The sequence below is a fragment of the Falco biarmicus genome, chromosome 3 (genome assembly GCF_023638135.1).
Source record: "Falco biarmicus isolate bFalBia1 chromosome 3, bFalBia1.pri, whole genome shotgun sequence".
Classification (NCBI taxonomy): domain Eukaryota; kingdom Metazoa; phylum Chordata; class Aves; order Falconiformes; family Falconidae; genus Falco; species Falco biarmicus.
In genome coordinates, this window is record NC_079290.1 from 120,478,777 (window position 1) to 120,547,698 (window position 68,922).

General features: G+C 59.8%; 2 protein-coding genes across 2 annotated transcripts; both read left to right on the top strand.

Annotated features, from left to right (window-relative positions):
• Nucleotides 1-8,814: 8,814 nt before the first annotated feature.
• LOC130145992 (translation initiation factor IF-2-like) lies at nucleotides 8,815-10,495 on the top strand. Its single transcript, XM_056331554.1, has 3 exons — nucleotides 8,815-8,863; nucleotides 9,395-9,793; nucleotides 9,945-10,495. The coding sequence occupies exons 1-3, from the start codon at nucleotides 8,815-8,817 to the stop codon at nucleotides 10,274-10,276; spliced, it is 780 nt and encodes a 259-aa protein (XP_056187529.1). The 3' UTR covers nucleotides 10,277-10,495.
• A 73-nt stretch (nucleotides 10,496-10,568) lies between these two features.
• On the top strand, nucleotides 10,569-49,441 carry FOXO6 (forkhead box O6). The gene is made up of 2 exons (XM_056333471.1): nucleotides 10,569-11,003; nucleotides 44,508-49,441. The coding sequence occupies exons 1-2, from the start codon at nucleotides 10,569-10,571 to the stop codon at nucleotides 45,918-45,920; spliced, it is 1,848 nt and encodes a 615-aa protein (XP_056189446.1). The 3' UTR covers nucleotides 45,921-49,441.
• Nucleotides 49,442-68,922: the final 19,481 nt, after the last annotated feature.

The following is a 68,922-nucleotide window of genomic DNA, read 5'->3' on the forward strand; positions in this document are numbered from 1 at the left end:
AGCTGACAGCAAATGTCCTGCTTCACCAGGGCCTGTGCTAGGCACATCATGGCCACCTCACCAGGGCAGTTACTCCACCAGCACCAGGAAGGCTTTCTCCATAGCTGCACCCCCAGCAAGGAGCCCCAGGCTGGGCAGGCCATGGTGCCCATGCCACCCACTTTTCCTGGTCCTTGGCTGTAGCCCGTAACCCCAGAAGTAAACTGGCCACCAGCCCTCTGCGTGGGGGAGGGATGGGTGGAGGGCAGAACATGGCCTCAAATCCAGCAGGAGGGACTCCCATCCCGGGCTGGCTGGAGATGGTGCTTCCCAAGGGTGGGGTCAGGAGCCTGGGCCACCCTGACCCTTTCCTGGGCTATGAGATGCTTGACCCCCCCTTGCTGCACCTCCCCTGTGTGTAGTGCACCTCTCCACCTGGCTTGGTGCTGAGGGCACGCCAGGTTTGATGAGGGGTTGAGTGGGTCAGAGTTGGTATGTGTTGGTGCACGTGTGGAGTGAGGATGAGGTCTCAGAGGTCCGTCCCTTCCTGCCCTTGTCCAGGAGCTCACCTGTCACCCCTCTGTGCCGCAGCAATGCCTGCCTTATGCACAGCCCCTTGCACAGCACTTCTCGTGCAAGCTGCGCCAGGGCTGGGGCAAACTGAGGCAGGCAGGAAAGGCTGGGGAAGGCAGAGGATTTGCAGTGCTGCAGGCTGGAAGCAAAAAGCAAATGGCACGAATTGACCTGGCTGTCCTCAGGGCAGCCAGGGAGCAGGTGACCATGTCCATCAGGCTCCTCTTGCAGGGTGGGCCCTCCCACGCCAGGACCTGCGGGCCAAGGCTGTGCTGTTTATTTGCAAAGTGGCTGGAGAGGGGCTGGCGGGTGAGCACGGCCCCGGGTTTTGGCCCACGCATCAGCCAGGGCGGGGGAGGCCAGGGCTGCTGCTGGACGTGTTCGCCTCTCGGGATGTCTTGGGACGGGTGCCTGGTGCGTGGCTGGGCAAGTGCAGCAGCAGACGCACCCTGCTTGGGGCGTCGCAGGAGCTGAGCTCTCCGGCTCTCGGGAAGGCCAGCGTTCCTTCCTCCCCACGCGCAGAGCAGGGAACTGCACGTCCTCTCCCGCTGACCCCTCCTGCCGGGTCAGCAGGTCCCCGCTGGCCCGAGCTGGAGGAATGCTGGAGCACAGGCCGTTTGGATGCTGTGCTGGTTAACTTCAGCTCAAGTGCTGCGCTCATTTAAAAATATCCTCTGACAAATACCTGCACAAACACGGGAAAAAAACCAACCCACCGAACCTTTTTAAAAAAAAAAAAAAAAAAAAAAAAAAAAAAAGGCATCTGTAATTTTCCACAGGATGGAGGCATATTATTTGGCCTCCCTGCACCAGGACTGTGCTGAGTGCCTTGCCCAGCACCACGGGGTTTGCAGCCAGTGCAGCCCCTCCACAACGCCTCTGCAAGGGGGCTGAGCCGGGCAGCTGCAGCGGGAGGAGGGACGCTGCCTGCCCAGCCAGGCCTCGCAGGGTGAGGCTCGTAACGATGCGAGCACCCGCCTAAGTCTTCCCGGCAAGTCTCTGGCACGGCCGAGCAGGGAGTGGGTCCTGCGCTGACCCGCTCAGCCGCACCCTCCTCCCGCCTCGCACCGGCTGTGTTCTGCTGGGGCTGCTCCCAGTGCTGGCACTGCCTGTGCTGGTGCTCGGCATCTCGCCTCCCTCCCACGCAGGTGCGGGTACTGCCCAGCAGGCAGCCACGCTCCCATGGGAAAGGGCTTCCATGGGTGCCTGGCAGGAGGGGGCTGCCTGAGCCTGGCCGGGGCTTTGGTAGGGGAAGGATGCTCCCTGGCATGAGCCTCAAGCCCAGGTGCATGGTCTGGAGGTGAGAAATGCCTGTCAGCACCACTCTGTCAGCACCACTTCTGCTTGCTAAAGCTCTGGCTGGGTTTCATGGCACTGGGGGCTATGGGTGAGAAACTCCCCAAGCTGCCCGCCCAACTGGGAAGAGGAGGGGAAGCATCAGCTCAGCAGGGGGTGGGGGGGGTGGGGGGTGGGGGTGGGGGAGAGCACAGCCCCAGGGAAAAGCCCCATGGGGATCAGGCACTGGGTGCAGATGGACTGGGACAAGGCTGGGGGGACCAGGCTCTGGGTGCAGGATGGCCCCATTTGGTGAGCTGGAGGCAGCCCTGGGGACCACCCCACTTAGCAGACATCCACTAGGCAACCAGCCCCAGGCTGCAAGCACTGACTGGAGGGCAGAGCCACAGGGGTGCCTGGGGAGGGTGTGCATGTCCCTGCCATGGAGCACAGCCCTCCACCTCACCCAGGCATGGTCGAAGAGGGTCCTGCGGTACTGGGAGACACCCAGCCCTCCAGCATTTGGCCCTCCCCTGCCTCCCCAGCTCAGCCTCATCTCCTCTGCAGCCCTGCCTGGGGCTGTGGCATCACCAGCTGCATTGTTGCCTCTGGATGGGCTCTCCCACGCATGCCCTGTCCTGCTAGGTCCTCCTGCTCTCCCTGCACCCCAAAGCAGGGCTGCCCAGGGGAGGCAGGATCCTCAGCACCAGCTGGGGGGCAGTGGGAGTGGGCATGGGTATAAGCCCATTGCAGAGACCCAGGAGTGCAAGGTCCTGGCAAATCTCCCATCCAGCTTCCCAAAATCAGTGCAGTGCTGGTACAGCGACGCTTTCAGCTCCCTGTGACCTTGGGGATGCAGGACCCACCTGGGTCTGGTGCTGTGATGGGACGGGACTCCCACTGTCCCTGTAAGAGCCAGGTGTGTGCCTTTGGTGGAGGTAGCCTCCCCCTCACAGGGTGGTGCTGGCAGTGAAGCCCAGCAAAGTATCAGCTGGCCATACCCAGAAATGCTCCCGTCGGGCTGGATGCTGACCTGTGCTCACGCTTGTCCACACACCATGCCCCCTACACCTTGTGGCGCGTGCTGATAAAACCATATTCCCCACCACCGTGACCAGCAGCACTGCTGCCTCCACCCCCTGGGCGCTGGCTTCCTGCCCCACACACTCAAGGGATGCTTCGCTCCTGGCTGGTGACCAGGTGCCTGCCTGGAGTGTTCGCTCTCTGAGGGACAGGGAGATGGCTGGGCTGTGTGGCTGGTGTGGTGTGGGCACGTGGCCACCACGGAGGAGCAGTGGCAGCCCAGAGCATTCCTCCAGGGCTCTCCAGGAAAGGAACGGAGAACCTTGGTCCTGTCTGAGTGGCACAGAGCTGGCTGTCCTCATGCAGAGGTCAGCATGGCTGGGAGAAGGTCCTGAACGCTGCAGCTGGGTGCTGCGTGCTGGATCCCAGTCTATGTGGTGTAGGACAAGGCTGGATGGCTGTGGAAGAGCATGGGGTCTTCAAGGGTCTTGAGGATCTTGGGTCATTCCTGTTCTCCTCCTGGCAGACACAGGGGCCCTCCAGAGCCCGTGGACACAAGGGCTCTGCTTCACAAGGGGGCACACCTCTGCTGCCAGAGCAGCCTGAGCAGCCTGGCTTGGGGCTGGAGCCTGTCCCAGCTGGAAGAACCAGAACCTCTGAGCAGGTGCGTGTGTGTGTTTGCACAGTGCACATGCATGCATGCATGCATATGTGTGTGTGTGTGTGTGTGCGCGCGCGCACATGCATGGACATGTACATGGGTGTGGGCACATGTGTATGGATGTGTGCATGTGGCATGCATGTGTGTGCACATGAGATTGAACATGCAGATGTCTCAGCAAGTGTCTGTATGAGTGTGTATGCCCATGTTCCTACAGCCCTGTTTCTTTTCTCTGGGGCCCTGCCCACCTCCCCTTTTGACAGGCAGGGCATGCATAGCCCCCAGACCCTTCCTAAAGACACATGCTCCTGCTCTCTCCCTTGGAAATGCAGTTATTTATATGTGAAAATATGGAAGAGTGTTGAGTCCCTGCTCAGTGACCTTCAAAACCATCCAGCAAATTCAGCTTGGACTGTGAGCCCAGCCAGATGGCCCTTCTCTAACACGCTGGCCGTGCAAACTGGGGTTTTACTCTTGATTCTTGCTCCTGCTCCAAGGCAGGCTCTCGAAACAGCGGATTCAGTATGTGCTCTGGGAAGGCAGCCACGCAGCCCTGCTCCAAGGAGGAGGCAGCAGGGAGAGCGCCAAGCTGGGGACGGGGGGACCACGCAGCTGCGGGCTGGTGGCCGAGGGGCTTTGGGGTTTTAAGGGAAATGTGAAGCAGTTTCATTCAGGGGGATACAAAAGTGGAGGGGAGGGAACTGGGTGCAGGTGTCCAGGGCTGCCAGTGCCAGCTCCAGCTGAAGAGGCTGCTGGGGGTGTGAGCGAGGTGGAGGGTGGTGGGAGACATCTCTGCTGCTGGTGGAGAGGAGCCCCCAGGGGTGGCTGGACCACAGGAAGCTGGGCAAGGCCAGCGGTGGCTCCTGAAGCCCGGGAGAGAAAAGAGAAACCCAAAAGAACATCACCTAACAGAAGGGAAGGGTTAAAAGACCTGTCAGAGCTGAGCCTCTGTGGAAACATGGGAGACAGCTGGAAAAGATTTAAATAACTCTTTGCAGTGTGTCTGCAAGCCGTGGGTGCCAGCGAAAGGTAGTCTTATTTCTGATAATATCTGGTCTGACACACTCAATGTGTTTAACAGTTTTCAGTGCACTCAGGCAGATGAGACTAACTAGGCAGCAATCATGCAGGGATTCCTGGATGCTGCATTAGCATGCAACCTCCAAGAGGAATGTTTTTGCCTCTAAATGCAAATAGAGGTTGAAGCTATTGAAGAGGCTGTGACTGATCTCAGCCTGAGGAATCAGTCTTGCAAATTCAGGGGTAACCAAGCCGCTGGTGCAGATGCCATCATGCAGGGTGAAGCCCAACAGGGATGTTGGGACCTCCCCGGTGCGGTGCCTGGAGGGGTGCTGGGGCTGGGGTGCCCTCTTGCTCACCTCCATGTCGGCCACCAGCAGCACCCACAAGGAGACACACTGGGGAGGTGGCTGATGCTGGTGATTTCCTCCAGGTCAGCAGGGCCCGGATGGCACAGCTGGGTGCAGGGAGGTGGGGCATGCTCCCCAGTATGGATGGGGAGCCAGAGGGGGCTCCCTGAAGGAGCTCAGCTGCCAGTAAATGCTTCCCCATGGGGCTGGCACAGCCCTGCTGACGACCTCGTGGGTGCTAATGGCGTAGTGATGTATCCACACAAAAAAGGAGTCTCTGGCAAGGGTTTCATGCCCTCACCTGTAGGACACCGGTGCGAGGAGTTGACCACATCGCAGTAAGGTCTCTTGCCAAAACGGTCCTCACTTAGATGATGGGGGCTCTGCCTGGGGAGACTGGGGAGACTGAGATGGCAGGGTGGTGTGAGCCCAGGAGAGCTGATGCAGCCTTTCAGTGTGGAGACGGAACAGGGTGCTGGGCTGGAGAGATTTTACCGCCTTCGTGTCTGGCCACAGTACCTATGCCAGAAGGTGAGATTAGAGGGTTCGTGAACTTGTTGCATGGCATACACCATTTTCTATTGAGCAAAGGTATATTTAATCACATGGAATTGCTACCAACAATTAACATTGAAAAATATTATTAGGCATTACTATCATTAAAGAACAGATTTTCCCCTAAATGTTGTTCTGGAGCAAAATTTAATACCTATAGCATACCACGAAGATCGGTCAGAAATTTTCCACCTGAGTCGTATCACATAAGAAATGGAGCTGTCAGCTACATGGGCCTATTCCTAAAGTGTCTGCTGGGGTTTTCAGCAAAACTACATCCTTCTGGACACAATGATTTTGGTTTTCAACTAAAAACACTCATTCTTGAAATTTCTCCAAATAAAAGTATGAAAATTTAGTCCCGCTGTAATGCACTTGGTTTGACATGATGTGAGTGTGAACATGGACATGAAGGAGGGGACAAGCCCTGCTGCTGTTGGACTGCCTGTGCCCCTTTCACAGACTAAGGATTCAGCACGAGACACTGGAGAATCCAACCCTGCGGCGTGCAGGGGTGCGTCCGCCCCCCCTTCCCCAGGCAGGACGACGGCAGCTTTCCCTGCCCGCTGCAGCTCTGGGAAATGACTCGGGTGCCTGGCAAGCTGGTGACCCGAGGATCTCATGGAAACCTGCCCTCTGCACAGGGCTGAAGGAGAATGTTGCCTGGAATGGTTTTCCATCAGGGAACAGGGTTTTATTGGAATCAGATCTTTCCCTGGGAACTTGTCAATTTTGCTGCCATTTTCTCCAGGAAGAAGTCTAGCAGAATCACTTTGACTTTCTTGTTTCAGCAGTGTCAAAATGTTTATTCCGATCATGTCAAAACACCAAGTTCATTTCAGGAAAGTAAAAATATTTCATTTTGACTTTATCATTTCATTCGCTTACTTCCACTTTATGTTCCGTGAAAGTATTTTTTAATACGTGCCGCTTGAGATCCTTTTGCGCTGCGACATCCAGGCACTCTGCGAGGAGACAACGCTGGATCATCACACGCGGTGTTTCAAAGGCCTGAATTAGCATTCGGGCGAATTTTCATTTCACAGGACATGCTGCACGTGTGGCTTTGCCTCCCAACGCGGAGCAGACACTGTGCCCGCTGCTGGGGTTTGCTTGGTACTTGCCCCCCCCCAGCTCTGTGCAGACATCTGTGGGAGAACCTGTCTGCTGATTCCTGTTGGGATCAGGGGGCTGGTGGGGTGGCCTGAGGTGAGGGTGATGGGCCGTGGGGTGAGATGGGCACCCAGGATGTGCTCCCCTCCTCCTGGCTGCTGCCCGCTCCCCTCTCACCCTGCCAGGCTGCAGTGCCAGGGGAGCTCCCTTGCAGCAGGGTACTCCATGTTGTGATGCTGAAAACTGGATTTTTCCTTGGTGGCAAGACAAATCAGTCACAAATGCAGTCCTTGGAGCCTGCCACTGATTTTTTGCATGGGCAGGTAGCCCCGTCTGCCTCCAGCGTGGTCCCTCCTCAGCTCCTGCAGCCCCATCACCACCCACGGGGCTCTGCTCTGGACCCCGGTGCTGCTGGGCACCCCCAAGCAGGGATGGTGAAGGAGATGGGGGCTTCAAAACAGCCCATGCAGTGTGGCGAGTGCCTGGCACCTGGGTTGGGGCATCTGGGACAAGGGAGCGCTCCAGGGTGTGCGGGAGAGACGTGGCAGCCCGGTGCCCGCCAGCTCTGCTCCTGAGACTTACCATAAAGCGGTGGATGAGCAGCAGGGCCTGCTGCTTAACAGGGACGGTGGCAGCGTGCAGCTGGCTTAATAGAGATGCTCCTGCCTGGTGCCAGGCAGTTAAGTGATAATTAACCAGGTGCTTGGGAAGGTGATGCTGGAAGCCAGCCCCACGCTGCTGCTGCTGCGGGGTAGAGAGCTGAACCCCCACCTCTGTGCACCCCAGCCCTGCGGGTGCCTGTGCTGAGGCCACGTGCACCCAGAAACTTGCTGCTCTGCACCCTCGGGGCTGGGCAAGGAAGCCAGGGATGAGACCCTGGGCAAGGCAGGGATGGGAGTGCCAGGCAGCTCTGGTCACTGTCAGGTGTGAGGAGCCATGAAGCCATCCACTGCCTGCCTGTGACCTTTGCCACCAGCAGCCACCCCTGTCTGCAAAGGTAAATGCTGCTTTACAGGTGGGGAAACTGAGGTGGCAGGTGAGCAAGACCAGCACGTTTCTGCAGCGTTATTGATCAAGCACTGGGGAGACCTGGCAGTGTGGGCAGGGAGGTCTCAGTGCCATTGCCCAAGGGATGAGGTGGCTTAGGGTGACCGTAGGGCGACGCATCTGCTGCAGTGGAGGAGAAGAAATGCTGCGGGAGAAACTGAGCAGCACCGGGCGGGGAGAGGCACCGGCAGGAGCAGTATGGGCAGGGCTGTGCGGGCTGGGACCCTCCTGCTCGGCTTGGCACTGGGGAGCTGAGCCTGGGCTGGAAAATCAAGGCTTGGAGGAGCAGGTAAGAAATGTGGGAGGGTTTCGGCTAACAAAGGCAAGAGCAAGGTAAGAAACTCCGCCAGGCTCCAAGTGGGCAAAAGGCTGCTGAGAGAGGCGGGAATGATCCTGCTTCTGGGCCCTCGCGGCAGGGGAAGGAGACTGTGGGTGCAAACCATAGCAAGGGAAATTTGGGAGAGATCCCAGGAGAAACGTTCCGGGAAGGAGGGAGGCAGAACGAGGTGTGGAGGCTCATGCACCCTGGGGTCTGTGGAGTCGTAGGTGCGTGGCCAGGTGGGCATGGCTGGGGCTGGCCCGGCTCAGCCCGCCTGCACCAGCTGAACCAGTCGCCACGGGGCTGGGTCAGCAGGTCCCCTGGTGTGGCCAGGGGTCAGGGAGCGCAACACCCCAGCCCCCAGCCGGGGGGACAGCGGGGGCACCCAGAGACACCGCTGCCCCTTGGCCGGCAGTGCGGAACGGGGCACGTGTGCAGCCTCTCCTGGGTATTGTATCGTATTGACCCTGTCATTGTACCCTCGGGGTCCCTTCCACGCTGGACCACCGGACCAGAGCCTTGAGGCTAGCGGAGGTGCCTGCAGCCGCGCTGCCTGGGGAGCCTTGGCCCGGCCCCGGGCACCGCAGGGACAGCGCCATGTGTGACACTGGCACTGAAGACTCCATCAGAGGCATGGCTGGTGGCAGCAGGGTGACAAAGCCCCGGAGCGACCCAGGGCGCTGGGTGACAGCGTCCCCAGGGCCATTGGGGCAGGCGGGCAGTTGGAGTGGGCAGTGTGGGGCAGGCAGGCAGGCAGCAGCCCCTGGGGACACACAGGGGAGACAGGCTGCGTGGGGAGGGGGCAAGGGGGGACACAGCTGCTGACACCCCTGTCCCCGGTGGGTGCAGTGAGGCATGTGTCCCCAATGGGTGCTGGGGTGGGTGTGCGTCCCGGGGGGATGCACGCCGAGGGGCAGGCGGCCAGGTGGGTGCAGGCAGGGGTCACGAGTGTGTCCCCAGCGGGTGCAGCGGCAGAGGCGGGTGCGAGGGCAGGAGCAGGGGGTGCCAGGGCACAGGCAGGGCAGCGGCCCGTGGACGGGGTAAGGTGGGCTGCGGTGCCAGGGGCTGCCCCCTGCCCTGCTGGGCCTGGCGGGGAGCTGCGGGGGCTGCGGGCCTCCACCCCGGCCCCGGGTGTGCTTCGTGGCTCTGACCTCATGGTCATCACATGCCCCCGCAGTGACGTCACGGGGAGTCACCGGCCCCGCCGGGACCAATGAAGGGGAGGGGCTCGGGGGCGTGCCTCCGGGGGCGTGGTCTGTCAGCGGGGGGCGTGGGATCGGGGGCGTGGCCCGTAGTAAAGGGGCGTGTTCCTCCGCGCGGCCGCGGCGGCGGCGTTGCCCGGGGTGACGCGCGGATGCAGCCGGCACCCCTGACGTCACCCGCCCTCCCCAATCCCCCCCCTCCGCCGAGCGTCCCGCCGGCGCCGCGCCAATAGGCGGGCGGGGGGGGCGTGTCCGCCGGGCACCTCCCGCCAATGAGGCGACGGCGGCGGCTCGGGGCAACAATGGGGGGCGCCCGGGGCGCACGTGGGGCCGGCGGCGGTGGCGGGGCCGGGGCGGGGGCCGGGGCTGGGGCTCCCCCGCTCCGCTCCGTCCCGCCCGGCGCCGGGGCACTCCCCTCCCCCGCCCTCCCCCGCCCCTCCGGGCCCTCCCCCTGTGTCACGGCGGCGGCCGCATTCGGGGCCGGGCACGGCGGAGGGAGGGAGGGAGCAAGCGAACGGCGGCCGCCCCGGCAATGTGGCCCGCCCGCGCCGTGGCGGCAGCGCGGCGGCGGCGGCGGCGGCGGGCAGGTGCGCGGCCGCTGAAACGGAGCGGGGGGGCGTAGGGGCGGGGAGCCGCCCGCCGCCCGCCCGCCGCCGCCCTCGCCCGGCGCTGTCAGGTGCGTGCCGCCCCGCCAGCATGGCTCCGCCGCGCCGCCGGACTTAGCGCCGGGCCGCCCGCCGCGGCCCCCAGCCGCCCCGGGGGGGAGGCTGCGCGGCCGCCGTGCCGGAGGCTCCCTGCCCACCTCCATCCCGCTTCTTCCCGCCCAGGTGCCCCGGCGCCGGAGCACGCCGGTCCCCCGGCCGAGGATGCCGCCCGCCGCCGGTCTCTCCAGTTCATCTGTTGCTGCCTGACCGCGCCGTCAGCCCGGTGCAGCCTCCGCCGATGGATGCGGCAGCCCCCGCGCCCTGCCCGCCCGCAGCCGCCCCGCTGGCCACCGTGCCGGGAACAACTCCGGAGCTCCGCGGCCGGTAAAACAAAAACAAAAACAAAACAAAACAAAAACCAAAAACCAAACCAAAATCCAACCCCCCCGTCTCGCCCGGGGCTTGAGAGGCGACCGACGAATATGCAGCATCCTCCCCGGCTCGTCTCCCGTTAGCCTCACGCTTCCCGGCGCGGAGCCGGGCACAGCCGCCTCCTAGAGCTCCGCCGGACTTCGGGCTGCGCCCGCCAGGACCCGGCGCACGGAGCGGCTCCTCCTCCCCTTCTCCCGCTCCATCCGAGCTTGGAGCCCTTCTTCGCACTCCTCTCCCTCTCGTGTTTTTGGTGTTTTTTTTTGTGGGTTTTTTTTTTTTTCCTTTTCTTTTTTTGGGTGGAAACCGACCGTAACTCCGGGGAGGGGGTTGTCGGGGGGGGGGGGGGGGGGGGGCGGGAGCGGCGGGGAGGGGACCATGGAAGAAAAGCTCCAGGCGCATCAGGTGGAGATCGACCCGGATTTCGAGCCGCAGAGCCGGCCCCGGTCCTGCACTTGGCCTCTCCCCCACCCCGACTTCGCGGCGGAGGAGGAGGATGGGGGCGCGGCGGGGGGACCCCCGGCGCTGGCGGCCGGCGGCGGGGAGGGAGCCGAGAACGCGGCGGCCCCGGCGGAGCGCAGACCCGCCGCCGCCCCCCTGCCGCCCCCCGGCGCGGACGTCGGGCAGCTCCGCAAGGCCAAGACCTCCCGGCGGAACGCCTGGGGCAACCTCTCCTATGCCGACCTCATCACCAAAGCCATCGAGAGCTCGCCGGAGAAGCGCCTCACCCTCTCGCAGATCTACGACTGGATGGTGCGATACGTCCCCTACTTTAAGGATAAAGGAGACAGCAACAGCTCGGCCGGCTGGAAGGTACCCGACCCCCCCGACGCGACCCCCCGGCTCAACTTCCCCCCCCCCCCGCCCCACTCCCGCAGGCGCACCGGGGCTTGGATGCTTCCCGTGGGCTGGGAGGTTTGGGGGATCCCCGCTTTCCTCACGGTCTAGGGGGTGTGTGGGGGGGTAAGGGCTCGGTTAAGTTTTGGGGTATTTGCCCGTTGGAAGCGGGGTGAGTGTGGCCTGCTGGCCGGGAGCAGAGCCTGGAGCACCATGCCGCCAGCCCCCCCGGCACGGCAGGGGCAGGGGGGTGGCAGCAGGCAAGGGGGTCGTGCCCGCTCTCCTCTGCCGCGTGAGCACCGGGGTATGGTGGTGACAACCTCGCTGCCACGGCCCTGCCTGCGGGGACCCCAGGCGTGCCAGGTCCCAGAGCAGCAGTGGTGTGCCTGGGGGGCGGCCCGAGGGAGGGCTGTCCCCCAAAACAGGTGTCTCCAGGCTGGCTTTTATCCAGCTTGGCTGCCCTGCCTTCCACAGGGCTGTGTCCCCCTCCCCGGGGGGCCATGCAGGCAGCATGCGGCCCCCAAGGTTCCACACCGGCATCCCTGGGCTCTGCTCCCGGGTGGCACTGTGGGCTTGTGAGAAATCCCTGGTGCGGGCAGTAATCCCCCCCACGCTTGGGGCGAGCAGGCGATACATCGTACCCACCGCCCCGGAGCACTGGGTGAGGGCACGGAGGGTGTCAGGTGCTTGGGGGGGGGGGTGTCACACCAGCCCGTGCCCCTCCGGCTGACGCTCGGCTGGCTTTGCGCTGGGAAGGGGGAAGCAATTGCCTGTGTCCAGATGGTGTCAGTAAAAAGGAGACGGTTTCTCTTAAGCCCTCCCCTAAGCCCTGTCACCTCCAGTGTGATTAGTGTGTAACGAGGCTTCAGGGGCTCCGATACCAGCCTGCGGTCCTGGCAGGCATGCCCTGGCTCCGGCGGAGGCGGCCAGACTCTGGCCTGCCTTGGGGGGTCCTTTTGGGGTGCAGACGGGGCCCTTTTGGGGCAGGGAGGCCGGACTCTGTCTGTCTGTGGCACCTGTGGCCAGGCCGTGGGAGCTGGCTTTGTGTGGACGCTGGGCATCCTCTCCACCTTGCCTCACTTGGGAGGGGTGGGCAGGGGGCAGCCGGTGTCCCCCCATGGCAGACGTTCACTGGGGCATGGTGTCGGGGGCTGTGGAGGTGGCAGGAGGTGGCAGTTGCGTGGGGGTCTCTAAAACATCCACCTGGGGTGAGACCTGCATGGCTGTGGGTGTGCATGGGGGGAGAAGGGTCCCCCCAAGGCTTGCACCCAGCAGGGACAGCGGGCAGCACGCACTGATGGGGTCTGGGGACATGCTGGGGAGGTTTGATTTGGGCTCTGGACTGGTGGCCAGGAGAGCTGGGATGAGGAGTGAAGGGAGTCCCAGGCAGCTGTGCCTGTCACTGGGGTCTGGGATGTTTGGGGATCCCCCCAGGCGGGTGTCCCTGAAGGGCAGCCCGGGTGAGTGAGGGCGAGGGCATGGGGCCATGAACAGGGTCTGTGTGCCCAGCTGCGGCCGGGCAGGACGGGGAAGGGGGCTGCTCGTGTCTCCCAGTGCTGGCACACGAGCCAAAGCCATGGAGCAAAGCCCTCCCTGGGCGGGAAGGACCCTGGCTGGGGACAGCGGGGACAGCAGCCATCCTTGTCGCGGCCTGTGCTGGGGGTTGATCCAGCCACGGCTTGCACGGGACAGAGGAGCGAGCCGTGTCCTCCCTGGGCGTGCCAGGGCTTGCACAGGGGACAGTGGCAATGCATGGGTGTGTCTGTGCGGGTGTGCAAGGTGGCACAGGCTTCCCGTCCCGCCTACACCAGCACCGGCTTTTGGCCCCTGGGCAAGGACAGGCTGTGACAGCAGCAGCATTGCGTGCCCGCATCAGCCCTGGAGAGGCAACCCTCGAGGGCATCCTCCCTGGAGAGCTGGAGTGGCCTTCCCCCGCGGCAGCTGTCACCCGGGGGTCCCGATGCGTCCCAGACCCACGGGAGGGCCAACACCTTCTCCTTGGCAGAGCCTCCACCAGGGAGCGTGTGGGAGCAACCTGTCCCTTGCCCCCCACGCTGTCCTGGTGTCCCCAGTTGTAGCAACAATGCCTGGTCTGCGTCCCCACACCGGCACTGCCTGAGGTGCCACCAATGGAGTCCCATCACCTGGTGCGGGGTTTGGTGGCTTTCTCGAGGGGGACTGCGTCCCTGGAGGCTTTGTGGTGTGTGATGTGCAAACAGGGAGGACAGCTTTGGTGTCGAGCTGCTGTTGGACCCGAAGGGGCATTGGCAGGGGCTGCTCACTCGGGTGGGTTTGCCTGGGTGCACCCTGGGGTGGGATGCTCTCTGCCCTCCTGGCCCGTCGCCGGTCGGAGCAGCTACGCCGTGGCTCTGCCTGTGTCCTCTGGGCTGCACTGCTGCTGCCTGCTCCCTCCTGGCAGCCCCTTGCCCCACATTGTCTGTGGCTTAAACCTCCCAGCCCAGCGCTCGGCTGGTCACAAGGCAGACGGGAGGGCTGGGGCTGCCCAGCAGAATGCCCTGCCTGCCCCGCCTACCCACTGGGGTGGGCGCCCTGGGGCCTTTCCTGGTGCTGCAGGTGCCTGATCCACAGCCTGGGCTGGCAGTACGAGGGCTGGCAAGAGCCCGGGGCAAGAAGATGCAGGGGTGTTCCCCGTTTGCTTGGTGGTCTTGTTCGACACCAGCATGTCAGGGTTTAAATGCCCTCCTGACAGCCCCATGTCTCTCCTGGCTGTCCCCTGTTCTGGACCCCTGGGTGACCCCTGTGCACCCCTCACCAGGGCAGGCTGGCAGCTGCTGGTGCTGAGGGAGCTCCCAGAGTGCTGGGCAGTCAATTTTGTGGTAACAAGCTGCTGGTGGCTTATGAAAGAGCCCCTGGAGATGCCACGTCCTTCCTGCCCCAGGCCTGGGAGAAGCGTGGTGGATTTAAAGCATTTCATTACCCAGCACAGCAGTGTGGAAGGGGGGTCTCGGGTAATGGACTGCTGCTCCTTTAATTAGCTCCTTCACAGCCTCCCCATGCCTCGGAGAGCGGGGATGATGGAGTCTGGGAGGCCAGCCGAGGGCACGGCATCCCCACGGGCACAGGCTGTGCTGCTGCTGGTGTGGCAGGACCCTCCCTGCCCTGCTCCAGCACTGGGGGGACTTTCCTAGCAGGACCCCTTCCTGCATCCAGTGGCTGTGGGGGTGTTGCACCCGCACCTGGCTGCGGTGTCCAATGTGCCCATTGGTGATACGTTCCCCCAGGCTCGTTAGTTACCGCTCAGAGGGGAGGGATGCTGGCACGAGGTGCCTTCTGGGGTCAGGCCTCTGCTTCCTTGCCAAGCTGCCAGTTGCATCGCATGGTTTTATGGCGAGGTAGACTGAGGCACAGTATCTGAAAGCCTCAGCCGTGCTCGACCAGGACCCAGCTCTGTCTTAACGGGGAGGGGGGAATGCTGTGGCCGCTGGGATACCCATCCCTCTGTGCTCCTGTGCCGTGGTGGGCTGGGTCGGCATGTTGGACTCGTGCACTGGGAGCTGATGCTGATGCTTCCCGATGCAGGGCAGCAGGCACCCGTTGACTGACAGTTCTGCTTAATTAGGGAGTTGTTATTTTATCAATTCCAAAGCGCTTGAAGTTTTCTGCTCCAGCTCACGCTTTCCACTTGTTAATGGGAAACCAACACCCTTCGTCAAAAAGGCAGCAGCACTGATGCATTTTAAAGGTTTCTGCTTGCTCCGGTTTGACATCCAAAATATAACAATCAAGCAATCAGCTGGTGGATGCCTGTTTGATGTGGCTCTGACAGTGCTGAAAACCTTAATTTTCCAGCCCTCCCCTACACCTCCTCCTCCTTTATATTGCTGGGTCGGAAGCGTGGCGGCTGTTCCCAGCATGGGGGACCGGAGCTGCTGGCTCCTGCTGGCCTGTGGGAGCTGGGAGCACTGTGTGCTTGGTGCTGGGGGCTGCCATGCAGACACCCTGCCACCACCCCCAAGTGTCCTTGACCCCTTGCAGGGCAGGATGGAACTGAGCTAGGGAAAAAAAGGGGTGGAAAGAGTGTTTGGGTAGGAGCGTGGTCTGAGTGCCCTGCGCTGCCCAAGGGTTTGGTGTGTACTGGGGTGCTTCACCTCCTTGCTGGGCATGGAGACCCCAGGGGGGCAGAGCCATAGCTCTGTCCGGGAGCACGACCCCACAGGGCATGGCAAGAGCATCCTTCAGGGGAGCTGCTCCTGGCTGTGCGTGCTCTGTCCCTGCTGCCACCCCCTGCCCTTCCCCTCTTAGATGGTGGCTAATGCTTCTGCCTGGAATGTTGCCTGGTGTGGCTGGAGAGGCTCAAAACCAGCACCTGGGACTAATGGGGACAACTTCCCCCTTGCGGAGGGCAGCCCGGGTGCCAGCGGTGCCGCGGGGGGATGGCACAGCGGCGAAGGGGGCAGTTATGGGGCAGTTGGGGTCATGTGGCTCTGGGGGCACACAGCAGGCTTGCTCCTGGCCACACTGGGATGAGCAGCATGTGCCACCTAGCCCTGGGGGGTCTCGTGGGGGTCTGCATGGGGGCTGCCCAGCCAGGGCTCATTGTGGGGCGGTTTGGCTCGGCTCGTCATCCCCATCCTCTCCATATATGGAGATTTTTCCAGCAGCATGGAGAGCCCGATGCTCCCGGAGAGCTGCCCATGGCCTGGAGCAGAGGGGCTGGGAGAGCCCGGCCGTCCCAGGGGTGAGCAGGGCTGGGAGGAGCTGCTGGCTTCTTCACCTCAGGAGAAGCCCTCTGCTTCATCCCCCAAAGAGCCCCTGGATAAGCCACCCCGGCTCTCCAGTCCCCACAAGTGAGATGCCCCTGAAGGTCCCCCTGATGTAAGGGGGCCCCTCCGGCCCCTTCCCACAGCACAGGCAGGGTGCCCCGGGATGCTCAGCTGGGGTACCCGACCCTTCAGCATCCCAGGGCTGGAGCAGGGGACTCCACACTTGTCTCCAGCTTTGCATAGGGACAGGGGAGCCCGCTCACTCCCTGCTCCAAGCTGCTGTGATGTGCTCTGGTGCTGCTGGCGGCATGTCTGTGAGGAATCCCCCAGGCTCCTCTCCTCCTTCCTGCCTCATTTTTCTCTCTCCTTTTGGAGATTTTCATCTTCATTCTAATTCCCGCACCCCACACCCCCCCCCCCCCCCATTCTTCTGGAATCACTTTTCATGCAGCGCTAACTGCTGAAGTAACACAAACCTGCTAAATGGTCCGGCTTTATGATAGCATAAAAATGATACTACAGCAGTGAGTGGGGCTTTATTAAACCCAAGGGAAAGGCTCCAAATGAACAGCTTGCTCTGATCTTAGCTTTCCCCCCCACTCTCCCCCCTTTATTTTTAATAACTGCTGGAATATAAACTACAGTTAAGATCCTATGGACTAGAATAGCGCTCGCAGCCCGGCATTATCTCCGTCCGTCCCCACGCACAGCTCCCTGTGTGTATCCCTCCCTCCTGCTTGCTGGGTGCTGTGATGGGAGGACCAGCATCCTGGGCTGGGAAACGAATTTCCTGGTGTTTGGCATTGTGCTTAAAAAAACTCATAAATATTTTGCAGGGGGGCTGTGCCCCCAGTGGGTCAGGCCAGGTGTGATACAGGAGTGAGCTGGAGATCCTTGGCCCGGCTTCCCATCCCGGTGGGATCCTCACCGGGATGCTGCCAGCTGTGGGAGGTCCCCTGGGCTTAGGGAGCGGGTTGGACACCTGTCACCACCGTGTCCTCGCAGAAGCACACTGGAGGGGGATGAATCTCTCCACTGCTGCAGCAGGGTCTGGGCACGGTCGGACTGCCAGCCACAGGCTGCCCCCTCCATCCCCGAGGTCCACCCCAAGCCCCACTGCCCCTGGGTCTCACGTGGGGATGCCCTGGAGCTGGGTGTGGGGTCTCCCCCTTGTCCTGCCACTCCACAGCCCTCCTGTGCCCATGGTGGTGGGCTCACCACTCCCCGATCGCATTACTTATAATTAGCCTGACACTTCCCGTTGGCTCCTCTCTCCTGCTGAAGGTGCCTGATTAGTGCCGAGGTGAAAGGCACTTTGGGTTACAGAAGGACATGCGGAAAGGCTCGCCTGTCTGCTGCTGAAGCTCATTTTGGACAGCATCTGTTCATTATTATGTGGTGCCTTGGCTGGGCGCCAGCCAGGAGAACTGAAAGCCCCAGCACAAAGCTTGCTTTCACCCGCTGCAGAGAGGAGGAGGGAGCCGATGTTGGGAGGGGGTATGGGGACCCCCCAAAGCAGGCTGGTCCCTTCCCTCCCAGTGATGGTGCTCCAGCATTCTGGAACATCCCTGAGCTGCTGTCTGCTATGGGACTGGCCATGGGGTGTCCAGCCCTGCCAGGACCACTGCTCTTCTGTGGGGTGGGGGGCTGCCCCAGGGGTGTTAGCAGCAGGATGGGGTGATGTTGGGGTGTGCATGGCTGATGCCTGCTTTTTCAAGAGTGGGCTTACCCTTCCCATCCCCAGCACCCCACTGGCACCCTGTGCGTCCAGCTGTGCCCATCGGGGCTATGCCCTGTGCCGGGGCTTGGCAGCAGGGAGGTTCCTGGGCTTTGTTGGCCCTCCGGACATGGGTGCCAGGCTTGAGAGCACTTTGCACCCAATGAGCCAGGGATGCAGCAGCAATGCAGCGTGGCTCACTGCTCTCCTGGAGCCTGGGGGGCAGAAGAGGTTTCCCAGACAGCCCTGGCTGCTGGCAATGGGGGTATGTGGGGCGATTGCTCCGCCACCTTGATACCCTGGTGCAGGCAAACCCTGCTCTGTGCCTGTCCACAGAGCAGGGCAGAGCACAGGGAGCTGCAGGCAGCAATGCCGCAGGGCATCCACTGCCTGTGCACACGTCTGAATTTGCCCGTGTTCCCTTGCACACTTGTGCGTGTGCATTTGGGGCAGGGCATGTGCACACATGACTTGTGTGCTGGGCTTGCCACGTGCACTGCTGTGTGTGCTCACACCTGCACGTTGTAGTCAGATGTGCATCAGGTGTGCAAGGGCAGTGTGGGGAAGGAGCCTTGAGCCCACCTTGGGCTGGCTTGCACCACTGCACGGCCCTACTGGGAGCATGGGCTGATGGCAGCATCCCCCTGTCCTTGGGGACCAGGGAGGGGTGACATGGCCTTGCCATGGGGCGGTGGGTACTGCAGGGGCTGGGTGCTTTGGAAAATATGACACTGGGTCAGTGTGTGGTGGGGAGCCTGAGCTGGGGTGCTGAGCAGCCACCTTGGATTTACTGGGAAGGGAGGGGGGGAAGCCAACCCCAAGAAAGAGAAGAAAGGCGAGGGTTGTTTGGAGCTGCCTGCCACCTGGCGCAGTGCCAGCCCAGGGACGCTCTGGAGCAGACATGCCAAGCTGTAATTGCAGACAGGCTCATTTCAAGAGACGAGACGGTTATTTTTAACTTGTGTTAAGGTAATGCACTGATCTCCTGCCTGCTGGTTCAAAAGTTCACATCCCCCTCACCCCAAACCCCGGTCTGCGCACCCACCCCATGGCGGTACCCCTCAGCTGGGCTCTGGGTGCCCCCCGGGGAGGAGCATCCCCTTGCCTGTGGCCTCATGACTGGGCAACTTGGCCCTGCCAGAGCTCTCGCCCTCCCCAGGGCAGCCTTTGTGTCTCCCGGGGAGTCTGGCTCTGCTCCTGTGGGACTGGGAGGAGGCTGCCGCAGGGGCCAGCACCGGGGTATGAAGCAGACAGGCGCTCACGAGGCTGTGGCAGCTCCGGGCCCAGCCTTTGCTCTGCTGAGGGCCCGGGGGGATGGTATCGGGGATGGGTGCTGCATGCCAGGGTGCCAGCTCCTGCTCAGAGCCAGCGGGAAAGCCTTGCAACGCTGAGCGGTGGCATTGCTCACGCTCCAAGGTCCCCAAGTACTCTGCAGCCACGGTCCCATGTGCTGGTGTCCACGCTGCCCCAGGGAGCGCTGGCATCTCCTTCAGCTGCAGGGGTGGCAGGGCAGTGCAGGGATAGTGGGATGCAGGTTCCCTCCTCCTTGGGCTCGCTGGGCATCCCCTCGGTGGAGGGCTGAGCCTCTGGGCCACCTGTCTGGGTAGACCAGCCAGGGAGCCTTGTGCTCCCAGTGCCGCTGCTTATTCCACGTGAAGGACTGTGCAGCTACCTCAGTCCTGGCTGCTGGCAGTGGGAGAGCCCAAAAGCCAGGTGCAGGGATGTGTCAGCTCTTTTTTTTCCGCCCTTAAAACATACCGGAAAGTACCAGGAGGGCTTGGGTGCCCTCCGCTCCTCGGGGAGCAGCTCTGCTACCCTGAGATGGGATGTCACTGGCTGCATGGGACCCAAACGAGGTCCCAAGCTAGGGAGCATGGGGACGAGCCTGGTACCTGCTCCCCCAACCCTCTGCCCAAACCATCTGAAGCAAAAGTGGAGCAGAAACGCTCCACACCATGTCAGGTTTGGACCTGTACTAGCTGTAATTAATCCTTTGCACACACACACCCCCACACACACGCACACACCCCAGCCTCCCCCAGGAGTTCAGCAGCTGGGAGCCAGCAGGAGCAAAGCCCCAGGGAGCGTCCCCCTGTCCCCAAATGCCCTCTTGCCCTGGTTGGTGGCATCAGCAGTTTGCCAGATGGCCGGGAACTCCCTGCGTGGCTGAGATGTCTTTTGTCCTCGGCCATCGCATGGCCGGGACTGCGGCCGCAAGTGCTTCCCTGCTCCTTCCCGCTGCCATGGTTCAGCATTTTCCTCCCCTTGGATGTAGCTGCTTTCAGCAGGAGCACCGAGGTCTGGGGGCACCCGAGGGGACCTGAGAGCTGCTGGCCACGTTTCCTGGTGTTCCGCTGCACACCCAAGCTCATCGCTGGCCCCTGTGGCAGCGCATCATCTGCTGGAGCCAATAAATCAGGGGGAATAGCCCGGCTGCGTCAGCGGTGAATTGTGGAGCCGTTATCTGTAATGAGTTCAACAAGGGTGGCACGGCGGGAGCCGCGGGGGGAGCCTTGCCAGGGTTATCGCTGGACTGGAACCCTGGCAAAGCAGGGGACATCTCCTAGCCCACCGGGGTGGCTGGCTCCGCAGGGGGGTTTCATGGCCACGCACGTGGCTTTGCCGCTCCACTGGGGTGGACCTGTGGGGCGGGAAGGGCTGCCTGCCATCCCGTCTGCATGGGGGATGGGAACGGAGGCAGATGGGGGGACCCTGTGGGTACCATTGGCTCCATACTGGTGGCCTTTGGTGCTGGTGGCAGCGGGCACCGTGTCAGTGTGCACTGAAGTTTTGAGCATCCCTGGAGCCTTCCCTGGGCTCTTGGGTGTGTTTGGTAGCGTGGGATCGGAAATGCCTGGTGCGGCCTCTGAGGATGGGAGAGCTGGGATTACCGCAACTGGGACCATGCTGGGGGCCACGCTTGGGACAGCGCTGGCTTGGGACCACGCTTGTGTCCTCCCTCAGCAGCGGGTGCGCTGGCTCCTTCCCCGGCAGGTGCCGGGCACCAGGAGCCATCCCATCCCGCTGTGTGGCCGGTCGGCCCTTCGGAGGTCTGGCGGTTGCCAGGAGCAGGTCTAAGCAGGATGAAGGGCAAGTCCCCGGCTCCGCGATGGCCCACCGGCGGGTTCGGGCAGCCAGGCTGTGTCACCTCCTGCCTGCAACCTGCCTGTCCCGCAGCCGGCCTGTGCACCCTCCCTGCCCCAGGTGGAGGGCGCATGCAGAGATGCAGGGAAGGGATTAACAAGCTTGAGGAGCGACAGGCTCATAAATTTTGGCTTTTTTTTTTGAGACTGTCAAACCTATGCCTGTCCCAGGGATGTAAGACAGCATTTTATTGCTGCCTGCTTGATTGTTGTTCCCTTCTCCTCTGTGGCTGTGATTTATCTCTGCACTTTGCGCTGATTGGATTAGAAGTTTAAATGCTAAGGGTGCATAACAATATATTTTTCTTATTAATATTAAAAAATCATTATTGGATTTTTTATAGTTCTGTTTTGAATTGAATCCCCTTGCTTGATTTATTCTCTCTCCTAGAGTAGAATTTAATGCTAATAGGAACAATCATTGCTTTGTTTTGAATCTTTGACTGTTTGGAAAACTTTCCCTGCAAAGGGAAATTACAGCATTATTAAGAGTCCATTAAAAGAGGGTTTGCCCATTCCTGGGTATTACCTGCGAGCTGGAGAGAAAACAAAAAAGCAAAGACAAAGAGTCTCTTTTGCAGGGCTTTTTGCTTACACCCTTCCCTAGGTGTAACACAATTATTGTGCCAATTATTATAATCAACTCTATTGTATCACAGTTATTAATTGCAGGACCCGTCCGTTCAATTTCTTGCAGGATGCTGGGTGGTGAACGCGTGTGCGTGGCGGCTCAGCGCGACTCATCTGTGCTCACCTATGCATGGGCGAAAAGCAGGGCCTTGGCTGCCCACGATGGGGAGTGATGGGGACTGCGAGGCTCCTCCGCTTCTTGCTGGATTTCATATCTTTAAGGCAAATACAAGAATCACGATGGTGGTCCCCTGCTGATACCTTTCTTATCAGGGTACCAAGCGCGGGATGGAGGGTGCTGGATTTCCTCCCTGTGCTGCCCCTGGCCCTGGTGCGGATGCTGAATAGTGCCTCTGCCCACGCCTGGGGACCAGCCATCATCCACCCAGTGCCGTGCCAGCCCTGTGACCCAGCACATCGTTGCAGTTGTGCCTGGCGTGCCTTGCTTTTGGGCAGCTGCCTGCAGCCCGCCGGGCTCCAGCAGGCAGCGGGGCTGAACACGCCGCCCTGAGAGCAGAGGCAGGTGGGGCCAGGCAGGGGCTGGGGGAGGGCGTGATGCCAGGCAGCTGGAGACACGCCTGGGCTCCGCGCACGGCGCTGGGGTGGTGCAGCGGCAATGGGGAGTTGCGCCAGGCTTGGCACGTGGCCGGCAGGGTTGGCAGGGGGAACGCAGCCTGCCCAGGCACGGCTGGGGCAGGCCTGGTCAGCTGCGGCCCAGAGGAACGTCGAGGTGGGACAGGGAGGCTGGGGTGTGGGGTGCTGCTGGGTGTAGGTGGGAGCGGCAGGAATGTCAGCCTGAGGCATGCGGGATCAGCCTCCCTGCAGTGCTGCACCGTGCCAGGCCACCACCTGGCTCTCCGCACCCCAAAACCTGCAGCCTGCACCCCTCACTCTGCTCCCCAAAGCCTGCACCTGTATCCTGCACCCTGCTCCCCTCACTGCACACCCCGGATTCTGCCCCCCAAAGCCTGATCCTGCACCCTGTGCCCCGAACCCTGCACTCTGCACCCCAGAACCTGCACCCTCCACCCTCCATTGTGCTCCCCAAACTCATCTCCCTGTGTCCTGTACCTCATGCCCTGCATGCCCAACCCTGCACCCCAAAACCTGCACGCTGTACCTCACACCCTGCACCCCACCTGCCCAGACTCCCACCCAGACCTTGCTTAACGCAAACCTGTACCCAGTCCCACTGTGCACCCCGTACCCTGAACCTGCACACCCAGAAACCCACCTGTGCTTGCTGGACACCCCATATCCACATCCCACTGCCCTCCTACTCCCACCCAGCCCACCCCATACCTGGAGCCCCCCTACCCACCCTGTTAACCTGGGGCTGCTGGGGCTGGGTGGGGGTGCAGGCAGGGGGGCTGCCCTCACACACTGCACCATGGGCTTGGCTTTCACCAGAGCTGTTGGCTCCCTGACCTCTGCCCCACACGTCTTGCCCTTAGTGGGGTCCACACCTTGGAGTCACAGCTTGGGCACTCTCACCTACTCTTCAGTGGGATTCCCAGTTGGCCCAGTGCACCCTGGGCACTGGGAAGCTCCATCTTGCTGGGCCACTGTGCATGGGTGACAATGCCCTCAAGCCCTGGTGTGCTCAGCTCTGCCTCCCCGACCCCTCTGTGCTCTGTGGGTTACGGGTGTCACTGCAAAGTGTGTCAGCTGAGGGGGTGACCCCTGTCCCCCCTCGCCCCATGGCACGCCAGCACAAGCAGTTTGGATCATGGGACTGGGGGTGCAGTGCCATCCCTTGGGCACCATTCTGCTGTGATGGGGTGGGGGTCCCTAGCACACCTCTGTGTCCTGGGGCACGCTGGTGTGATGGGTGTTTGGAGAGTGCTGCCACTCACCTGGCTTTCCCCCAAGTGCTGCCGAGCCTGCAAAATAGGTTTTTTGCCATCACTGACAATGCTGTGGCAAACGCATGCAGCAAGACAGCAGCCTCAGTGTAATGAGAAAATGCCAGACGGGTGCGTCAGCTGCCAGGCCGAGGGGAGTGAACCCAGCCGCACTGTGGGGTCTGGCTCACCTGGCGATGGGGTGAGGAGGTGCTGCCTCACACCCCTCTGGAGCTGCGGGCTGAGCCCTTCCTTGCATGCCGTGCAGGGGAGATGCTCATGCAGAGGTGGTCTGGCTACCTCCCCGCTGCTGCTGGGACAGCCCCACAAGGCACACACGTGCCCCCCTACCCCGCGCTGGCAGGTGGCACCGGGCACGGCCCCAGCGTGGCTACTGGTACCCGCACAGCATCCCCATCTTCCGAGCGGCATGTCCTTAGTTGTCCTCCATGCGTCAGGACCATCTGGCTGAGGTTTCCAGCACCCCATTCATGGGCAGGCAGTGCTGGGATCCCGGTGGTAGGATCTGCTCGCCCTCCATGCGTATTTTTTGGCTGACCCTCTCTTGTTTTCCCTCCATCCTGGAGCCTGAGTGCGCCAGCCAAGGAGCGGCTGTGCGGAGGCTGTCTGCCAGGCCCCCGAGCCGGCTGCGAGGCCGTGGGGTTTATGGCAGTGGCAGCCCTGCGCTTGGCTCGCGGTGGTGGCTGCGGGCTTTGAGGCGGGGACCTGGCATGGGGGGATGCGGGGGGAACCCCGGGATGCGTGGTGGGGCCCTGGCAGGTACCTCTGTGCCCGTCCTGCTGCCCATCCCCAGGAGGCAGGGACATGTCCTCATACCCGTGCAGGGTGCGGGGTGTGACCCCACAGCTGGGATTTGGGGGGTGAAGTGGGAAGACATGGGGTACAGTGCAGTGGAAAGGCTGAGATGCAGTGTGGGGAGATTTGGGGTGTGGGACTGTGCAATGTGGGGCGCAGGGCTGGGACATGTGGGGTGCTGCAGCTGCCACAGGGCAGCAAGAGGAGACATGGAGCAGCAAGGGGAGACACGGTGTGCGCAGTGCTTGCAGTGGGCCCATCCTGGCTTCCCAAAGCTCCCAGTTTAACCAGCAAGGCCCCAGCAAGGTACCCAGCTGTGGGGGTCTGGGGCAGGGCCCCATGGCCCCCCAGCCAAGACCTACAGGTGGCTCCTCAGCAGGGGGGCAGGATGCCCAGGGTCTTCTGCCTCGCTGGGGCACCCCCACAGTGGCACAGCCCCAGGGAGACGGGGCTGGCAATAGCCTTGGTCCCCAGGACTCCTCTCCTGCCCCAGCCCCTCTCCATGGCATGAATCCTGCTCCTGCCTGCAGAGAGCGAGTAGAACCAGGGGGTGCCTATAATTATCATCGCACTCTGAATAATTCACAGCAGCATTACTCCAACAAAGCTGCTCCCTGTCCCGGCTCCCTGCCACACCGCCTGGCAAGCAGTGGCTGGCTTTGGGGGTGCTATAAAGGGGGGGGGGGGGGGCAGGCTGGCCGGGGTGGGACAGAGGGGTGTCTGTCACCTGCCACCTGCTGCCAAGCGTTGGTGGGCAGCACAGGCAGGGTATGGAGGGGTGGGTTGGGGTGCATGGCCCTGGGGGCTTCACCATCTTCCGCACTGCTCCCCCATGCTGTGTGCCTCAGTTTCCTCCTTGTCACGGTGCCAGGGATGCTGGGGTGAGCTGGACTGGCCAGCAGTTTGTATCACTGCCTGGCTCAGGACACCCCCTCTTTTAAGGGGGGGTGTCTCTGCACAAGCACACAGCACCCTGATCCTTCCAGCCATTTCTGCGGGGCTGGATTTGCCCCAGGGGGGAGTCAAGACCCCATCCAGCCAGGATCTGGCTGTGGGTCCAGGAGCTCCTGGCCCTGGGTGGCTGCGAGTCCGGGAGCAGTGAGGGGTTAAATGCAATAAAGCTGATGTGAAACTTTTGGCTGGGGAGCTGCAGGCAGAAAGTGCATTTGTAGCCGCAAGTGGCCGCCTTGAAGACGATCCAGATTTGTCTGGGAGCCGTCTGCTGCTAAAACCCTTTGATCCACTTACTTCTCCCCGGGGAGCTCCCTGCAGCTCTGGTGCTAATGCCGCCGTGGCTACAGGGGCTTAGCTGCCAGACGGATGCAGGAAAGACCCCCACTCCTGCTGCCAGGGAGGAAGGCAGCCACAAAAAAAGGGGACCAAAAAAAGAGGGGCTTTGGGTCACAGGAGCCATGCCACCAAGCTTAATCTGTGGGGTGCTGAGGGTGGGAGCACTGTTCCTAGGGTATGGGCAGGGATGGAGGGGTGGGGGGAGCATTGCTGGGTGATTGCCGTGATGCCAGGGCGTGTGGGGGGTGCTGTTATGGGGAGGGTTTGTATCATTGATGGCTCCCCAGACCTGCAGGTCTGGGGGCTCCCAGCACAGTGGCGGACTGCACCAGTGCAGGGCCACACGTGCAGCTCCGTGTGAGGACATACCGCTCAGCAGCCAGGCCCACCGGTGATTTTGGGGGTGACAAGGGTCCAGAGTGGCTCTGCTTGGGCGAGTGTGTCCCTTCTGCCTCCCTGCCAAGCCCTGGGAGCAGGATGCACCCTCCCTGGGCTGGGAAGGTAGTGGTGGCACATGTGGCTGTAGGGATGCTCTTGGGGATGCGATTCCTATTCCTCTTCATCCTGCATGGCCCCATGGCCTGGGTTTGTGGGGCAGGAGGACCAGCCTCATGCCCAGCTGTGCCTGAGCATTTGGGCTTTATCTTGATGTGTACTTGTACCCGTTCCCAGCATGCGCGGTGCTGGGATCCCAGTGCCAGCCATGCTGTGCCAAGCCAGTGGGTGTGGGGATGGCTTTTGGGGTCAGTGAAGGTTTGGGGGGTGGGGAGCTGGGTTTCATGCCATTTGGGGTTGTTGGCTGGTGGGGATTTTTTCTTCGACAAAAGCATAGCAAATTTGGGTCAGCTGGCCCAGATAGCAAAATTGGCTGAAAGGGGAAGACAGGAGAACTGGCAGCGTTGGGCAGCCAGGAGCCAGATCCTCTGGGGGTTAAACAATATATTGGCAGTTCTGGTTCTTAGCAATTACTTTGCTTTTACTATAGGAAATGTTTAAAGACCAGGAAGCTGAAATAAGCTGCTGTACTGGACCTCAAATACCCATTTTCCAGTGGGTGTCAGGACTTGGAGGATGCGCTCGGCTCTCCTGCGTGGGCAGTCCTGTGTGCTGCCCTCACCAGCTGCCTGTTGTGCGTGGGTTTCTCCCCTGTGGCAGTGGGGATGGGGATCCTGCGGGGTCCCGGGAGGGCAGCAGTGCTGTAGAGCTGGGACAGCATCAGCATGGGGAGCAATAGGGCTGGCATGATGTGCTGAGCCCTGCAAGGGGGAGATGTCCTGTGGTCTGTACCCTGCACCCCATGGAACACACACGGGTGAGGTATAGATTGACCTGTTAACCACAGGCTGCAAGTCTGTGCACGCAGCAGGACGAGGCTGTGGGCAGGAGAAAGGGCACAATGTCCTCCTCCCTGTGGGGGGGTGGCATTTGGGAGTGGGTGATCTGGAGGGTGCCTGGCGCTGCCTGCGGTTTCACAGATGCTGGGCTGCCCTGCCAGCAGGACAGCATTGCCTCCACCGCTGCCAGCAGCCCTGGCCGCATTTGTGGGGAAGGAAAGGGCCATCAAAGTGGTGGTGGAGCCATGGGAGAGGCCAGGGGACGGTCACGGCTGGGGACAGTCATGGGGCGCTCACGGAGGGGCTGAAGGGGTGGGTAGGAGGTGTGAAGGCAGGCGAGCGGGGACCGAACAAAAGCTGCATTGAGTGACAGCGCCCGGCCGCCCCGCCGCCAGCAGAGCAGGAGCTTGGCCAGGAAAAACAGGGCCTGGAGTGGGAGCACATCGTGTCCCTGGCTGGGGCCGCCGGGGCTCGGTACATTCTGTAGCGGAGGAAGCTGGCGCGGGGACGGGCTGGCTCGGCTGCCGCGGCGCAGCTGACCCGGGCGGGGAGAGGCACGGGGGGCTCCCCCCTGCGGGCTGCACCCTGCGACCCCATCGCTCGCTGGGGCTAATTGTGTAACGAGCCCCGCTGAGGCCAGCCGGACCCCCGCTCCCCCCAGCTTGCTCGGGGGGACTGGAGGCTCCTCGGTTCTGGGTCAGTGCTGGGGGAGGAGGCGCTGGGGGGGTGCTGGCTTGCAGACAGCGATCGGGCGTCGTGCCCAGGAATTCGAGGATGGTTTGCAGGCTGTGCTGCCCAGGCAGCAGCGTCTAATTCAATTAAAGCTCAGTGTCACGAAGCTGGGAGGCCGGCAGCGCGTGGGAGCTGGGTGGGGGCCGCACGGGGAAGGCGCCCGTCTGAAGGGCTGCCAGGTCCCCCAGGAAACAGCCTGGGCGGCAGCGGGATGGGGATGTCCTGTCCCCCACAGCTTCCACTGGGAGAGGTGGCATGCTGGTCATGGGGTCCTACCCAGGCTGGCACTGCTGGCAGGTGCCCACAGCCCAGGGACCCCGTGGAGGTGTCACCCCCAATTAGGAGGTACTGAGCTGGGGCCACACAGACCCCTCAGAATGGGCTTCCAGGAGATGGGAGTCGGGAGTAGCCCAACTGCAGCGCCGTGTGGCTTCCTGTCGCTTCCACATCTCCTTGTGCCCCAGCATCCTCCACCCCCCTCCCAGGCACTGCACCCCAGTCCTGCTGCAGTCCCCATTCCCTCACCCCCGCAGGAGACACCTAAAATTAATGACCAGGTGGCTGTGGATGGGGTTCAGACCCCTGCAGTTCAGGTGCTGGGCATTGTCTCCCCACCTGGTGGTCTGGGCACGGGTTCCTCCTGCCCCTTTCTGGACATTTTGTGACACACACCCCCCAGACATCATTTTTTTGGTGGCTTTGTTTCCAAGTGTCTGATTTCTCCAACTGAAAGACAAGACCCTGATTGGCAGCATGGACCCGAGGAGGGTCCCAGGGCCACAAGAGCCTGCAGTGGTGGGCAGCAATTGTGCAGGCAGGGCAGGATTTCAGGGTCTCTTGCTCCGGAGAGACTCATCAGCGCTAGAAACCAGCCCCAAGGATGCTGCATGGCCTGACCTGGAGCGTTCCAGCCGCCTCCCAGCACTGCTTGCAGCGCCCATCGCTCAGGGTCAGTGGCCCTGCGGGGCTCTGGCAGTGCTGGGGTGGATCCAGCTCCTCCCTCGAGCGGCACCGGGACCAGCTGCTCCGGCAGGCTCTGGCTGATGTAATTTTTACCATTACAGGTAAAACTGCTCTGCCTCGGGGGGCAAACTCCTCTGAGACAGACAGAAGGGGGATTGTTGTGATCCTGTTGCTTTGCAGCATCCTACAGGGAGCCCCGCTGCCTCCCCAGGTGTGTCTGCCTCCTGCTTGGGCTGTGTGTCATTGCTGATTCATTTTCAGAGCTGTGCTGGGGGGCCAGGGGCCACACTGTGCATTTTCCTCCCACCGGCAGCCCCCGTGGTGGCTCTGCTGACTTGTTACCCCTGGTCCTGCTGGTTTAGTACCTGGGCTGGAAGCATCCCTGCAGCCCACTGCTGCCTGTTGCCTACGGCCAGCGTGTGTGCAAGTGCAGCCCAGAGACCACCATGGTGGGCTGCGGCTGTGGCTTTCCTGCCACCCTGTGTGATCACGTAGGGCTTGGAGAGGGGGGCACCCTGCCCAGGGTAATGATGCATCCCCAGTGGGGGCAAGCAGCTGAGATTTACAGCCAGGAAAGTTTGGGGCATTGGAGGAAATCTTGGGGCGTTCCCCGTGCTTCTGAGGCATTGGAGAGAAAAACAGAGACTGTGATTAATCCAAAGGCAACCCGGGAGTGCTGTTGGATCCCTGGGGTGGGATTGCTGCCAGCCCCCTGGCAACCCCCTGAAGGATGGTCTGATGCTGGGGAGCTGCAGGCAGGGGAACATGTCCCTGGGCATTGCTGCAGGGGGACAAAGCAAGCAGGCAGCAGCAGGGGGAGGGTAGCAGGCAGCACAGTGCTCAGCCAGTGCTGGGGCACAGCAGCTCCTCTCTGCCTGCTGCCACCAGCCCAGCCCCAGCAGCCCCAGGTGAGGTGGCAATGTCCCCAGGGGGAAAATCCCTTCCTCATCACCCTGCCAAGTACCCCGGGGGGTGGCAAGGTGGGGATCAAGCCATTGCCCACCCCAGGGCATGTGCCTGTCTGGCACAGGGCAGGGACCCCCTTGGAGGAGGAGAAGGTAGATGAGGCTGTGGTGCATCACCCTAGCTTACCTGCGGGATGTCGCCCGCCGTTTCCCTGGCAACGGAGATGGCATCCCGAACACCTCAGGCAGAGTTTCCCTGCCTCCCCTGCGATGTCATCTGCGGTTTCCCGGGTAACCCAGCATCCGGGAGCTGGCTCCAGCAGGCAGGTAGAGGACCTCAGCCTAACCGTTGCCTTCTGCTGCACCCAGCTGTTTGCCACCCTAAAGCAGAGTGCTGGTGGAAGAGCCGTGCCTGTGTGGTGGCCTGTGGTCGCCTTGGGTGGCTGTGGCTGGGTGGTGGGGACAGGCTGGCAGGCCCCAGGGTCGCTCTTTCCAGACCCAGGGATGGGAAGATAAGGCAAATGACCCAGCAGCTTTGGGGGAGCAGGCAGCCCTGCCTGTCAGGCACACAGCCCAGGCCATGCTTTGCTACCTGAAGATGCCTGATGGGTCTGCCTGGTGCTGGGGAGCCCCATGAATGGGCAGCTTTGGGGTGGGTGGAGAAGCACGGCTCAGGGAGGCTAGGGGCTGTGGCTAGGCTTGTGGAGAGTTGGTGTTCCCAAGGGAAGAACAGGCAAGAGAGGTTGGAAATTTTCCAAGACAGCCAGTAACTCCCTTTCTTGGTCACCTTTGAACAACTGGTCTTGGCAGGAGGTGTTAAACCTCCACGAGGGCACTGGTGAGGCATGTTGAGCATCCCACTGTGTGCTGGGGCTGTTTTCCTCCAGGTGATGCCCTTCATGCTGTGAGCTTGTCCTGGGGTGAACGTACTGAGCAGAAAGTGTCCTGGCAGCTGGCGTTGCCCCCCTGGCTCTATAAACAGCTTTGCTGCTCATCCCCGACGGCTTTGCTTCATCCCATCCCAAGTGGCAAATCCCCCTGCGCCCAGTTCAAGCCTCCAAGAGACCAGAAGAAGCCCGGCTAAACCCCATTGCAGCAGGTTTAAGCACTGGGTCCTGGAGCAGGGGAGGGGGGAGCCCCCAGCTACTGGCTGGGAGAGCACCCTGGGATGGTGGCAGCCCCAGGTGCTTTCTCCAGCAGCAGATCAGGAGCCTAGAAATTCCCTTGCTGATGCAACGGTCCTCAGTCCCGGCTGGGCCAGCTGCAGGGGCCCCAGCCTGGGTGCTGAGGCTGCGGGGGGATTTTGTATTTGGATGAAATCGGAGCCTGCAGCGCAGCTGTCGCCAGGATTTCCCCATGGATCCTGTGCTTTTCCCCACTCACTGTGGCCGTGGAGGTGAGCACAAGCAGGGGCTGTTTGCTGGGTCTTTTTTTTGGGGAGCCACGGCCCTGCTGGCAGCCAGCTCCTCTCCTGCATGGCCCCTGCTTGGGTGCATCACCTCAGGCAGGACTGGCTCGCTGTGCCCTTGCCTGTGCTGCCCTGTCCTGCCGAGCCCTCAAAGCAGGGGGATGTCCCAAGGGGGTCCCCCCTTGCCAAACCCACCAGTGGGGCTGTGCTCACAGCAGGGTGCAAGCACATTGGCGCAACCCTGCATCGTGTCAGCGTGGGGTGATGCCAGGAGTGTGTAGGCTGCCCCGTGCCTTGCTCAGCTGTTGAGGGGCTGTGCAGGAAGCCCAGTGACCCGAAAAAGGGCTCAGCGGGCACCTGGAGGCTGCAGGATGCTGGCGCTGCCTCTGCACCCTGTGGGTGGGGAGCATCAGGCTGCCGGAGCCTCCCTCCCCGAAGGGTTTTACCCTGCCCTGCCATGAATGGCACAAGCCCCTGCACTTGCTGAGGCATGGCGGGGTTGCAAGCCCACCTGTGCACAAGCACACAAGCTGATGTGCGTGGGGGAGGCCTGCCCTCCTCCTGGCTCCCTGCGCTGTGAGTAAGTGCAGGCTGGCGAGACCCCGGCACGAGAAGCTGTGGGGGTGGGGGCGGGGAGGGGGGGCATAATTAGCAGGTGCAAAGCAAGCTGCTGCTGGTCGGGTCAGCTGAGTCACTGCACAGCCGGCATGCATGCCGGGACACGTGCCTGGGCGGGCGGGCATGGGTGCTGTGAGGCACCGGGTGGGTGCTGGGGCTGGGGGGCTGTGTGGTGGGTGCAAGAGGTGCGTGTGGTGGGGCTGGGGGTATACAAGTGCGAGGTGAGTGCATGCTGTACCCCTGTGTATGTGACTGAGAGAGGTGTGTGACACCCCGCTGCAGGCTGGTGACATCGTGGGCAGGGCTGTGCGACTGACTGGAGCTCCTCCAGCCCTCGGTCGGTGGCTGTCCTTTCAACTCCCCCCCCCCCCCGCCCCGGGAAATGAAGCTTTTTCCATCTCCCCTCTTGAGAGCACATTTGGTTTTGGCTCCTGTCCAGCATCAAGTGGGGGCTGGGAGCCCCGGGGGAGCTCGCTGGCTGCCACGGTGAGACACTGCAATGGGTGCTCCTCGGGGCTATGCAGGGCAGAGCAGGGATGGGACCCCCCCATCCATCTTCACCTCCAGGACCTTTTCTTGCTCAGGAGCCACCCCCAGCTCTGAGCCCCTTGCCCTACACGCTGTGACAGTGACCCATAAGAGCCTCCCCCTCGGGGAGACCCACAGGGCACCATCACCCCCTGGCCATCTCCGTGGGTCCTGCAAGCTGTGAGCAGGCGGCAGGGCATGAGGTCTGGGGAGGGCTGGGCTGGCCCTGGGGACAGCTGGGGCTCTGGGGCATAGCAGATGTCCGGGGAGGGCTGATGCCTGGAGCTCTGGCCATGGAGCAGCTCTGCCAGCAGCTCCCTCTGCCACAGCCCCCTCTGTGCCTCAGTTTCCCTTGACTGCAGGCAGTCCCGGGCTGTGTGGGTGGGGGCAGCATCCCTCTTCCCTGCAGCCAACGGGGGCTGGAGCTGCAGAAACGTCCCTGGGGGCTGTGGTGACCTTGCTCTGCTTGCATGACTTTGGCTTGCCGAGCGCGTGCTGGAGGGGCTTCAAGATGTGATGAGTGTGTTGTGCAGGATGCTCGGGGCAAGGGGTCCCTGGCTGCCCCCCCGGTGTCTCGCCGTCTCTCCCAACAGGGTCTGCGTGCAGCTGGGGACTGCGCAGTGCAGCCCCGGGCACAGGCCGGGGCTTTCGGCTGCCTGAGCGACACTGTGGGCACGGGGCTGAGCCCTGCCGGGAGCTCCTGTTCTGATGCCTCTCGCCCCGGGGTCCGCGTGTGCGTGCGTGAGTGTGAGCACACAGTGGGCAGGTGGCTGAGCCTCCCTGCCTGCGTGGGATGAGCAGGCAGCAGTTCGCCTGCTGTTGTTACCAGCGCCCACCTGCTGGTGCGACCTGGGGAACAGGGTGGCTTTCCAGGGGCTGTTTCAGAGGTGCTTGATGTCCCTCAGGTCCCGACAGCAGAGGGTACCACTCTCGGTGGTGTCTCAGCTGTGCTGGCATCTCCGGGCAGCCTTTCCCTTGGGGAGGATGTGGCGATGGATCAGGACCCAGTGCCTTTGGGCTTGCCTTGGCCAGGAGGGACATCAGCGTGAGGCCGTTTCCCACTGTGTTTCTGGCCGTGCAGGGGCATGGTGACAGCTGTGACTGTGGCTCGTGCCACTGCCTCCCTGTCCCCATTCTCACAGGGTGCCAGCTCCAGGCGTGGTGCATTCGCCCCTACTAGGTGGGCGACCACGGGGGCCTCTGCTTCCTGCAGTGGCCGGTTCCTGCCTGTCCTGGGTGGGCTGTGCTGGTGGCACGGGGCTTTGTGCCCCCTATCTCCTGTGCATGCACACAAAACAATTGAAGTTGAAAATAGAAAAAAAAGGGAGTTGTGTGGGTTTTGGAGGGTTTCTGTGCTGCAGTGTGCACTGGTGTGGGGTGCGTGGGCTGGAAGGGCTGGTGTGGGGCCAACTGGTGCTGGTGGAGGGGACGGGGCTGGACACAACCCCCAGCCAGCACCGGTGGTGCTGAGGGATGTGCAATCTCACAAGGCTGAATGAGGAGGGGTGGCTGGAGCCAGCCCATGGCAGGCATCGCTGTGGGCTGAGGTGTGGAGCAGCGTCCTGCAAGAGGGACAGCAGCCTGGGGACAGCAGGGATCACGTGGGAGCCGGCCAGGACAGGCAGGGGTGCCCTGTGCTCGACCAGAATAGGTGGACCCAACACTACTGTTGGCTGGAAATGGCTCATTATTTTCACAGGTGTGTTTTAAATAGTGCTGCTTGCAACATTTCTGCACTGTACAGCAGGTCCCCATGACGAATATTTTTGCCTCTCACCCAGAGGCATTGCATCACTGAACCCTTCCCTGCCCCACCTGTGGGACCTAAAACCCTAAAACCTGGAAACTAGTACAAATGCTTGTTTGCTTGAACAACTGGGATTTTTTTATCAGAATGAAACTGCTCTATGAAAAATCTTTCAGCCAAGAGCATTTGGTGGCAGGGATGTCCCCACTGTCCTGGCAACCCATCTGGTCCCCACCCACCTCGAGGTTGAGAGCCCCAGTGCTCCCAAGTCTTTGCCATCTGCGCTTGCTGGTGGCAGGATGAAATCCCTTGCAGGTATTTGAAAAGCAAACCTCACCTTTCCATGCACAACCAAACCAGCCCCTCATCTCCAGGGGCTGCCCTGGGATGCATCTCCATGCATCTGCCCAGGGTTTGCTGCCTTTGCCAGGGAGTTTGCAGACCACAGGGAGCCTGTCTGTGCTCTAGCAGCCAGCACAAACCTGCTGGGGTCCTGGATGGGACACAGCGTATTGGAAAGGGTTTGGCTTTGCTCCCTGGGCCCCTTGAAGGACCCATGGCCGGGGCTGGAGGGCACAGTACAGAGGGACTCACTGCTCCTCTGAGCGTCCCTGTGGAGCTGGTCCCCAGGGATGGCATGGGGCCACAGGGCAGGCGGGGAAGACCTGAAGCAGAGCAAGTCCTCGGGGGACACGTGTGCCCCTATGCATGGCTGCGTGCCCAGCTTTCTGTGCTTTTTTGGGTACAATCCAACTCTGATGTAGATCTCAGGCTGAAAAGCAGGGCAGCCTTGACCGAACAGATGGGAGAGGACAGGGCTGAATGCAAAACCCTCTGGGGTCTGGGGTTTCTGCTGCTGCTCAGGTCAGCGTGATGCTGCACGTGGTTGTACATTTGGACAGGACAGTGGTATGAGGGTGACGCATGGCTGGGACCCGCATCTCTCCCAGGCGGCCAAGTGACCTAAAGACAGCATTTCATGGTACCCCACAGGATAGTCATCTCCCACGGGTGCCCAAGCATCGCTGCGTGAAGCAGGATGGTACAGGCTGAGCCTCGCTGCTTCCCTCATCATCTTCCTGCAGGCTGCAGGTGATGAAAAGGAGGCAGGTGGTTTCTCTCCTGGGAATAGTCAGCTCCTTTGCCTGGTGGGGTTTGGACCCCCCCATGGGGGCTTGGCATCCTGCTTGGGGTGCCTTCTGCATCCCTCATGGGCGCTGGGTCTCCCCGGCGTCTCTTGATGTGGTTCGATCTGCCTTGCCTTTGGGTCTGGAGCAGCTCTGCTGTTGTGCTCTGGGTGTGCTCAGCGTGGGTGCAGGCAGGGCTGCCTGCAGGTGTTGGGGCACATGCTGTCCCCAGCCAGCCACAGCCCTGGTACTGGGCAGCGGCGGGGCAGCCAGCAGGGAGTTAAAGCGGTACCCGAGGAAAAGGGAGTGTGGCTGCTTTAATTATTTGGCTGCGGTGAGAACTTGGTGTGGAGGAAATTGAACCCAGGGGAAAAAATACTGTAATTTCATGCAAAAATTACATGGCAGCTCTGAGTGATTTACGGCAGCTATTTTGGTGGCCAACTCTGGGGTGTAATTAGAGTATTACTGGATAAGTGGCTGATGGTGGAGAGGGTCTTTCTGAGGCATATCACCTGGTCTCACATGTTGGAGAGGGGTCCAAGCGGGCTGGGACAGGAGCTGGGTGGGGGTGTGTTTTGTCCCAAAAGGCAAGGAGGCTTGATATCTCAGCTGGATGCAGGCACCTTGCATTGCAGCTTGCCGGCACCCTTGGGACCCTCGAGGGAGGCTCCAGGTCTTACCCAGCTCTGGGGTGGTTTGGCGGGGGGGGGGGGGGGAGGGGGGGGGGGGCAGGGGGAACAACAGCACAGCCATGCTGTGTGGGTCTCTTGGGCAAAGGGGTGTGCCAAAGGGGCTCAGTCTTGCCGGAAAACTGTGCTGGGGGGATTTCTCAGCACATGGCTTGGTGCCGTGGCGTTTTCTGGGAAGCTGGGAGAGGACGTGGCTTGCAGCTGTGAGCATTAGGTGCTGTGACCTGGGATGCTGGGGCTGGCTGGACACGGTGCTGGACTGGGAGGGCAGGTGCTGCCTGGAGCCCTCATGGGGTGCTGTGAAGGGGGCAGAGTCTGACCCCATGCTCACCAATCCCCTGCTACTGGGGCTGGGTATGAGCAGGGTGAGCAGCAGGGCCTGGCACTGGTCCCCTGAGCAGTGCCATGCCCAGCAGCACCGCAAGGTCCCCCTGCCATCTGGCCAGGGCAGGTGGCCCAGCAGCCTCCAGCTCTGCCGCAGCCTGAAGGCGTGAGGGTGGCCGTGCCAGGGCCAGCTGGCTCGGAGATGCACAACACATGGCCACGGCTCATCTGGTCCATAACCCCCCTTCCTTCTTTTGGCATCCCATCACAGGACAGGGATACAGGGCACATGTGGGGCTGGGGGCAGCAGGCTCCTGGCTGTACCCTGCCTCCCCCCAGTCCCGCACTAGCACCGGTGTGCCGCCTGCAGGCCTGGACCCCATAGCCAGAGAGCATGTGGAGCCAGCCCATCACCTTGGCCTTGGGGCATGCTGCAGCACCAGCCAAGCTCTGCCTGGGCCATGTCCCTTGGTGGCACCTGGTGCTGAGGTGAGCCTGCAGCTGGGCTCCATGCACCCACTGCTGCATGATTGCACCCGTGCAACTCCTGCCTGCTTGCAGGGGGCTGGGAAAGGCTGGGCTCCCCCAAAATGTCCCTTGCTGGGCTCAGCCCTGTGCTCTGCACCCCAAAAGTGCAGCCTGTGCTGTTAGCAAGGAGGACTGCGGGGACAGTGACACCATGCCTGCTGAGCCCCCGGGCTCCCATAGGAGGATCCCCAAGCTCCCTGGCCCTGCCTGCTCTCTGCCTGCTCTCTGCCCGCTTCCCCAGGAGGTGAGCATGCCTGCTCGTTATCTTCAGCTACCCTGGTGTGATCTAATGAGCCCTTTGGGAAGCACGTAGGGCAGGACAGGCGGTGCTGGGGCTATTCATGGAGCCACAGAGGTGTCACTGTGTTACATATCACCCAGGGGCTCCTCCTTGGCCCCCGCACCCCACTGGCAAGGCCTGGTAGTGCTAAGGATGGAGGGTCCCAGGGCTGGGAAGGACCCCCTGGGGTGATGACTGGGGCTGCCTGGCAGGACAGGGCTTGGGACACACTGGAGTGAAGGGACCTCTCCCCCTCCAGCCATACTGGGGACCGGCTCTTCTGGCCCCTCCTGTCCTGAACCATCTTGGAAATGGCCATGGATGGAGGAGGAGGTGTCACACGGAGCCCAGCAAATTCACAGCAGGTTTTGGGGCTGTGATGGCCCCATCAGGGGAAGGCCAAGGCTTTGGCCAAGAGAGGAGCAAACCAAAGTGAGCAGTGTCTTTGAGCAGGCTGGGGGAGCTGAATTTACCATCCAAGTGTCCCTCCGGCACTGGAATCACCCAGTGCCAGTCCTGATGCTGTTCCCATATGCCCATTCCCTTCCCCCTGGGCCGGGGGGACCCATCCCCTGATCCACCTCACTGTGACCCTGTGGCTGAGCTGGTGTGAGCCCCACCAGCCATGGTGGGAAGTGGGGAAGGTGTAGGTGCTGTGTGTGTCCCCTCTCGACAGTGGGGAAAAGCTGTGCCACAGAGGATGGGTGTTATGGGTGCTCCTTGGGGTCTCAGCAAGTTGCCCGGGGATGGGGACAAGGGAGGACCCGCTGAGGCAGGGAGGATGCTCTCGGTTTTAAAGGGGACATGGCGGGGTGGCAGCTGGCTAAAATAAACCGGCTGCCATGGCAACGGCAACACTCCCATTGCAGAACTTGGTAGCAACCAGCTGTTTGGCAGCAGCAGTAACCAGGGCTGGGAGAGGGATGCTCGGCTGCGCCTGCCACCTCTGCTTCAGTGGCACTCCTGCCACCACTGGGATGGTTCCAGCCTAGGCATAAGGAGTCTCCTGATGTGACTGACCTGCCCTCTGCCAGCTCCATCCTGGCCGGGAGCTGTGCAGGGGGACTCACCCCTTTGTGCAGCCCTGGCGTGCAGAAAGGGCTGAGCCAAGCACCCACTGATGGCTTGGCACCCACCCGGGGCTCCCTGTGCTGAGCCAGGGCGCGTGGAGGCTGCAGAGTGGGGGTGTCCCCGTGGGCATCCCTGGCCAAGTAGAGCAAGTGCTGGGCATGGGGGGCTGCCTGGGGGGCATGGGGAGTGGTGTGTGGTTTGATTTGCATCAGTCACTTCTCCGGTGGGTTTGGGAATCACTTGCAGAGCTTGTGGTCAGGAAGGGGAGGGAGGCACTGTGCCAACTGTGAACACACTCAGCTGCCAAGTCCGCAGGGGTGGCGTGGGGCAGTGCTGTGCCGGCTGGTCTTTCTGGGGGGGCTGCACTGCGGGTCAGACCCGCTGTGAGACACAAGGTGTATAGCAGAGGTGGGCCAGGACTGGCACAGGGCCAGGCAGGGGATGGGCTTTGCCCTGAGGACCCATCCAGCCAGGTTCCTTATGGATTTGGGGGATTGGGATGGGGCTGGCAAGTCCTGGATCTTCTCCTTCAGGAGAGGTTGGTCTTAGTCACACCATTACCTGGCCCTGGGGAACGGCAGAGGGATGTGGGCAGGGGGGCAGGCAGGTGTCCGCCCCGGGCTGTCACAGCGTGGCCTCACAGCACAGGTTCTCAGCTACAGAGCACAAGCCTTACTGTGCCCCACAGCACCATGGATCTATGGGGCAGGGCATGGCTAGACCCCCCTGCCCAGTCCCTGCCAGGCTTTGCCCTTGCTCTGTCCCAGGGGGTGGCACAGAGAGGGGCCATGGGGGGCTATGCAGGGGGGGCTGCAACATGGGGTCCCCTGTAAGCCCCAGCTGCCTCTCTCCCCACTGCCCCAGCGCACGCCTAGGGGCTGATTAGCGTTCCTAATGAGATGCCGGCTGGTCTTTGAGCTGGCTGTGATGTGTGAGGAGGCGGGAGATGCTCTGGCCCTGCCATGCTGAGCAGCCTTCAGGCTCCTTGCGTGTCAGCCACCTGCGATGGAGGGCCCGGGATGGACATGGCCAGTCACGCCTCTAATGGGCATTTGGTTCAATTAGCAGCATGTCAGACCGGCTCTGCTCAGGCAACGCACTGACCCGAATACGCTTGCCTCCGCTCGGCAGCCGCCGGCGAGACCCCTGCGGCGGGGAGGCAGGCACCGTCCCTCTGCCCCCACCGTGCCCTTTCTGGGGGTACCGCGCAGCCCATGTGGTCCCCCCTGCCCAGCTACAGCAGTGATGCCCCGGGGAAGGACAAGCTGGGGAGGGCGACAGCCCCAGGTCCCCAGCAGGGAGATGTCAGACAGGACCTGGGCAGCAGCTGGGGTGCAGCGAGCTGGCTGCATGGTGCCTGAGACAGTGCGAGGGGCTGGGGGGGTTATGGGGCATTGCAGGGGGGCGGGCTGTAGGATGCTGCAGGGTGCTGCAGAGAGCTGGCTGTAGGACGCTATGGGGCACAGCGTGGGGCAGTGCAGGGAGCTGGCTGTGGGGCAGCTGTGTGGCTACAAGGCACTGTAGGGCTGCCTGGGGCAGGAGCAGGCAGTACAGGGGGATGCTATGGGGCGGTGATACTCTGGCATGCTGTGGGGCAGTGCAGAGCGCAGGTGGTAGTTTTGGAGCAGACATCCCAGGCACGTGGCAGCTGCTGAAAACTGCCCCGCCGAGCCCTGCACTGTGGGTTGCTTCTTCCCAGCAAGCTGGCGTGTGCTGCCCCAGCCCCAGGGGCAGTGGGGAGATGGGGAGATCACGGGGGCTGCTCACAGCACAGAGGCCAGTGGGGATTCACAGCCCTCCTGAGCCCGGCATGCAGCTGGTGCCGGGCTGGTCCCCTCCTTGGGGAGCCCGATGCAAAGCTGGCAGAACCTTGTCGCACGTTAGGCTGGATTTACAGCCACCCAGTGCCCTGCCCCAGCTTTCTCCTCTGTGCCGCTTCCCCCTGCCTGGAGCCTGTGCTGGGTTCACCCGCCATGCACAAGGGCTGCTGTGAGGTGGGCTGGTGTGCCTGCAGCCATGGGAGGTGGTGGGGGTCTCATCCTGCTCCCTGCCTTAGGCATGGCACGGGGGTCCGGCTGCTGTCAGCATGGGGTGTCTGTCCCCGTTGCGAGCATCTGGGGTGCCTGGCATCGCTCTGGTGCGTGGGGCATGCTGCCATGGCGTGCCAGCTGCCATCTGCTCGCCAGGCAGGCGTGGGCCCTGCTCAGGATGCGGTGCTTCGGTGCCAGGGCTGGTGGGCTGCGCACAGCCACCAGCTGCTTCAGGCAGGACAGTGACACCAGTGGCAGGGAGCAGGGCTGGCCATCCCTGGGGGATCGTGCCAGGAGGCCACAGTGATGGCCATCGTGCACTTAGCTGCTGGTGCAGTGCCATTTCTTGGGTGAATAAGATGTCTTTGGGGGCGTGACCGGTCACTGTCCCATGCCACTGCCACCCCCTGCATGGCATCCCCTGGGATGTGGCACCATCGGGGCTGTTGGCAGCCTCTGCCCCCTGGAATATTTCCTCCAATGCTGGCAATTTTTATGTGTGAGAAGTAAATAAGCATCAATTAACCCCTGGAGCCATCCTCGTGCTGCTGGAGAGCAGCCGGCAGAGTGCTCGTTAGTGACCCTGTCACTGCTTCCTCCTGTTAACCAGCCTGCAAATCTCCGCCAGGTAACGGGCTCATTAGCTGCATGGACCGGCAGCTGATGGACCTGCACACCCTGTCGCACTCTGGCCATGGGGCTGGGGCTCGCTGGGAGCACGGGGGTCTCTGCGAGCACGGCTGGGCTGGGCTGCTGTTGGGAGGGGGAGGAGGCTGGGGTTTGGGGTTTTGCTCAGAAAAACCCCAGGTGATGTGGGAACAGCAGGGAGGGGTGGCAGCCCAGGGACAGCGATGGAAGACAGCAAATGGGCACAGGGGAAGTGGCAGGGACAGGGGGCTAGTCAGTGGGACCCCCTCATTTGCTCTGCCCAGCTCTGGCCAGGACCAGGCCTTGTTCAGTCCTGCTCTCGCTTAAATTGCACTCGTTTCCCCTACCCCATGCTCTCCTCAGGGCACACAGGTGGATGCCCAGCCCCCCCTTGCACCCCAAGACTCGTGGGCACCCCAAGGCTGGAGGAGTGACTCCCGGGCCATGCCACTGGGGTGCTGCTGCTGGTGGGTTTTGGCAGGGGGCTTGGGATGTTGCGAAGGGTATCGCTTTGCCCGGCATCGATGCCCATCTCGGGGGTCCACTGGTGCCCCGCCGGTGCTGGGCGCTGTGTCTGTCTGGTCAGGACAGGGGAACGCTCCTAGAAGCAGCAGCAGCCCTGCCAGATGCAAATTGATAGTCAAGTCACTCATCCAAACAATGGGGTCCGGCTAATCCTTTTACAATGGGACTAATTGCTAATCAGACCGATTTCACACTGGCTGTTCCCCTGACAATGAGGCTCCGTAGAGAAGGGCTCCTGGGGGGGTGAGGAGGCTCTGTCGGTGCCCCCAGCTCCCACGGGTGCCCCCATCCCTGTACCAGGCCCTGCAGCGGGGCCAGCCCCTAGCAGATGGGCACTGGGATGGCACCGGGGTCTTCCCAGTTGGCAAAGCCTCCAGCAACTGGTGGCCGGGTGTTGGCACAGGCTCCAGCCTCATCCTCCCTGGGTGTCAGCCAGGGCTGAGCAGGGCTTGGGTCCACCTGTGGCACCTGGCAGCCCTGGTGCCACCTCCAGCTCTCGCCTCTGCTACCCAGAGCATCCTCTGCCCCTCTGCAGAGCTGTGAGGATGAGGGCTGGTGCCTGAAATGGTGGATATCATCCCATGGCATGGTCTGGATGTGCGCTGGGGACTGATGCTCCTGGCTTTGCACTGTTTGGGTACTGCAGAGCTGCGGTGCTGCGTGAAGCCAGGATGCTGAGAGGGTCTCTGCTTTGGTGAGGGGCCTGAGCTGTTCAGAGCAGGGCGGTCCAAGGCAGGGGTGACATAGGGGCAGATGGGCGTGGGGAGGGAGACACAGCGAGGGTGCAGGGCACGGCCAGCCCTGCAGAGCTGCAGGCTGCTGCAAGCAGTGGTGCTGGGCTTTGGGTCGCTGGGCAGAGCAGTGTCAGAGGTGTTGTGAGTACCCCAGGACTGGCCCCAGCCTTTGCCTGCTCTCCCTACACCCTACCAAAATCTGCCAGGCACTGGTGCACATCCCTGCCATGGCAGCTGCTGTCAGGGAGGTTTTGCCAGCCCTGATGTCCCCTGCACATCACCACACTGCCAAGGGCTGACCAGAAGCTGAGCCCCGCGTTGTGGGCCATACGATCGTGTGCTGCTTCCTGCCAGCTCAGGGCTGGGTGCTGTGAGATGCTGGGTGCTCGTGGGGCTGCGGGGATGGTGGCAGGTGAAGCAGGTCCCTGCCTTCGTGGTGATAACAAGCTCCTGGCCCGCCCCGTGCAGCCCGCTGCCCTGTGCCGTGCACCCCGAGCAGCGGCCAGCCGAGCACGTCAGGGTGCTAATGAGGAGAGAGCCAGGCTCCCTGCGCCTTGCATTTAATTGCTGCTGTCTTTTGGCTCTTAATGAAGCTCCCATGCAGAAGGCGCAGCAGCCTCCCCTCCCCTCCTCTCCCTTGGGCAGCCTGACCCCGCCAACCTCCCCCCCCCCCCCCCCGCCAGCCCTGTCCCCTGCTAGACACCAGCTTGGATCCGTGGGTGGTGCTGGGTGCCTGGGTGCCCTGTGCTGGGGCTGCAGAGTGGGAGGCAGGCAGCAGCAGAAGAGGAGGAGGAGGTTAGCATTGTGCTGAATGTCACCCCTGTCCAGCCATGGTGTTCCCCAAAGCCCCAAACGCAGCCCCTCTCTCCGTACGCTGCACTGCAGCTCAGTCCCTGCTGCTGAGGGTGGTGGCATCTCCTGCCTCCTGGGCTGAGCAGAGCTGGGGAGCGCCGGCAGTGAGGGACTGGGCCGTGCAGGGGGTCCCCACTCCTGCGAGGGGCTCAGCAGCGGTTGGGCATCCCCAGCCCACTGGCACCTGTGTGTGTGTGCAGGGCAGCATCGCGGGCCTGAGCTGGCTGGTAGCTCTGGCTCTGCAAAAGCGGTGATGGCCATGTGCTCTGCTTCTGTCCCCTGCCACTTGCACCGCAGCTCAGTCGCATGAATGGGAGCTTGGGTCATCCTGTGGCTCGAGGAGGGGGTGTTGAGGGGTCAGGGATAGCTCTCCCTGCCAGGCAGGCTGGCCCAGGGCTTGGCTTGCTCTACCTGAAGGTGATGAGCATTGCCATGGGCAGCCACCGCTGCGGAGGGCAGGGCGAGTTCCAACCTGTTCCCTGAGCTATGCTAGCCGTGGCCTGCCCCCCCTCCAGCTGTGCACAGGGATGTGCAGGAAGGGGTTAACGGCTAGCCCATACCTGCCGTTGCATTTTAAAGATGTGAAATTAAAGCCCGTAATTTATTCTCCCCACACACGAAGGAGCAATTAGTTCTAAACACGGCTTAATCAGTCAGCGCGAGATTGATTTCTGTAGACTTGGATTTGGTGGCTGCTGGCGAGGAGCCAGCCTGGGAGCAATCTCCAAATAAATGAAGTGCAGAGAAGTAAGCCATTACATAATATGATAGATGAGGCTGGAGCTCACTCGCCTCTTCATTAGCATTCCACTGTACGCCGGCAACAGCACCAAACTTTCTCCCTGGCACCTTGGTTTCTTCCCCCTCCCTGTCCCTCTGCCCCTCCTGCAGCTCAGCAGGGGCAGGAGGAGCTGCCTGCCTCCCGTCAGCAGCCCCTGCTGAGCCCTGAGCCCTGGAGTAAGGGTCTCTACACCGTGGACTGATGCTCTACCCTGGCCTCTGCGTCTTGCCTTTGTCCTCTGGACCCTGAGGAAACCAAGGCGCAGGGAGCTGAGTGGCATCCCATGAGCTGCAGAAGATCAGCAGCAAGAGGCAGATGTCCTCACCCCCTCTCTTCTCCTGGCTGGAGCTTTGAAGGCATCTCCCCAGGGTCACCCCAGACTGGCACCCCACGGGGCAGTGACAGCTGGGGATGCTTGCGCTGGGACGTGGCCCCTGGGCATCCCCACTCTGGCCAGCAAGCCGCTCAGAGCCACAGCGCCAGGCAAGAGCCAAGAGGGCAGGAGTATTGCTGTCCACACGAAAGCCCCTTGGGGCGCTGGAGCCAGAAGTATCTGGGGAGAAAACCATCCGCAACCAGACCTTGCATGGGCAATGGGGGTTGTAGTTTGGCTTGCAGCCCCCCCCGCGCTATGGTAGCTGAGCCTCTCAGGCAGGGTGCTTGCCTTCTGGGCCCTGCCACCAGGGCCAGCCTGCAGGGGATGACAGGCATTTTGGGGACAAGATCTGGCTTACATGGTGCTGGCACAGTGCTTTGAGCTGTGGCAGTGCTGATGCATGCTGCACAAGGCATGCTTCTGCCTCCCCAGTGGTGAGGGAGGAGGAGAGCAGTCACAGAATGATGCTGGGCAGGGAAAGTTGTTTGGAGCCAGCTCCAGAGGGTTGGGTGCCTGGCAGTGTGTGGGCAAAGGGGGTCCCTTTGCCTGTGGAGCTGGTGGGGTGGCTGGTGGTGGGGAGAGAGGGCTGGGATCTATGCAGAGGTGTGCGTGGGCAAGGCTGGGCTGGGAGCATCCTGGTGGGCTCTGCTGGGCATGTGGGTGGCTGGAGCTGGGAGGGGTGGAGAAGACTTGGACCTGTGCACAGCCCTGACTCCTGCCTCTTCTTCTGTTGCCTCCTCACCTTTTCCCTCCCCAGACTTCTTCCAGGGAAGAAGAGTCCCCTGGGACCTGGTGCAGGTCCCCGGAGCACATGCTAAAGACCCCGCCCCGCTCCCTGCCATGACAGTAATTGCAGTAACGATAAATAGCTGACAGACGCAGCAAAGGGCCATGACCCATGGGCTCCTGGAGGTGAAATGCCCGGCAGTGCTGTGGGAGAGACCCTCCAGCTGAGCCCTGACTCCTCTGGCTCAGAAAGCCATGGAATCCTGGGGGGTGGAGCGCAGGTTCCCCTTGATACCCCTTGTACCCCCCAGCCCTGCAGGCATCCCCTTGTGCCTGGGGTGCTGGAGCCGCTGCTGACCGTCCCCTCTGTCCTTGCTGTCTCTGCAGAACTCTATCCGGCACAACCTCTCCCTGCACACCCGCTTCATCCGTGTGCAGAACGAGGGCACGGGCAAGAGCTCCTGGTGGATGCTGAACCCTGAGGGCGGCAAGACGGGGAAGACGCCCCGCCGGCGGGCGGTCTCCATGGACAACAACAGCAAGTTCCTGCGGATCAAGGGGAAGGCCAGCAAGAAGAAGCAGCTGCAGGTGACGCAGGAGCGCGGGGAGGACAGCCCTTCCTCCCAGCAAGCCAAGTGGTCGGAGAGCCCCACGTCGCACGCCAGCGATGAGTACGATGCCTGGGCTGACTTCAGGACGCGGGCCAACTCCACGGCCAGCACGCTGAGTGGGCGCCTCTCGCCCATCATGTCCAACCACGAGCCAGATGAGCTGGAGGAGGATGATGGTACCCCCTCCTCTCCGCTGATGTACCCCAGCCCCTCCAGCACCATGTCTCCTTCCCTCAACGCCCGCTGCTCCGTGGAGCTGCCTCGGCTGACTGACCTGACTGGCACCATCAGCCTGAACGAGAGCCTCGGGGAGAGCATGCTGGAGGACCTGCAGGACGGCTACACCATGAGCCCTTCGCAGCAGCTCCCCCCAGCCGCCCTGCGGCAGCGCAGCTCCAGTTTCACCTTCAACTCCAAGTGTTCCACCATGGGGGCTGCCACCAACACCTACTGCGGGACTATCTACAGCCAGCCGGCCATGAGCCTCATGCGCCGCCTGCCCATGCAGACCATCCAGGAGAACAAGCAAGCCACCTTCTCACCTGTCAGCTCCTACAGGAACGCCTCGCTGCAAGACCTGCTTTCCTCCATCTCCTACGCGCACAAGGAGAGCATGGTCCCGGGGGACCTGCCCCTGCCGCAGGCCAGCCCCATGGTGCCGGCCCGTGGCCACAGACACAACCCGCTGCTGTGTGGGAGCGGGGAGCAGGGTTTGTCCTCCTACCCGTCCCACTCGGGCTCTCTCATGAAGAGCAACGCTTTGTACCACCCGTCACCAGCCGGTCACCACCCTGCGGTCAACACCAGTGCCTTAGCTAATCCTGTCAGCCTTATGAGCTTGCCCAGTGACACGTGCAGCATGACAGCCGTGCCGCACCACGGGCATCTGCATTCCTACGCTAATAACCAAGGGGCACACATGAGCTTGCTGGATTCGCTGCAGGGCCCCTACCCGGGGGCTGTCCACCCCCCTGTGTTGGGCCAAGACAGGTTCCCAGCAGACCTGGACCTGGACATGTTCAACGGGAGCCTGGAGTGCGATGTGGAGTCCATCATCCTGAATGACTTCATGGACAGCGACGAGATGGACTTCAACTTCGACTCAGCTCTCCCGCCGCAGAACGGGCTCAATGTGCCCGTGCTGCCCGGGGGTCCACAGCCCACGAACCAGAGCTGGGTGCCCGGGTGACGCCTGCCCCAGGGTGGGGGCTTGCCACTGAGAAGCCACGAGGGGAACATTGAGACTAACTTTTTTTTTTCCTTTCTCTTCTGCCTTTGTTTGTTAAGATGGGCTAGAGCCGTCGATCTGAGCTTGAGATCGAACACAAAACACAAACTGTAGGGTCAAATACTGAGATGGGGTAGGGTCCCCAGCCCGCAGCCCACACATGTGCCCAATCCACTGGGTCCTCCTGCGAGCATCCTCTGGAGGACGCAGGGCAGACGGGCCGGAGAGGCAGACCAAGCCAGGCGGGTCCAGAGGGGGAGCAGGAAGGGAAAACCATTCCAGATGGTCCCAGTGCCCCACTGCAATGGTGCCAGTTTGATTTGTCCTTGGGCTGGGTGACGGAGCGGTGACAGCTGGTGGCATGGGAACCACTTGTGTGGGCATCCCACTCTGGAAAGGGACCCTTTTCTCTGAGTCACCTTGGGAAATGAGTCTTCTGAGTAGTAGTGTCAGGAGTGGGGACCCTGCCCCAGGTCAAGGGCCGGGGGGGGTCCTCACCCCCAAACCCTGGTGGAGATATGAGCTCTGTCAAGCCCACATGCCCAGGCCACCTCCACAGGGGGTTTCCTGGTGTGGGTCCAGGCAGGTTTTCCTACCAAGCAGGGAGAAGGGGGGGTTGGGAATGGAGGGAAGGGTGCACAATCTGCAGCCCTGGTGACAGCATCTTGGCAGCCCACGTGCTCACTGGGGGCGGGGGGTGCCACGTCATGCCTGCCCATAGGAAGGCTGTGGTACCCTGCCCAGAGCAGGCGTGGGCACACTCCTGCATGTGGTGCACAGCCCTGCACAGGGTGGTCCTGATGGGTGTGACATGCTGCTGGCCTGGGTCCCCTGTGCCGGAGGCTCAGGGGGAGCTCACAGGGTCGGGGAGGGGGGGGGCCTGTATTTATTTGATTTCATGCACTCTTTTGCCATTGAGTTTTTGCATTGGAAAGAAGAAAGGGTTGAACTTAGGGAGAGGAGAGAGGCCGTGGGCAATGCCAACGGCTGTGCCCTACTGCACGTCTCATCTTGGCTTGGCCATGGCTTTGGGTGTTGGATGATGGGGTGGAAGCTGGGGGGCTGTGATGTGGGTCACCCTCAAGAAGGGTGTGTGTGCGTGTGAGGAGGATAGGGATGTGGTGACCAGGTCTCCAGAGCCAGCATGGGGTCCACCCAGCCCCAAGCCTGGGTGACCCACGCTGCTCAGGGAGGTGCCACAGGGCTCACAGCTGGGCTGGGGGGCTCCTGGGGGGCCACTGCTGGTTTCAGGAGTGTCTCTAGCTAGCAGGCAGCATGCCTGTCCTGGAGGGCTTGCTGCCCATCCCCAGGATGGTCCAGGCGGCTGTCGGCAAGAGGGGTCAGCCCTAGTGCACCCATCTGCCAAGGGCCGGTGCTCCGTGGGGCTGGGGACCACAACTCACAGCTGGTGCTGCTGTCTCTGTTGGGAGCCCAGACCAGCCCCACTGCTCTGCGGGGCAGGAGTGGGCTGGGGTCCCACTGCCATCCTGCCCAGCGGTGGGGGCTCCCTGCAGCAGCTCAGCCTCGGTGCAGTGGGGTTTTTGGAGTTGGGCAGGCTGATGGGCAGCTGGAGTTGGTTGGTCCCGAGGAGCTGAGGGGGCTGGGAGGAGGGGCTGGGGGAGCTGCTGCTGTGTCTCAGGGGCTCTGCACAGCCTGTCTTCCTCCTGGGCACCACAGGCTTCCTCTGAATCCTCTACCCCTGGTGCACTGAACCAGCACACTTTCCCAGCCCAGCTCTTCCCTTCCCACGCCAGCACCTCCTCTACCAGGGTGCAGGTGCTGGGTCCCACCGAGCCATAGGGGAAGTGTGGCCGCTCGGAGCTGGGTCAGGATGGGACCCATGCGGGGGCATCTCCTGCTCCCCTCCTGGCCCACGAGTCTGTGGCAAAGCGTGATAGAGGAGCCCCATGTGCCACCCTTCACCTTCGCCCTGGGCACATGGTGGGCATAGTCTCTAAAGACATTCTTACAAGTTAATTAATTATGTTTACATTATTTGATCATGTACAGAATTTAATATATTCTATTATATATAATCTTTCTTGAATGCTTTTTTAAAAAGGATTATTCTTTGGTCAGGATCATTACTGCATTCGTTTTATACACCACCTCTCGTTTCAGGCATATTTAAAATCGTTGGAAACCGATTGCAAATGGCTATTTAATACCCAGCACCCCAGCTCCGCACACGGGGTGTGAAGGACTGCTCACAAGGAGAGGCAGGGAGGGCAGCTGGGGCTGCCCTGGAAGAGAAGGGGGGCCCTGCCCCCCAAGCATGGGAGAAAGGGAAGGAGTCCTGGCTCTTCCAGGCGTCCGACCTGCAGGCACACATCCAGCAGCACACCAGCATGCCGGGCAGCATGGGCCAGCTGGGGCTTACCCTGGCAGCCGGGCATTTCCAGATGGGATGCTTGGGCACAGGGACCCGCAAAAACCCCTTCGGTGTCACAGATACGGGCTGACCATTGTCACAGAGGGGAAGCCGCACCAGCAGTAAGAGAAAAGCCCCCCCTTGTCCCGCGCCTGCCCCGCTTGCCCCCGCCCACCTCCCCCTGTCCCGCTGCGTGGAGCCCCCGGGCATCCACCCCTGGGGCACGTCCCCTTGCGAAGCTGTCTTTGTGGTTCGTGACCGTGGGGTTGTCGTGTGTGCGGTGGAGTCGTGTTGGTAAGCGTCGTGTGTACAGTCGTCGTGCGGTGCAAGGGACGGCGGGCAGCGGGAGGCAGGCACGGAGACACCACACCCCCCACCCCCCCCCCCAGTGGCTGGGACCCCGGGGAAGGGGGGTGGTTGGAGCAGGAGGCAAGACGGGCTGGCCCCGCCGCGGCAGAGGGGGATGGAGCCAAGGGCCCCGGGGGTACCCGGACTGCAGTGAGGTGGTGGTGGTGGCACAGGGATGTTGGGGCTGTGCTTCTTGCCCGTGGGGCAGGCAGGTCCTGGGGGTGGCCAGCATGGCTGTGCCCCCTGCGGCTCCTGCTGCCCTGCTGCTGGCCCCACTGCGAGCATGGGGAAGGAGAAGCCAGGGCTTCATTTCACTGTCCGGTGGTGGCTCCAGGTTCCCCCTCTGGAAACATCTCCCTGAGCACAGGCCACCTCACGTCCCACCTCGCTCAGCTTCAGCCTCCCCGCTCCCATCACCTCCTCTCCCTCCTGGCCCTCCCCGCCTCACAGGACAGCCTCTGGGGACAAGGAGCATCCTCCGCTCCCAGCCCTGCTCCCACCCAGACCCAGCCCTGCCCGGAGCAAAGACCCGGTGTCAAGGGGACACTGGAGGGGCCCCACCGGTTTGCTTCATACGGCGGTTTTTGGTCCGTCCTTTCCCTCATATTTATAACTGTACAGACTGGGGGGGAGGGTCTCTGACAGGCGTCATCTCTCACCACGCATCTATCGTAGGCAATGGTAACTTTCTTGATTGTGCTATTAGAGTTTGTGTATGTGGCAATGTAAAGAACTGTGTATAGTGCATTGTACAGCATATTTTCATGAATAAAATTGTTTTAAATATTACATTGAAGGGCTGCTGCCTTCAATGTTTATGTGTGTCTGGGCTGACAGGAAGGACATTGCTGGACCAGTGAAGCTGGGGGCACCTGGGGAGAGCCACCAAGGAGAAGATGCGATGTTTGGTGGAGCTGAGCTTGCACCCAGCATGGGGACGGTTGGGCTGTGGAGGTGTCTGTGAAGTCCTACCTGGACACAGCCATCTGGACATCATCCTGGGCAGTCTATAAATATACGTATTTACTGAGATTTGCCAATATTTTCTGAGACTGATGGCGTGCCGCAGTGTCACAGCTGCCTGGTGCAGTGGTGAGTGACAGTGTCCGGCTCACGGAGGTGCTCATTCCCTGCACCCGCTGCCCCAAGCCCCTTTGCTCCCTGGTGAGGTTCCCTGCCTGCAGCTCCCAGCCACTGGCCTGGAAATCCCCTTTTTCAGCAGCTGTTGGAGCTCTTTGGACTGAAACTTCCCCTTCTCCCTGCTCTGCAAATCAGGCCGATGTCCACCCCCTGCCCCCACCGGTGACTCCGCAGCAGGACCTCCCTCCTCACAGTGAGCGCTGCTGGGACACAGACAGCCCGGCGCATCCTGCCTGTCACTGGTGGGATGGGCCAGGGAGAAGAATGCCCTGCAGAGCCCTGCAACAGCAGTTTGTGCCCGCTGCTGCGCAGCCAACCCCATGATCTCCAAAATGGGTCTTAAACCAGCCCACATGGTAGGTTGGGTTTTCCCATTTTTGTGAGAAAACATCACGCAGCGCCCAGGTGATCGTTGCTGTTCTCTGTGTCCTCAGCAAACCCCACTCCTCACCGGAGAAACTTGTAATCCTGGTTTTAAAGAAAAGAGAAAAAGAAAAACAACAGGAAGAAAGACGTCAAGTTGGTTTGACAGGATTTATTTTCCATAAATCCTTGTTGATTGGCATTAATTATATCAACCTTTCTGGTTCTTTATTCATTGCATTCCATATCAGCCATTCCATTACTTTGCCTGGGATCAATGTCAGGCTGACAGCCTTGAAATTACCCATGTCGTCCTGTTTCCCCTTTGAAAATATTAGGCCAACCTCCACTTTTCTCCCAGGGCCCTGGAAATTCCCGTGTGCTCTGCACCGTACCAAAACTCAATGGCAGTGCTCCAGGATGTGCTTCAGCCAAGTCTCCTGGCCCGTGGTTTTCCCTCCTGGAAGACAGCAAACCCCCAGTGCCAGACATCCCTGTGAGCTCCTGAGCAGAGCCTGGTTTTGCTCCCCAAGGTTGTCCTCCTTCCAGATGCTCAGTAGAGCTGTGCGCTGACAGCTTCTGCCTGCTCTGCACGCACTGACCTTCTCCCAGTGCCATCTCCTAATGCCACCACCATCACCAGGAGCCCGGCAGGCTTAGCCTTCGCACAGCTCTCGGTGCACTGACAGCCCTTTTGCAAGCACGACCTTACAGCCTCTTGCAAGGGTGGGATTTGATGCTGTGCCAAGAGTTTGGACAGGATGGGTCAGTGGCCGTTCTAGTCAGAAATGCAGTGGGAACGCAGCCTGGCTCACTTCCCACCCAACCTCACTCCTGCTGTGGTGACACCCTCACCCCCTCCACAGCAGCGCCCTTCCCAAGGAGCAGGCTGCTCTTCTGTGGTCATTTCAGCCCAAACACCCCCTCTCCCAGCTTTCCTTGACCTTGCGCTCAGCCTTGCTCTTGTTCTCAGCTCCAGCTGCTCCCTGCGCTCTCAGTCTCCCAGGTCTGCCCAGAGCTGGCCTCCGCCTCCAGCTCTCTGTGCCCTGGCAGCTCCCATGTCCTTCTGCTCTTCCCTGCAGTCCTCCCTTCTGCCACTTTCTCAGCCTCGTTGCACCAGACAGGAAGATGAGCATCACAACACCAGGGTAAAGAATTGCATCCCACTGATACCTCATTCATGGTGCATGTATACCCTGGATGCAGCGAGCTCATCATGCAGATTTGGGTGTCAGTGATGTCTTGGTGTCCTGGTCTGTGGACATACCTTCCTAGTCATGAGCTCAAAGCCACCATGCCAATGGATAAACCATCAACCAGATATACTCCCCAGTGTGACTCTCAAGCTATAGATGATTTCCATCTGACTGTAAAGGCGGACTGCTCTGCACGTATCTCACCCTTTGTCCTGCTCTGGTCATCAGAAGGAAACTGTGGTGCAGGTCCTCATGGCAGCTGTGTTGTCCTGAGCTGAGAACTGAGAACTACCGCTCTGTCAGCTCTCCTTGTGCTCCAGTCTGGAAGGATCCACTGTGGAGGTCCTCAGCTAGGGCACACATCAGATGGGGGTGAAGGGGATACCAGACGGCAGTGAGTTGGGCAGAGACCTGGGCTCAAATTCAGCTCAGGTCTCAAAGGGGAAACCTCTGGGGATGCATAACAAGGCTGAGAGATCAAAGCTAATCCACCAGCTGATTTGTCTGGTTCACACAGGACTACCCTGTCCGGCCAAGGACCCCTTTGAGAAGTTGCTCAAAGCCCGTGGTCCATGAGAGCTTTTCCTTCCCATCCCAGCCGTCACTGTGAGCTGGATGAAGCCAGCAAGGCAGAAGAAGGTGGCTGGCTTGGCCTATGCCTGTGCAGCCTGGAGAGCACTGACTAGTATCACTGGGAAGGAGGTGCTCTTTAGCGAGTGTTGCCCAAGACCTGTCCTCCAAAGGATGTCCAAAACATCTCGGTGAGGAGGCCTTCCAAAAGAGCAGGAGATGCATGTAGACCCCTGCACACCCAGGCAGAGCTGAGGGGAGGGATGCGGGAAGGTGGGCTGTTTTAGAGGGGAGCAGGATAAGAAACGGATGGGGCAGGGGCAGTAGGGGTTCGGCAGTGCTCCTCGTGACCTCCTCAGGAGAGAAACATTCTGGTATGGGGAGTTCTGGGATGTGAGGAGCCTTTATCCTGCCCACAAAAATGCCTTCACTGGGGCTGTACTAGGTGCTCTGCCATGTCCCTTCCCGCCCCCAGAGCATGCAGGGGAGGAAAGAGAGCTCAGCATCCCCACCGAGACCAGGGAACAGGCAGAGGTGGAAATCCAGCATGTGCCCTGCTGTCCCCGCTCTGCTGCCCTGCACCAGCTCTGCTCTGCCCACTGCCTTCGCCTGCCTGCGAGGCAGGGATGTCCCTGCAGGGCGAAGAGGCACATCTGGAGTCATGCAGAGATTTTTCTCCATTTACAGGCTGTGGCTGGGAGAGCAGGAGGGTCTCCAGCAGCTGGGGGCTGTGCCTCTGACCCTTCCCACCCCATCTCGCCTCGACAGAGCCAGGGCCAGTTTCATCTCACTGGCGTTGGCTGCAGGCTTGTCCTGAGAGGATACTTTGACATATTTTACTATTATATGTGATAACTGGCACTTGAAAGGCTTAATTGGAGCTGCAAAACTGTGCCACTTTCTACTGCTTTGAAGACAGCAATCCCTGCATGGTCATGAATACTCCCTCCACTGCACCAGTGGCCTCCCCATTGCCCCTGTGTTTGAAGGCTCCTGGATGACCTGGAGGGATCCAGCCCACAGGTGTATCACTACTTTATCCCTGGAGCTGAAGGTCCTGGGGAGGGGACAGGAGCTCCTGTGAGTGCTGGTGGGACAGGAGCCAAGCCTGGGCACAGCATCCCCCTCCCCGCAATCCCACAGGCAGATGTACCCACAGACGCCCTCAGAGCATGCGGAAGAGGATAAGGACAGAAGGCTATAGACAAATAAGGAGGAAAGCCTTCAGGAGCATGTGTCTGTCATAAGATATTCCCTTGCAGAAATCTTGGAAACCTTAGAAAGAGTTTTTGCTCAATGTTATTAATTAAGGCAAAAGAATCCCCATATGGAAAGAGAAACAGTCAAGTTATATTTTTGCTAAATACGCGGCACCATATGGTAACATACAGAAAATTGGCCACATAGGCAGCCTAGAATATATGTTACCATATGTTCATATGTACTTTATAATTTCTTTGTTTTTGATAGAGGGCATTGTCTTATGGGGCAAAAATGAGCAGCCCACCCCAGGGAGAAGGAGAAACATCACAAGCTGCTTTTGCTGAATTAAGCCCAAGGAAGCAACCCAACCACCTGGCCTGGGGGCTGCCTGTGCAGGCAGGACGGATAAGACAGCACGAGGGCAGTGTGAGCTTCCCTGCTCTGCATCCTCCACCATACCTCCTCGGTATGGGCTGCACTGCTCATAACCTGCGTGTGCAGGCTGGGGAGACCTAAAGGAGGAGGAGCAAAGACCCTCCCTTTCATGCTGTCCCCAAGAAACCTTCATTTCCCTACAGCAAAAGCAAGAGGAGAGAGAGGGAAGGGTCTGCTGGGAAAACGGTGGGGACCTTGGGAAAATGCAAAAAGCCTCCATCCGCAGCCCTTGAGCACAGCACAGGACCCCGTGTGTGTATGCATGTGCACAGGGCTGGGGTGCTGCTGGCACGTTGCAGCAGCACCGATTGTGCAAACGTGTGTTTCCCCGGGGAGGTGGCTGCAGGAGGAGGGCTGTACATTTTGCATGGGGTGTGGGTGAGCGTGCACCCACACTAACACACCCCAGATGCTTTTGCATCAGCTGTGTTGTGTCTCGCAGCCCCCCGAGGGGGTTTTGCTGAGCAGCCAGGACAGGAGGCAGCTCAAAGTGAATCAAGCTCCAGCCGCAGGTGCCAGTGACTGCATGTGCCACAGCCAGGGTGTGCACAGGGCTGGCTTTGGGGCTGTGCCCACTTGTGCTGAGCTCTCACTGAGCTTGCCCCCCCCAAACAATCAGACCAGGGATCTCTGAGCAGTGTGTGCACGCATTTGTATGTGCACAGGCACGTGCAGGCACAGGGAGCTGTTATTTACCCTATGGGGAGGTTGTCACACTGGGAGACAGACCATGGCATGGCATAATGTCCCCAGAGACCAGGTCCTCAGAGACCAGACACTCGGGTGATCCCCGGCAGTGCAAGGGTACAGTGCTGCCTCCCCGGTGTCCCTCTCAGGGGACAGGCCAGCCGTGCCCCTGACGCAGAGCATGGCCGCAGAGCTTTGCTGTGCAAACATGCCCCAGCGTTTGGCCCTGCTCAGTACAGCTCTAATCACTTCTGGTTTTTTTCCTTTTTTCTTCAGCTTCGTTTTCCCCTCTGTCTACCCTTAATCTTCGTCCAAGGACAGGCTGGAGCTGTGCCTTGCCAGGCTGCTGCAGCTGGCATTGCGCAGTGCTGCCCCTGCACAGCCCCGGCCCCAGCACCCCCTCGGCTTCGGAGAGCCTGGACCCTGCAGCTCCTCACGAAGCCATAATTTAACCCACAGCCCCAAGAGCAAGTTTTCAGGGCTTGTGGCCGGCTGATTAATAGTCAGAGAGTCTGCGGGCTCCTGGCCTTCCTGACTGCCCTGCGCTGCTGCCGCTGCGGAGGTTTTAATGCAGGGCTGCAGAGAGCACTGGCTGGGACTGCGGGGAGCTGAGCAGGTGATGCGCTCTGAGCAGAGGCAATGCATCCTCATTCCCAAACCCACCAGCACCCTGGGCTGAACCCTCAGAAGTCATACCCGAGGGGAACTGTGGGACCACAGCCAGGCAGGCAAGGAGGAGGTCCCCGGTAGCAGACACCTTCGTTGCTGTCACGACTGGATTTTTGGTCCCAGGTCTGTTTGCAGCTCTGGTGCACAACCCATGGCTCAGCTCTCTGCTTACAAACATTCCTGGCAGCTGCCAAACACTTGCTGTAAATACAAAGCCCCTCTCCATGCCGAGCACCAGCCCCTCTTGCCGGAGGTTGCTTGGCTCTCCTTGTGCCGCCTGCCGTGCCCTGTGCTACGTCCCTAGGTCCTGGAAAAGTGAAGACTGCAGCGAAACTGTGTCCCATCAGGGAATAAGGGCTGCTCCTGTCTGAGGGGGAGCTGAGGAGGTGACACCCGGTGTCCCCATCCCATCCAGCATCCTGGGGGCTGCACCCACTCCCCACTGCGTTGCTTTCCTCTGGCCACAAGGCAGGGCCAGTGCCAGAGCCCCGCTGTCTGGGAGCATGTCGTGAGCTGTACGGTCTGGCTCCTGCTGCTGCAGCTCAGGAGATGCCAGGAGATGTGGGCGGCCTGGAGGCTGTCTGCCTGGCCCAGAAATGCCTCATGGGTTGTGACAGGCTTGGCTTGTGCAAGGGAGCTTGCTGGTTGTGGGCTGAGACCCTGAGCCTTGTCTGCACCCACCGATGTGCAGGAGATCCGTGGGTGTCTGGGGTGGATGTGAACCCTAACCCCCTTGCGGGATGCAGGGTGAGTACAGGAAGGGGCTCCTACCCCTGCAGCCACATGGGCAATGCTTTTAAGGGGATGAGCTTTTCCTCACTGGCTTCTTACAAGAAGGAGGATGGGCTGTGCCTGGAGCAGGGGGGCTGCAGCTGGCAGAGCCACTAGGGGTGGGATGGGGTGCAGGGAGCTGTGCATGGGGAGTGTGACCCCATGATGCTCAGACCATGTGTGCCCATTGAGGCAGCCTCAAATCTGCAGCCATGCCTGGACACGGTCCCTCCAGGTGGCCAGAGCGGGGCACCTCCAGCCAGAGCAGGGAGCTGGGAAGGACCCTCTGCGGGGGGGCGGCCGGGTGTCGACCTCCCCGGAGAAGGGAGAGCCACCGGAGGAGAGGGAAGCAGGGTGCAGAAGTAGCCGGGGCAGGGCAGAGACCCTGTGCCCCCACCGACCCCTCAGACCACAGGCAGGGGGAGGCAGACCTCCCCCCTGCCCTCATGCCTGCCTCGAAGGCCAGCAGGACCTCCCTCTCTGCTGGGGCAGCCTCTCCCCGCACAAAGCACAACTGCGAGCCTTTTGTGCCGAGGTCTGGGTGGCTACCACCGCCCAGCCAGCCCTCACCACCGCCCGCGGCGAGCCGGACTCCACACACGCAAATGCAGGGCTTGCTTCCAGCCCCACTTCTAAGCCCCCCTTCAGCTTTGGAGGAGCTTCATTAAAAGGAAACACAAACCAGAAGCAGAAGGAAGCACTTTTAAGTTGCTGGCAGCTTTGCCTGTCTATGAGTTATGAGGTCTTGCTTTATTCATGGAGCAGAAAAAAATGCTTATCTCCTCAGAGTCCATTATGTTTCATTTGGAGCCCGGGTGCAATCGGTGCTTTGGCAGAAATATCCCCCTGCCCCGCTCACCCTCCCGAAACTTTATCTCCCTATTTCATTACTGGGAGTTGTGCTTGCCCTGGTTTATCAGTGGTGATAGAGTGGATTGCTGACTTCTCTGCTGTCCTAGCAAAAATGAGGATGGAGACATTCTGCTCCAGGTTCCTGCTATTTTCAGAGACCTTGGCTGCATGATTTATTCATAAAAAAGCCATTATTTATGCCAAAGAAAGAAGACAGAATGGGTTAGCTTTTTAAGTGCTTATAATGCATTATATGGTACCTTAGCCTGCCAGACATCATTTATAATTGTAGAATCCCTTAACCTCCTTTTTCTCTTTTTCCTACCCTTCACATCAGTGCGGAGGGTGATAGCAAACTCGGTAATTAGCAGAAGTTGACAGATGTGGCAAGGAGAGGTAAGGTGAAATATCATCGAAGGAGACGTTTCTCCAGCACCTAAGTGAAGAAAGACCCTCCCTCCTCCCAGCCTTGATCTCCCGGCATAGGCAGTGCAGGGAATTGAACGCTGCCACGAAGGCATTAGCTCATGGACTCTGATTCTGGTAGCTGTCCAAGTTGTTGGCTCCCAGCTTCTGTCTTTTCCGATGGCCTGCAGGTATGCCAGCCTGTTCTCGTCTTAAAAAGGGTCCCAAGAAACCCATCCCTGCTCTCACTGGAGGCCAGCACCGCCGGGTGCTCCAGGTCCCTCCTGCTGCCACCAGCACCCTGGGCACTGGGGCTCCTGGAGGAGGTTGGCCCAGCCCTGGGACACCCCAGGAACTTGCTGTCACAGGTGCTGTGAGCACCTGTTACCTGCTCACCCTCACTGCAGTCCCGGGGGTCTTCAGGCACCAAGTCCCCCTTCCTTAGCTCTTGCACCATGAAAACAGATGTCAGGACAGGATCAGCCAAAAAAGAAACAAACTCCAAACCTATAAAATGTGATGGAGTTAAAAAGCAGGGGGGCTGGGGGCTGGGCAGAGCTCAGGGTTGGTGCAGCAGCCGGAGCTCAGCCATCCTCTGCGAACAGCATAGCGGCTGCCGGCGCCATAGTCTCTCACCACCGAGAGCTCTCGGGGTTTTTAGCCCTATAGCCGAGAGCATGTTGGACTTGGTCACCTGAGCCCAGCGGGACAGGTCCCTTCCAGCCAAAGCGCTCCTTCACTAGTCCTACCATCGCCCCGCAGTGAGAAACCGTCCTGGGCAGCACCGACGTGACCTTCTGCCTTCAGAGCTGAGTCACCTCATGCAAAACAAGGCACCAGGGAGGATTTTAAATATCTCTGTGTTCCTGGCTCTGTTGGTCTCACGTAGCCTGTTTCCCCACATCACTGAATCAAGGCTGAAAGCAGTGGGAGAGGGGATTACATCCTGGGTCTTGGAGGAAACCACGGCATTCCCAGTATAACCCATTCTGAGGTGGATGCAGAGCTGGTTTAAGAAGCAGCTTCAATTCACTGTGTTTGGGAGAGGCTGCCCTGTGCTGGACCCAGCCTTTGCAAGGACACAAGGAGGGGAGCGGGTTGTCCCAGCAGCGTGGGCAGTGCCAGGGAGGGACGGGGATGTTTCCCCAAGCTGTGGAGGTAGAGAGGTTTGCCTGGTGCTTTCCCCATGGGGTGCAACGTGATGGCCAAGGGGACAGAGCGCCTCACCACCCCAGATCAGGGGGGGCATGCTGTCTGTGCACATTCCCACCTGGCATGAAGCACCCACACTATGGACTGCAAGACGAAACACAAGAAAAACAATTAGCTGTTTGGAGGTGAGAGGCAGCCTTCCCCTCCAGCTTCTCGTCTAAGCTGGTTTCAAGTAGGAGAAAATCCCCATTAAAAGGTAGTGCCATTTCCAGGATCCTTGAGTTCAAAAGCAGAGACAGAAATCTCAGCTCTGATTTTGCTTTTTAAGCCTAAGATAAATAAAAATGTAAGAGACGGGAAATAATGTAATGTAATCATCAAGGAGAAGAGAAACCAAAGGCTCAACTCACACACACACACAAATATAAACACACACACAGAACACATTTTAAAACCAATTAAAATCCCTTTGCAGAGAAAGCTCTTTCACCCACTCTCTGGGATACAGGCTATCTGCTTCCTTGGCGCACTGTATATGAATAATTAAAAGCTAAACATATGTTAAAAAATGCAAACAGTACATGATCCTGGAAATTTTCTCTCCTTATTATTATTTCCACAAGAAAGCTGTTAAATGGTTATAAAACTCATGAAATACGCCAGCCTTGGCTTCTCGTGCGATTCCCTGCTTTGGCCAGGAAGGAGTTAAAACCATTTGGCAGAGACTAACCCATTAGGCCTAATAATTATGAAATTATAGAGGTACTCAGGTGACTGTTAATTTCACACATACTGTTCAGCTCTGTGGCTAATGAGAGCCTGAAGAACTCAAGTGCCTCATCTTTCTTGTTGAATGGTGACCTGCAATTAATGAGCTTCTGCAAGAAAAGGCAGCATTTTGCACTTGGGGCTAATAAGATGGCTTTTGTGCAGCAGCATTGTGATACCAGGAGCTTTCGAATGAAGATTAAGAACTTTTCCCCTTATTTATTTATGAGCGCTACGCAGTCCAAGAGACCACACATGCAGAGAAGCAGCCCTGGTGTGAGTCTTGGAAGAAACTTAAGAGCACAGTTGCTCCGAGGCAACGGCAAAATTCCTCCATCTCCTGCACTGGGTAGTAATAAGGCGGAGATAGAAGGGAAACGACTGCAGAGCAATCACCCATGATGGGGAGGAACCGTGCAGGTGTGGTTCAAGGAAAAAGAAATGGATAGAGACCCCTCTGTGCCCCCACTGGCACACACATGCAGGCACCAGGCACGTGCTCACCCATCCCCACCACAAAGAGAAAATAAGTCCTCACGGCCAGGAGTGACCAAGCCCAATGCCTGTCTTTGCCGCAATCTCCAGTTCAGGACCTGCACTGAGACCCTGAAATCAATTCCAGAGGTGCTGACATAATTTCTGCCCGTTTCCAGCCTTGCCTAAGTGCTGTGAAAACTGGATGGCTGCGATGTGCATGCAGGAACCTCCAGGACTGTAGATACCAGGCAGCAGCAGCCCAGTTACCCCACCAGACAGTCGCAGCCTAAACCATCGGCCGGCTGCAGCTCTCAGAGTACACGCATTTGTTAGAAATGGGGATTTCCCTACCCTCACTCTGTCAGTGTTTGTATAGTTATTCTTGGTGGCAGCATTATCATAATCATTATTATTAACACCAATTTTATCTTTAAATCCTGCTTACGTTGACATTTGCTTTGTATACACACATAGGAAGTAATAAACCCCTACCAGCCGAAGCCGATGGGCCTTTTCAGGGTGCACACTCAATTACCCACATTTGAGCAGCTCAGAAATACCTCCTCCGACAGCCCTGACCGTCTCCCCCTCCTTTACGTGGCCATCTGAGTCTTGACCTCACTCAAGCTGGGGTTTTAGCAGAAGGACGAGAAGCTGGCCCAGGACACAAGTGTGCAGAGCAGCAAGCTGGGATCCAGGAGACTGGGACTGCCTCCCTGATCCTTGTTCACTGGCCGCACATGGGTGGGGAGCCCATCCTGCAGAGGTCCAGGGGTGCCCAGCTCTGCTTTGTGCTCCTGCAGTTCCCTGCCATTAAAGCCTGTGGCCTCTCCAACCTTCTGGAGACTCCAGCTGATCTGCAAAGAGTTTCCCAGATAAAAGTCTCATGGAGGAGATTGATTGCTGAACACCTTCCCCAGCAAGGTCTGTCCTCTCTTGTTGGGCAGTCCTGGTTCTCCATGGGCACGCTCTTCTCGTGCTGTTTTGCCAGATGAGGTGAAGATGGTGGGTCCTGGATGCTTCTCAGTCCATGACTATGCTCAAAAGGCTGTGAAAGCTCTTGGTCCTGGGTACTGTGTTTTCTCAGGTGAGTACTCCTTGCTTTGAGAGATCTCTGAAGATGCTGGCTGTTTCCTCTGTGCCTTCAGAGGGTGAAAACTGCACCTCACAGATCCTTTGAAATAGCCACCCCCTCCTTGACAGCCCTCTGCCATGGCTGATGCAGAAGAAGAATAAAGAATAATCTGTGGAGGAGCTGCTGAGCATGCTCCAGCACATCCAAACTTTTCTTTAAAAGCTGCCATGAATAGCTGCTCCTTCCTTTGCCCTGGTTTCTGTGAGGCTGCAAACAGGGCACACAGATCTCTGCCTGCCACGTGTCTGGTAGGTGTCTTGTCACAGTAATTGCTCCACCATTATTTCTACAGTCTGATCTGCAAGTGCTTGAGACAAGAATGAACCTCTGCCCATGGCACAGAAGACCCCATGGAACCCTATGCTGGCCAGACCCAGGAGATGGCCAGGGATAACCATCCAGAAGAACCTGCAGCCAAAGCAAGACCTCCTCTCTGCAGACAGCAGGCACAGGTTCTCCCTGTTCCTGCAGAACCTTCTGCTCACCCAGCAATATTGCCCATGTCCTGCTCTAGTTGGATACTGGATGCTTATCCTGGCCTGGGTGAGACCCCAGGAGCTCAGCTGTTCTGATGCCACCCTACAAGCCCCAGTTGCTTCAGCAAACTGCAAGGGGAAGAGCTGTTTGGGGAGGTGGGGGATGTCCCTGGGGCAGAAAGCCTGCTGCTGTGTCCAGCATGCCTGCTTGAGTCCTCCAGGTCCACTGGGTGAGGTGACCAGCTAGGCAGAGGCACTTTGCTGTCCAAGGGCTGGGGGCATCAGCAGATGTAAGTTCAGTGATGCCCATCAGCTCCTGTTTCCCTGTTCTCGGTGAAAACCATCACTTTCATGCCCAGCGGGGACACCTGTGGTACAGCACCACACAGACACGCTCTCGTCACAACTGGCCCCTGTGGCTCTGCTGTGGATTTCTGCTGTCACTGTGAGTGTGACCATGGTCTTATGGGCGACCAGCCACGTAACCATGGCTGTGCCACAGCAGCCAGGGGTAGAGCTAAGGTCACCACTTGGGTTTGAATGAAACAATCCCCCTTTCCAGAAGCAGTGGGTTTCACCCTGTCAATACATCCTGGCTTCCCACTGCTTCCCTGTCCCCACACTTCAACCTCCAGCATCACCAAACCTGAAGATCCCTGCAAGACCCCCTCCCAGCTCTCTGCCCTCACTGCATTCCTTCCTGGCAGTCTGCAGCCCCATGGGATGCTCGTACAGGAGACAGCCTTGCTCCCTCGTCTCACATGCTTCTCTCCCCTGTGTGACAGCAGCACACACTCTCATGTCTCCATCAGAGGTGGCTCATCCCCAGCCACCCATCAAATGCTGAGACACTGGTGCACGCTCTCCTCAGGGGCACACTCCCCTCTGCTGCTGTTTGGAAGCAGCCAGCCTGATCCAGTGAGATGCTCATCTGCGAAGCAGCAACCTGGGGCAGCACAAACTCGTTTGCATCCTGGTCCCCCTCCCCATCGAGGACCTCGTGAGATGACTTCCGCCAGCTGACAGAGAAAGAGAAGTGTCATGTCAGGGGGAGCCGTGCCATGCTGATGAGCTGGGAGGAGGATGTGCATGCTGTCAGGAGCTGGCACGTGGCTTTCCATGTGTGGCCTTCAGTTGTTTTGCCTTCTTACATTTAAAGTCAATCATGCGGCCGTGTACAAGGCACCCTTCACCAGAACAGGGAGGAAGAGGCACTGAAATGTATCTGACAAGGTGGGTGACAGCTGCCCTCCCGCAGAGCCTGGAGTGAGCTGGGGGAGGGAAGGAGGTCTGCTCCCTTAGCCCTGTTGGGATGGGGAGGGCTGAGGGGCGGCTGCCTCCTCCCAGCCCTGTCCTGTCCTCCTGGGTCTGGCCAGCATCCCCTCCTTCAGCTAGAGACAGCCTCCGTCATTGCCTGTCCCTTTTCCTGGGCTTGCATCTGGCAGAGACAGACGCTCCCTGGCTGGTGAGTCTCTCCCTCCTCCAAGAAAACTGTATTTGAATATTTGCTCATTGGTGCAGTGACAAAATAAGAACATCCATTTGAGTCTCTAAAAAAGTCTTGTTTTCTCTGTGGAAGAGCTGAAAGCCCAATGCTCATAACAGCATGATGGGGTAGAGATGTGCTCCTTTCCACCTCATGCAGTCACAGCTTAAAAATGAAGGTGTTCAGGCAGAGAAAAATGCTATTTTAGGAGTGTCTGGAGGTCTGCATGGGAGCCTTGCTTTAGCCCAGCAGCCCCTGCGTAAGCACCTGCTTTCCTGCTGTTGTGCAGGGGTAAATCCAGCCTCTCCCTGGCTGGAGGAGAAATAGCCACCAGTGTCCAGGCCCAGGACAGACCCAGAGGTTGGTCTGGTGGGTGATCCTGGGTGCAGAGTGACGAGCAGCAGCCCCTAAAGTGGCCATTCGAGTGTGCTGTCTCAGGTGGGACGGCGAGGCTGGTCCATCCACTGCTCACAACATCATCCTCTTCCCCTTCTTTTTTGGGCTCAGTCCATTTAGGCCACTGTTTCCTTGACATGTGGCACGCCAAGCTGATGGCTTCCCCAGCAGAACCCGGGGCAGAGCTGGTGCGTCTCGCAGGCTGTTCTCCTGCAAGCACATCCCAGGAAATGCTTGGCCATGCTGTCCTTAGGATTGCTTCAGCTCACTGTTGCATTTACCTTCACGTGAGCCCTTCCCTGTTTCATTCCCAGGCTGTTAATGAAGAGGAAATCATACCGGAGCCAGGAGAACCCCTCAGTCCCACGGGCAGCCGAGTCCTGCTGCTAGGTAGAACTAATGCATCTCCTGGAGAGCTTCCTGAACACTGTGTACTGCCTGACTCCTCTCCCATCCACATTTCTGGAACTTGCCTGGGAGAATATCTTGAGGAACCCTGTCAAAAGCTTTGCACATATCTGGGTACGTGACACCTCCTGCCTCCCCCTCCCCCAGGCCTGCTGCTCCGCTGTACAAGGAAATTAGATTGTGCAACACACTTTGCTCCTGACAAACTCAGGCTGGTTGTTACTCATTTCCTTGTTATCTACTACAGGCTTGCAATAGCTTGTTTGATTAATTGTTCCAGTGCTTTTTGGGCAATCAGAGTTAAGCTGACTGGTAGGGAAGTCCCAGCTCTCCTTCCCTGAGTACAAGCCCAGGACACATATGAATGCTGAACTTCAGGTCCATCTCCCCCTGCATTTGCTGCCCTTGATGGATTTTTTTTTCCCCATCTAGGTGCTCAGCCATGCCATTTGGATGTGCATTTTGCCTGGCCCTGGATCATTACCAGGAAGCAGCCCAGCCTCAGCAGCACTGCAGACCCCCTGTGCTCAGAGCTGGAGAGATGCCGGGATGTCCTGGGGGCTTTGATGCAGGACTGGAGTGGGGTGACCCCCTGCTTCCACCTCGGCAAACCCTGCAAATGAGGTGCTGTCACAGCACTCTCCAAACTCTCAAGCTGCAACAAGGTCTTTTACCATCTCATACCAGCATACTCTTCATACAGTCCCTCTGCTGCCTTCTCCTCATCTTGCCTCATCCAGGGTGAGCATTCTCTCTCTGCTTCTTCCTCTCCCACTCTCTCTTCATTGGCTCTCAGCCACACTTGCACGTTATCTGCATCAGCCAACCCACCACCCCTGAAGCCAACCTACAGTTGTATATTATCGATGCTAATTAACCCAGCTTCATTCCACTACAAGGTGAAAGCAGCTTGCCCTGACTCTGCAAGGGCTCTAGGGCACCAGGGGGTCTTCTCAGCTTTGCAATAAGCTTATTGGCAACCCTTTGGTCCTCACGCCTCACTTTCCCCATCTGCATGACGTGGGCAACGAGCTGTTCCAAGGGAACAGGGTGGTGGACCCATAGGTACCTTTACCCGTGAAGTCCTTGTACCAGGAAGAGCTGCAATATGCATTTTCATGTGACCAAGGAACTGGATGCTGAAGAAGTGGAGGGAAGACAGGGAGGTCCATTAGCTGCACAGAAATGCACACAGCAACAGAGCCATCACTCCAGAGCATGGGCAAACACATCACTGGGGCTGACCTGTACTGGACTGAAGGAAGTCCACATGCAGTCGGAGGGCAGGAGAAAGCCTTGCAGCGAGACATACAGCGCCCGGTCTGCTCAGCTTATCAGAGGCAAGACTGAGAAGTGTTTTGATTGCAGCATGTAAGTGCCTTCATGGGGATAAAATACCAGGTACTAAAGGGCTCTTTAATCTGTCTGTGAAAGACAGACCAAGAACCAGCAGCTGGAAGCAGAAGCCATGGGAGTTATATTTAGAAAGGAGGCACATGGTTAATGGAGGCACAGAGAGGGGATCGAGTGCCCAGGGGAGACTCGGGCCAGGGTCGGACACCACCGGCAGGGGAGTGCAGAGGGGTTGGAGGGCAAGGGACTGGCTCTCCGTATGGGGGGGTCAGAGCAGTGGTGACAAGGCAGTGTGGCCCCAAGCCACAGATGGGCAAACTGGGGCTCAGTGGGGCAGATGTCTAAAACACATGCACGTGGGTTTGGGAGGGTGGGGTATCTGCCCATACCTATCGGGTATCTGTGTATTTAGGTGTGTCCCTCAGCATCGTGCTGCTGACACCCAGTGCCATCTGAGACACCCTGGGGTAGCCCACCTGGCCACCATCTGTCACACCAGAAGGGCACAGGTTTCTTGTAGATCCTCTGTCACATCTGCCAGCCCCGTGGAGATGTCTCAGGTCCCCCAGAGCTTCTTGAATTGCACCAGGCACCTCTGCTGAGTGGCAGAGTTACACCCCTCATTTGAAAGTCCTGCTATCAGCAGCATAATTATTCTGCATAGACACTCCCAGCACTGCTCAGATGAGCTACACCGTGTTTCATGTACCTCTCCCCAGGCACTTCATTATAACAGCCCAACACGAAGCCTGCTCTGATCCAAAGCCCCTGGTAGGCTCCCTCTGGCCTCCAGAGAGCTGGTGCAATGCAGTGCACGTATCACAAGTGTGGCCACTTCGCATTAAAGCACAGATGTTTGGGTAGTACATCTGATACTGAAGGATCAGTTCAGTCACGTAATGAGGTGCCTAAGTACTCAGGTAGCCCTGTCCCCTGTGAGTGACTTGGGGGTCTCAGCCCTGCAGGGTTCCTGTGGGTCAGGCACTGCTGTGAAAATGGGGTTGGCAGGGTGAAGGTCCAGATCCATTAACGCCTGAAGCACTTTTGCATCAGCGGGATGTAGGAGGAAAAGGCAACCCCAGCCCTGATGTAGGATGTCCTGCCAGCATCCTGGGTAGCTCTGTGGGAGGCTGGTTTTCCTGATTAGCAGGACCAGGCTTGGGAAAGTCCTCCAGAGCTGTTCATCATTGTGAGGGCACCAGGCATCCCAAAACAGCCCCTTGTGCTGCTTATCCAAGCACCATGTCCCCGAGGACCATGGGACCTGGCTGCTCCTGTCCTCCCCAGTGCTGCAGCAGTGCAGGGAGTTGAAGGCGGAGGCCATGCGTGCTGCCTGCCCTCGTTAGACACAGCCTTCAGCCCAGCCATGGCTTCATCTCCTCTGAAGGAGCTGCTGCTGCCTGAAAGGGGCAAACGAAGGTGCCAGCCTCTGTGGACGGTGCAAGGGAGGCTAGTCAAGCTGGCTGTGCTTTAGGGGACCGAGCAACCAGCCAATCCCATTTCTGTTCTTGCCACCAGAGATCCCAGCTGGTATGGGAGGGCTCATGTGAGTTGTGGGACTATGCAGTTTGAGAAAGCCAAATGCTGGAAAGACTTTAACTTTCTCTGCTAAGGGAAGATTTGTGTGCTTAGCAGCCAGAATGGAGCCAGGGAAGCAGCAGGAGCTGAACAAAGGGCTGTGCAGCGGAAAATGTGCACTCGTAGATACCAGTTCACACCTGTTAACCGCTGTGAGAAGCTGCCAGCAGCACCAGGAGTGCCATTTAAATGAACCTTGCACAAGCAGGTGTGCCATTTATCCATTGTCTGGAATCACCGAAACGCACGCACCGCATCTCTGCCCTGGCAGTCTTCCCATGGAAGTGGCTGCATCATCTCAGCTGGCTGCAGAGGGGAGCTGGGAGATGCCCTCAGCCCTGGTGTACCAGCCCAGGGAAGGGCTGCCGTGCCCAGGAGCTGCTGGGTGGCCATGCCCTCCAGAGGAGCGAGTTCAATGGCAAGCTCGGTAGAGAGAGAAGATCCTGCTCCTGTGCTGTCTTACAGCAGAAAAATGGAGGTGGAGCTGTAAAAACCCAAGTAATCCCTCAATTTGCCCAGCTCGCAGTGGGCTGGGGAGGAATGGCAGGGTCACAAGCATGCAGGATGCTTTCCAAAACCACGTCAAGGCTCTGCATGTGTCACCAGCTATGTCCCTGGCCGCTGAGCTGGGAAGCCACCTGCCAGCCTGCCTGGGAGGTTTGGGGATGCCGTTTCCTGGCAGGTCTCCATCTGCACAACCTATGGTGTTGACAAGCCCCACTGAGCATTGGGAGGGAGCCAGTGTCTGGCTGCCGACCATCTCTCTCCTCCTTGGCTCCAGCAGCATACAGGGTTGCAAACTGCCGCTAAAAAATACTTGGTATGTGTGCATATGTCCGCTGGGGATACCCTGTCACCTTGTCACTGTGGTATGGTCATAGGTTGCTGCTCTGTAAAGCATCTTGTGCCAAGCATGTGCCTGTCACACAGTGATGCCAAAGAGATGCCTGGTTTTGGCTGCTACCCTCATAAGCCTCCTCTGGGAATCCTTGGCTCCTACCCCAGGAAAAAGGCCTTGTGACCAGACTGGAAGACAACACTTTCAAGCTTAAGAGCCCCGCCAAGGACCTCTAAACCTGCAGGGTGAAGACTTCACTGTAGGACAAGGTATGGCAACCAGAAGTGAATTACAGCTGGGAAAAGTAAATTTTCTTTTTTTTTTTTTTTTTTTTAAGAAAAGGTATTTATTAGATGGGGGGAACAGAGAGATGTTTGCAGTCAGAACAGCACCATAGCAAAGCCCTGGTGTGATCTTGCATGCCCAGACTCCTCCAGGCAGGTCTGCCCCAGCCTCCCCCTCTCTCAAGTGCTTGCTTTGATCCCCTCACCGGGGAGAGGTGCCTGTGTTGATGACAAGGGCTCCTTCCCAGTGCATGTCACTGCCATCCCCTCCAAAAAGGCACTGGGTCTCTCCCACTCCAGATATCAGCCCACTGCTTGGGAACACAGCTGGGTGGCATCTCCTGCAGCCACCCATAGTTAAGCCATTGGTGCTTTGAGACCCCACAGAGCAGCACAGAACAGGCTGGGAGTCCAGCACGCCGTGGTGACAGTGGTGACAGCGCAGTGGCACGGGGCCATGGCACATGGCAGAGCATCTTCCCTGGGGCGGCGGGTGGAGGTGAGGAGCAGGGCCAGGCAGCTGAGGCCGGAGGGGGCAGGGATCTGGGGAGGGTCTGGGCTGCAGCACTCCCCTAACAACAGCCACCTCGTGTGGCGCTTCCTGCAGGGCCCTGCGGCGGCTCTGACCCGCGGCTGGAGCGCGGCTGACCGCTGCGGGCTGCACCACTTGCAGATGCAGCAAGGGGCAAGGGCGCAGGGAAGGGGGGACAACACGCCCCGGAGCCCTGCTCCCTCCTTCCCAACACCTCCCCCCCCCTGCCATGGCAGCACCCCCTCCCCAGGAAGATTTCACTTAATAGCCCAGAAAGCACTGGGGAGACAGATTCACAGGAAAGCTCACTGGCCTTCCTCCAGCCTCATCAGCATGACAATTGCTCTCTGCCTGCTCTGGTTTAGATCCTACCCTTAACATTTAACCACTCCCCATTAATTTCCGAATTGCCACACACATCGCGGAGTCATTTCTTGCCTGCGCTGCTGCTCTCAATACCGGGCCGGGCTCTTCCCAGGGAGGCCGGTGCCGGGGGTGCCGCGGGGCAGACCTGGCTGCGGACCCCCGGTCCCGGGGGGGAGTATGGGAACAGGAGGAGCAGGGAGCTGGGGACCCGCCACTTGGCTTTGTCTTGTGGCAGACACATGGAGCACATTAGCAGCCTTTCAGTGGAAGTTTGATCGATGGGGAAGGCTTTCTAACTGACTATCAAAGCACGCATGGTATGTGAGAAGCAGACACCAATTAGTGATGTCTTTTTAAAGGCTGCCTTGTTAAGAGGGGAATAAGGGGAAAGAATGAAATTGGCCAGAAAACATGGAGCTATTTAACCTTAATTAGAAGAAAGGTGTGGGCTTTGTGAAAAGGCCATTTCTGAAAGGGGTTTTTCTCCCTGGGTATAAAGAGATCCTGCCTACTTGTTAGAGACTTGTTAGAGTTTATAAGACTGGGCAGGAGGCTAACTTGTAGAAATGCCTTTTATGCCACTTGAATGTGTGGCTTGCTTATTATAGTCTGCCATCCTGCCAGGGTGGCTGGTGGAGAGGAGAGGAGAGAGCAGCACTGCCAACTGGCTATAAATTTCATGAACATCATAAATGTAAGTGCTT

Coding starts and splice junctions, on each gene's coding strand:
- LOC130145992 (XM_056331554.1), top strand. CDS start 8,815: ATGCACGCCGAGGGGCAGGCGGCCAGGTGGGTGCAGGCAGGGGTCACG. Junction 8,864..9,394: donor GGTGCAGGCAGGGGTCACGA/GTGTGTCCCCAG, acceptor CCCGCCAATGAG/GCGACGGCGGCGGCTCGGGG. Junction 9,794..9,944: donor CCCTCGCCCGGCGCTGTCAG/GTGCGTGCCGCC, acceptor CTTCCCGCCCAG/GTGCCCCGGCGCCGGAGCAC.
- FOXO6 (XM_056333471.1), top strand. CDS start 10,569: ATGGAAGAAAAGCTCCAGGCGCATCAGGTGGAGATCGACCCGGATTTC. Junction 11,004..44,507: donor ACAGCTCGGCCGGCTGGAAG/GTACCCGACCCC, acceptor CTGTCTCTGCAG/AACTCTATCCGGCACAACCT.